This window comes from Nicotiana tabacum, chromosome 3, assembly GCF_000715075.1.
Source record: "Nicotiana tabacum cultivar K326 chromosome 3, ASM71507v2, whole genome shotgun sequence".
NCBI classification, from domain to species: Eukaryota; Viridiplantae; Streptophyta; class Magnoliopsida; order Solanales; family Solanaceae; genus Nicotiana; species Nicotiana tabacum.
Window position 1 is genome coordinate 120,377,402 of NC_134082.1, and position 72,089 is coordinate 120,449,490.

General features: G+C 38.4%; 2 long non-coding RNA genes across 16 annotated transcripts; one reads left to right on the forward strand and one right to left on the reverse strand.

Annotated features, from left to right (window-relative positions):
- Positions 1 to 14,014: 14,014 nt before the first annotated feature.
- On the reverse strand, positions 14,015 to 16,715 carry LOC107814709 (uncharacterized). The gene is made up of 3 exons (XR_001654616.2): positions 16,214 to 16,715; positions 14,456 to 14,846; positions 14,015 to 14,347 (listed from the first exon to the last, which is right to left on the reverse strand). It is a non-coding gene; the product is annotated as an uncharacterized LOC107814709 (long non-coding RNA).
- A 5,080-nt stretch (positions 16,716 to 21,795) lies between these two features.
- LOC107814710 (uncharacterized) lies at positions 21,796 to 33,452 on the forward strand. Of its 15 annotated transcripts, none has more exons than XR_012707780.1 (8): positions 21,796 to 22,112; positions 22,536 to 22,608; positions 23,650 to 23,717; positions 23,978 to 24,034; positions 25,371 to 25,441; positions 25,894 to 29,121; positions 29,299 to 29,390; positions 32,860 to 33,452. It is a non-coding gene; the product is annotated as an uncharacterized LOC107814710 (long non-coding RNA). The 15 variants fall into 15 exon arrangements; XR_012707779.1 differs by having other exon boundaries at positions 21,797 to 22,112; positions 29,304 to 29,390; XR_012707772.1 differs by having other exon boundaries at positions 25,894 to 29,390.
- The last annotated feature ends 38,637 nt before the right edge of the window (positions 33,453 to 72,089 follow it).

Here is a 72,089-nt window from a genome sequence, read left to right on the forward strand (position 1 = left end):
ATAGAAGAACTAGGGCTTGGGATTATGAAACTTTTAAATTGGGATTTCAAGGACGATTTGAGGTCGGATTTGAGAACTTTTGATATGTATGAGCTCGTGGAAGGATAAGAAACCCGTTGATGTAAAAAATTTTGAGTTTCGAGAAGTGGGCCCGGGGCTCGGGTTTTGGTAATTTTGGGATTTGTGCCTGTTATTGATTGTTTTCGCTTGGTCTTTGTTCCCTTAGTATATTGTGATGTATTCGTTCTATTTTTTTGGATAGATTCGACGCGCGTGGAGGCCGATTTGTGGGGCAAAGGCATCGCGAGCTAGAGATTTCGCTGGTTCGAGGTGAGTAATGATTGTAAATGATATCCTGAGGGTTTGAAACCCCGGATTCGCACATCGTAGTGCTATATTAAGGTGAGACACGCACTTGATGATGAGCGTGGGGTCGTTTACTATTTGGGATTGTGACTTGGTCCATCCCGATTGATGTTTTTACCGCGTATTTGATTGAAACTTATTTGTTATCATCATTATTTGGACTGATTGCCATATTTGGGCTTCGAGCCAACTATTTGAACCCTCTGGGGATTTTTATCACTATTTCCTCACTGTTTTGACCTACTACTTGAACTCAGTCGTACTGTTGTCCACTGTTTTACGACTCAGCCACTTTTACTCGGTTTTGAAACTAAAATGATATAGTAAATGATGTTTTGGGATGAGAACTACTGTTTTTACTAATGCCTAAGGTGCTTATGTGATTTCTGGACTGAGTATAGCTGAGGGCCAGATGTGAGGATACTAAGGGATCGGGCTGCGTGCCGCAACAGTGTTATACTGATACTGATATGAGGCCGAGGGCCTAGAATTTTGATGCCACGATATGACCTGATATTGCGCTTGGGCCGTAAGGGGCCCCTCCCAGAGTCTGCACACCCTCAGTGAGTGCCGTCGACAAGATATATGGATCGGGCAGCAAGCCGCAGCGATATATGGATCGGGTTGCACGTCGCAGCGGTGCTGGTACTGTTCTATGTGTTTACTTTATTTCATTTGTCTGCCATTATCTACTATTTGTGCTACTTCATGTGATATCTATCTGATTGTCTGGCATTATTTATTAATTGAGTGTTGTGCCCGAGGGGCGGATTTCCGTGCTTATCTGCACTATTTGTTTTGCACTCATTTATGTAACCGTTGAAAAAGTCATTTTTAGAAGAGGTTTAAACTGAGCTAAGATATTTTTCCAAGGATTTCACAGTTTCACTGCTTTTACTCAAAGGGTTTTAAACTGCTCTATACAGCATGATGATTAGTTTTACGTGATTTCTTACTGCTTAGTTATTATTTACCTTTATTACTCACTGAGTTGGAGTACTCACTTTACTCCCTGCACCTCGTGTGCAGATGCAGGTATTTGTTCACCCGGTAACGGGTTTTGAGCTGGTCGGAGGCTAAGTTATCGGAGTTTAGTGAGGTGACTGCCAGCGTTCGCAGCACCGCATTTCTTCCTTTTGTTTATCTGTCCTATTTTATATGTTTCAGGCCTTGCAGTTGTATTTATACTCTAATAGATGCTCGTGACTTGTGACCCCCCGGTTTGGGCTGTGTTTGGGTTGTATTCCACACTTAATAAAGAAAACTTTTATTTAGATTGTGGTTATTTAATTATGCTAAAACTGGTTATTAATATTAACTATTCTGAAGAGGCAAAATGGGTTGGTTGGATGGCCTTGTCTTCACGAGAGGCGCTATCACGACCGGATCGGGGTCTGGGTCATGACAAGTTGGTATCAGAGCCTAGGTTACATAGGTCTCACGAGTCATGAGCAGGTTTAGTAGAGTCTCGCGGATCGGTACGGAGACGTCTGTATTTATCCTCGGGAGGTTGCAGAACCTTTAGGAAAAATTTCACATTCTTGGAATTCTTATTGTGCGTCCTTGGTTCAGCTTAAAAAGTAACTCTTTAAATTCCTTCCATGTGTTCGTATGTGTGCATGAGCGCTCAGTATCAAATGTGCCTTGATGGCTTGTGATTACCTGATTGCGATCGGGGGGCGAGATGTGATCTTTGTGAGTTGATGTGGGGCCAGTCTGGAGGACTTCAGGCCGGATCTTTGCCTATGGCTTGAGCACCGAGGTGCTGATGGTGTGAGCAAGTGTTTTTGAACTTATGTGTTCGGTATTGTCCCTATTAGTGGGAGTGACGGCTAGATGGCTATGTGATGAGTATGTTAGTATTGCGAGACGTATCCATATGATTTAGAAGCAACGAGAGAGGTCCGCTGGAGGATAGAAGAAATATTAGGTGTTGGAATTCCATCTTGGTTCGAGGTATAGCCCCGAGTTGTAGGCGTGTGAAGAATCTTTTCATGTTTCCCAGTTGGGAGTGAAGTAAATTTCATGTTGCGGTATGAGTTCAGACTTTGGAAGACTAAGTGACTGCGTAAAGTTTACGATGATGGAAGGTATATGGGAATGTTAGATTAAGGTGAAGCAGGTGAGTTATCTCCTGCGGAGTGTTCTGGAGTGGTGTGATCCTTATGTGTATGTTAGAAGATCTCATGTGTAAGTGAAAAGTACGTGTTGAAATTTGAAATTTCGGGTCGCTTAAGAGAGTGGGCTTAACTGTTGCGGGGATGAATGCGAGATTTGCAGAAGATTTAAAGTACTAGATGATCTGTGTTTTCACAAGCTTACAAAAGGATTTGAGCTTAATCTCACTATGGTATTATGGCATCAATAGAGTATATGTGTTACGAGTTATTGAGTGTGTTTTGATCTATGGCTTCGAGCCAAGGGGGGGGTCTGTAGTTGATTTGTTGATTGCACGGTTATGTGCTATGTTGGTTCCAGTTGAGGCGCACTGGTGAATCAATTATGGCTTACGGAGACTGAGACCGAGGATGTCTTGAGTAAAGGAAAATTTTTGACAGAGGTTATGTCATGCTTCATAGGTGCATGGGAATCTCAGAGTTCCTTGAGCTGTTGTGGTAATGGATGCTCGGTGCATAGAGCAGGAAGTGGTTTGGTTGTTCTAGGACGAGGTTACACCCTGCGGTGTCGGAGTGCTATTGAGGCACAGGTGGTTCTATTCATTTGATCAGGCTAATTGCAGTTTGAATAGAGTGAATGACTCTCTAAAATGGTTCTAATGTGTTCAAGATTTTACATATAACAATTGGGTATTTTAAAGTTGTATATGTGGTTAGAAACTGAGTTTTCATTGGAAAATGTCGAGACTTGTGATATTTTCTTTATAAATTATGAGATTCTATGTATCAGTACCAGGAAGGTAAAGGTAACAGATTTAGATTCGCAGGAAGTCTCTTCAGAGCAAAGTACCTTGATCATGGTGCTTGTGGGAATATCTGAGGAATTATTCAGCTGCTTATGAGCCTTAGACGGTGTGGCTTTATGCTTGGGTCCCGTGTGGTAAGTCTGGGTTGAGGAATTGTGATGTTATAGCAAGAATGAGTATCAAGTTGAAGGTAAATCAGAAGGAAATTCGGATAGATGGGATAGCTTGGTAGTAGGCCGAGTTGGTATGGTAAGGATATGATTAGTTATTTGGATGCTTGCGAGGTAATGAGTTTCTACAGGTGTTTCTCGGCAATTCTCTTGGGTTTTAGTGATCTGCGTAGCTCGGTTGAGTTAGAAGGATTCAGTCCTGGCAGGTCTGGTTGTGCAAGGGGATCTCGGAGAGTTCTTGATGGTTTTTACCACGGTTTGGAGATGTATATTTTCTATGGGCATGCAGAGCATGGGATGTATAGTGATTTTTCTTCTAGATTGGGACCAATGGAAAGTTCTTGACCAATTGAGTACGTAGATGTTTGTGGCTCGGAAGGAAGATGAAATTCTCATGTTATCCTGAGATGGTATGGTATATGCGGTAGGTTGTGGATGATTGACAATTGCGTGTGGAAGGTTACGGTTCAGTTCTAAACGGAAAGTTATGAATTCTTAGGCAGCACGGGCAGTTTCAAATGATTAAGGAAGTGATAGTGCTAATTGGGGTGATTTGACAAGGGTATATGTTTCAGAAAAGACAATGTGATTAAGTTGATGGTACTTCGGTAGTATTGCGGTACTTTCTTGTTAGCTCAACTGGTGAACAGGGAAATTTTTGAGTATCTATCGTGGAATGATTGGGTATTTGAGGCGTAACATGTATTCGGACGGTGAAATTGGAATCGGATATGGTGATTCATGGGTCATGTGGATTTGGAGACGGAAGTTCTCTTATTCAGGCTATGTTGTGGTTTTGGATCATGTGTATCGGCACTGTTTAGCGACTATCAGGATTTGGAGGCTCGAGTGGATCTTTCTTTGTTGGTATGTTAGATGTTGGATGTGATGTTGGAGTTCAGACTGGTTGTCTCAGTGTTGGGTTATTTTGGACTATTACGCTATAGGCTATGCTGCAAATGCCATGGGTTGAGTGGCGAGGTGTGGCGGATTATGTTCTAGTAGAGTGGTTTATATTTCAAAGACCTAGCGAACGGCTGGGAAGGATTGCCTTTCTTAATTGAGCCTTCGTGATAGATGTCAGTGCAGAGGATTCTACCACTAATTCAGTTCCGGTGTTGAGGGACTCTCCGGATGTGTTTCTTATGGCCGGGCATGTCACCGGGCAGGGTTGTTGATTTTGGTATTGATTTGGTGTCGGGCACCATATCGTATGGCTCCAGCAGGAGTTATGGTAGTGGAAGGAGCAGCTTCAGGCTTTCTTGATAAGGAGTTCGTTGGCAGGCCAATGTGGATGCGTGTTCTAGCTGAGTCGGCTTAGTTGGCCCCAAACTGTATTGTTGAGGGACAGGTTGATTCAACCGTTATTGAGCTTACTAGTGATCTGGGAGATCTATGAGTTGCCTTCCTGTGTTGCAAGACGTTATGATTTGTTGGTTATAGGAACATATGGTGCCATTCTATTGGGGTTCATAGTGGAAGTCGAGCGGGAAAAGTAATTGGGTGTTTCTCGGTGGAAGGCATATCGGTTACCTCCTATCGGGTCTGCGTGGTATATGTTCCTTGTTTCACCGTGGGTGTAGTGATTTGCTTTGGTTCTAGGCGTCAAATTGAGCGTGGTTGTCAATTTCGAGCATAGTGACTTGAGGTGTTTCATGTGGAACAATGTTTGGATAGGATCGCACATTTTGCAGCGAAGCTATGTGGAGATATGACCTTGCGGGTTAGATTAAGGTGTTCTATTTCTATGATGTAAGACGGGTCCTCAGTCTTGTGTTGTGGTGGTACGGGTGAGCTTGAGGTACAGCTCTTTCATTGAGTCATTTTCATGATTTGAGTATGTTAGGACCGTTGCTTATTGGTGCGCGTATTATGCCAGTTGTGGCTTAGGCTTCTATTGATGCGTCATGTCACCAGAGTGGTGTCTTGGATTAGAGGAGATCGTTGGGATCATTAATGAATACGAACGGATTCGATTTCAACATGTTGGAAGGATAAGATCGAGGTTCGGCTCAGAAATTTGCTATGGTATTTGTCAGGGGAGAAGTAACTTTATGAATGGTTGACCTGAGAAATGGTTGTGGTTTAGTGCGTATTTCATTTATCGTTGGCAGTATATGAAAGTGTTGGAATGAGACTTTAGTTGATAAGAGGTTTTCTACCAGTATTCGGTTGTTATGGGCAGCTGCTGTGAATAGAAGTTATCGCTACGAGTGTTTGAGTTATGTAGTATATCATGCGATTACTCTCGAGGTTTCAAGCATAGGTTATTACAGCTGGTTCGGGTCTATTCAGAGTATAGGTGTGAGGTTTTGATTGTATTGATGGTTTTAGAAGTGGAAATATGGTTCTATGGCTTATGGGCCAGACTGGATTGTGTAATTTCAGTTGCAATGTGCTATCAGACCTATATGATATAGGGTGACGTGGGATCACCCCCGGGTATATGCATGGTAATGTTATTCAGCTACGGGTTGGCTTTTAGAATAACTCTGGGTACGTTCGAGGACGAACGCGTGTTTAAGTGAGGGAGAATGTAACGACCCGACCAGTCGTTTTGAGCTTTTGCACTTTCATCGCCATTTCTCGGGCATGACTTGACCCGTATGATGTATTATGACTGATGTAAATTGTTGATTTTGGTTTTCACAGAAAACGGTATGAATTTGAAAGAACAGTCCCAATTGAAAGGTTTGACCAAGAGTTAACTTATTTGTATATGAGCTCGGATCGGAATTTTTATGATTTGGTTAGCTTTGTTGAGCGATTTATGACTTAGGAGCGTGATCAGAATTGGTTTTGGAGGTCCAGTGTAGAATTAGGCATGAATTGGCGAAGTTAGTATTTTGGCGAATTCTGGTTGATAGGTGAGATTTCGATCCGAGCGTCGGAATGGAATTCTGAGAGCTGTTGTAGCTTCGTTATGTCATTTGTGATGTGTGTGCAAAATTTCAAGTCATTCGGATGTGGTTTGGTTGGGTTTTTGATCGAAAACGTATTTCGGAAGTCTTTAGAAAACTTAGGCTTGAATTCGATGTGAATTGATGGATTTGGTGTTGTTTGAGGTGTTTTGATGAGTGGAACAAGTTTGAATGAGCTTTTAGGATGTGTTGGTACTTTAGGTTTGGGTCCCGGGGGCCTCGGATGAGTTTCGGGTGGTCAATCGGACCATTTTCTATGTTGAGAAGTTGCAGAAATTTCAGCAGCTGTTGCAGATGATTTTAGCCTTCGCGATCGTGTGAGGTCCATCACGATCGCGTAGAAGGAATGTGGGTTGGCCTGAGTTTGGCCTTCACGTTTGCGTTTGAGGTCTTACGTTCGCGGAGGGCCTTGACCTTGTGCTTCGTGTTCGCATGCAGTGATTCGCGTTCGCGTATAAGTCTTTGGGGGTCCAGTGGATTTGTTCTTCGCGTTCGCATCATCTGGTTCGCGTTCGCGTAGGTCTGGAAAGTAAGGCATCGTGTTCACATAGTCGGTATCGCGTTCGCATAGTGCATTTGGGAGTCTTGAATTTTTGCTCTTCGCGATCGCGAGGCTTGGGCCGCGATCGCGATGAGGGAAGTTCAGAGCTGGGCAGAAAGTTTATAAAGCATTTCATCCGCGATTTTGAGCCATTATTCCTCCATAGCTGAGTATTTTTGAGAGCTCTTTGAGGGAAATTGAAGAGGGATTCATGGAGAATTGATTGGAGGTAAGATTTTTGAACCTAAAACGTGATTCTATTGTGAAATTTACCTATAAATTCATGGAATTATGCTAAAAATGGAAGAACTAGGGTTTAGGATTTTGAAACTTTTAAATTGGGATTTGAAGGACCATTTGAGGTCGGATTTGAGAACTTTTGATATGTATGAGCTCGTGGAAGGTTAAGGAACCCGTTGATGTAAAAATTTCTGAGTTTCGAGAAGTGGACCCGGGGCTCGGGTTTTGGTAATTTTGGGATTTGTGCTTGTTATTGATTGTTTTTGCTTGGGCTTTGTTCCCTTAGCATATTGTGATATATTCGTTCTGTTTTTGGATAGATTCGACGCGCGTGGAGGCCGATTTGAGGGGCAAAGGCATCGCGAGCTAGAGATTTCGCCGGTTCGAGGTGAGTAATGATTGTAAATGATATCCTGAGGGTTTGAAACCCCGGATTCGCACATCGTAGTGCTATATTGAGGTGAGACACGCGCTTGATGATGAGCGTGGGGTCGTTTACTATTGGGGATTGTGACTTGGTCCGTCCCGATTGATGCTTTTACCGCGTATTTGATTGAAACTTATTTGTTATCATCATTATTTGGACTGATTTCCATATTTAGGCTTCGAGCCAACTATTTGAACCCTCCGGGGATTTTTATCACTATTTCCTTACTGTTTTGACCTACTACTTGAACTCAGTCGTACTGTTTTCCCCTGTTTTACAACTCAACCACTTTTACACTGTTTTGAAACTAAAATGATATAGTAAATGATGTTTTGGGCTGAGAACTACTGTTTTTAATAATGCCTGAGGGGCATAGGTGATTTCTGGACTGAGTATGGCCGAGGGCCAGATGTGAGGATATTAAGGGATCGGGCTGCGTGCCACAGCAGTGTTATACTGATACTGATATGAGGCCGAGGGCCTAGAATTTTGATGTCACGATATGGCTTGATATTGCGCTTGGGCCGTAAGGGGACCCTCCCGGAATCTGCACACCCCCAGTGAGCGTCGTCGATGAGATATATGGATCTGGCTACACGTCGCAGCGGTGCTGGTACTGTTCTATGTGTTTACTTTATTTCATTTGTCTGCCATTATCTGTTGTTTGTGCTATTTCATGTGATATCTATCTGATTGCCTGGCATTATCTGTTAATTGAGTGTTGTGCCTAAGGGGCGGATTTCCGTGCTTATCTGCACTATTTGTTTTGCACTCATTTGCGTAACCGTTGAAAAAGTCATTTTTAAAAGAGGTTTAAACTGAGCTAAGATTTTCCAAAGATTTCACAGTTTCACTGCTTTTACTCAAAGGGTTTTAAACTGCTCTATACAGCATGATGATTAGTTTTACGTGATTTCTTACTGCTCAGTTATTATTTACCTTTATTACTCACTGAGTTGGAGTACTCACTTTACTCCCGGCACCTCGTGTGCATCAGGTATTTGTTCACCCGGTAGCGGGTTTTGAGCTGGTCGGAGGCTAAGTTATCGGAGTTTAGTGAGGTGACTGCTAGCGTTCGCAGCACCGCATTTCTTCCTTTTGTTTATCAGTCCTATTTTATATGTTTCAGGCCTTGCAGTTGTATTTATACTCTAATAGATGCTCGTGACTTGTGACACCCTGGTTTGGGCTGTGTTTGGGTTGTATTCCGCACTTAATAAAGAAAACTTTTGTTTAGATTTTGGTTATTTAATTATGCTAAAACTGGTTATTAATATTAACTATTCTGAAGAGGCGAAATGGGTTGGTTGGTTGGCCTTGTCTTCACGAGAGGCGCCATCACGACCGGATCAAGGTCTGGGTCGTGACAGTACGGCCTCGACTGTGGGTGCGGTCAGGAGAGCAGCTAGGTTCCTCGTGCCCTCAACTGCAGTAACTCTTTGTGTGGGCTGGGTAGAGGGCGCTAGTTGACAAAATGCAAGCGGAGGAGCCCTCGTCCTTATCACTCCTCTCCGACCTGTCAGCAAGGAGGGATTAGATCATATAACGACAAGGTTAAAAAAACTATGAAGTAGAGAGCAAAGCAAAACTACAAACCAACTCACCAGTAAGGGGTTTGCGCCCGAACTTCTCATGGAAAGGCGCCCACTCACGAATCCCCATCGTGTGGGGGAGAATTGTGCTCACCTACTCACGGATATCGGAAACTAGGGTGGGAGGTAATCTCTCGGCTGCAAAAGCAAAAACAAATCCTCAGCGAAATCACCGAAAGAAAGACGATCAACGGTCGTCTTAAGAAAAATCACAAAGTAAACAGGGGAAAACTCACGAGCAAAATTCCACGTCTCCGGAAACCCTGCCGAGTTCACCACAAGGTGCTTTGTCCGCATATAGAAGTAGCTTTCCCAAAAGGGGTGATTGGCCTTATCGTCCATCTTCACCACCAGACTCTTGGCTCCCCGATTGCACATATGGATTATCGTACCCCGAAGAAAATGAGGGGCGAAGATGTGAAGCATGGGCCCTAGGGAAATTCATCGGTCAGCCAGCTCCGCATACTTGATGAGCATAAGAAAAATCTTGTATGCATACGAAGAGTGTTGAGTCGGGCACACTTCATAAAAATGGCAAAAGTCCACCACAAGAGAAGGAAGGGGAAGCGTGTACCCGATAACAAAGGGATACGCGTAAAATGCGTAGTATCCCAGGCGGTGCAAATGCACTATATCCCTCCCTACCGGCACCATTTCGATATGAGCGGGGATCCCCCACTTGGCTTTTAGCACCATGATCACCGCCTCATCCATAGTGGAAGGTACGGGCCTCGGTTCATCTTCGACAGGACTTTTAAAATCGGTCCTAGCCTTCCCGGGATGGGGAACTAACTCATCCACTTTCGGAAACCCCTTGTCTTCCACCACCTCCGCTCCCTCTTCAAGTAGGGAAACGTCACTTTCCGGTGTCGGAGCACCAACATCTCTGTCAGACTGAGAAGGAGTATTAGCCATTTGTTTTCTTCGATCAAGATAAACGAGAATGATGAAAGAGAAAAGGCAATGGTTACAGTGAATTCTAGCAAAAGCAGAAGTATGAAAGACTAGAGAGGAAGGAAGAATTTTGCAAAGTTCTTTCTGAAGACAGTTGAAAAATGCAACATTCAAATGAGAGGCTCTCCCTCTATTTATAAGGGTATAAATGTCCTGGGTGGGAAAACCTAGAGCCGCCAATTAAAAAACGGAAGGGTCAAGGGAAACGACACGACGCTTGGGAAACATGCGCCATAATGACACGAAGTATTTATGACATCCCGAATTGATGTGACGGTCCAATTCCGAACTGGCGTAACGGTCTGATGCAGTTCTTGAAGCGTCACATCGCTATCTTGCCTTGAGGACCTCGACGCTTGTGTAAGGCAATCAGATTTCTCCCACTTGTTGAATCAACAGAGTCCGCCCATCGAGCTCACCAAGAGGCAACCCCTACGGGCGGAGGGACTAACTGTATAGGTCAAAATCTGTCCACACGTGGATAGACGCTAAAAGGAAAGATAAGGGGTCGACTGAGTCGTGGTCATAGACTGAGTCGTGGTCATACTAACAAGGCATAACAACAATAAGCATCTCGTCCATTGCCGAGAACGAGCCATCACTAAGCTGGTACGGCAAAACACGTGTCGTAATGCTTGAGGGGAGTAATGGAAAGTATAATCAAGAGAGGATATCTTGGTTAAAGACCGTTAGACAAGGGGGAAATGAGTAGTATAAATGGAAAAGAAGAAGACAAAAGAGAGGGACCGACTCCCTGAAAAGAAAAAGGAACAGAAGAATAGGGGGAGACCTCCAACAACAAAGCAAAAGTTCAGATTTTGGTTGTAAGCCCCTGCAATGACCATCGCTGAATCAATAAAGATAGATCTCATAATTGTCAATAGCATTCCTTCCCTCTTTGCTCTTACAAGTATGGAACAATGTATCAAAGATGTAAGCTTATCATTCATGTTCGATGCCTTTTTATAACCTTAGGAAGAGTTATATAAACTCGATCTCGTTTGATTTTCGTATTCACTATGTTTAGATCTAGAGTTAATTATGTTTGGCTAAGATTTATCCTCCTTTTTCTTCATTAATTAGTTTAACAAAAAGCTTAGCACTTTTTGGTCAAACAACATGCACTCAAGGGGTGTCAACCGACACCCCTTGGTCGGAAAATTATACGGTGTAGTTAGGTAATTTTTTTAAAATATGTATATATACTATGTATTGACACCCTTTGACTTTTTGGTGAATTTATTTCCTTATATTTTGACTCCCCTTAGTGAAAATCTTGATTTCGCCACTACTTGAAGGTAGGGGTAAGGTCCGTATGTACGCTACCCTCCGCAGACCCACTTGTGGATTTACACTGGTTTTAGTGTTGATGTTACTAGCCCTTCAAATTTTAGTAAAAGAACGATTATTCTTTAAATTCATCTGTCACCTTAATTACCAGTACATTATAGACTTAAACTCATCGAAGTGAAAAAGCGGCAATTTGAACCAAAATCATTCAACCCGTCCAATACTCCAATACCAAACTCGTCTCGGTTAAATAGGTTTTTCCATTGATGCAATCTTATTTCCTTTCAGAGCTTTTTCTCTCTCTTTATCTTTATTTCGTTCGCAGACATAAAAACAGAATGGGGTCGACAAACACGTGAAGGATACAAGTGAGGATTCTCCTATCAAGAAGAAATGCAAAGTACACGGAGTGCACGCCTATATTTCATTATTTATCTCGACCTTAACACTATTGGAAGCAAACCGTACTACCATTACGACATCCGTATTAGTTTATTGTATTTGTCTTATCAAAAGTTATCCTAATTTCTGCAATCAAACCCTTATATAGTCTTTACCCTCACATTTACTATATGATTTGAACTAATTACTACTTTTAACTCAAATGGTTTCTATTATATTATTTTGAGCATATATGCAGTCTTTAAGCTTGAAAAAAATGAGGCTCAATAAACAGAATATCCTAGCGTGGGCGGGGTTACATTACTTCGAATGGAATCTTAGCCCGCCTCACTTGCTTTCTTTCCTGTATGGGATGAAACAATTAAACTCTCAATAACATGAGAATTAGTTATTTTAGTGACATCTGGAGCTATTAACCCTTGCATTATTTTGCGAACCTGAAACTGATCAGTAATTTTCTTAAAAGAGTAGTTTTGGGAGACGAGATGAATCATAAAATGCCGCGGGTGATTTGTCAGTTGAATCGGATTGCCATTGGCTAAAGCCACGTGAACGCTCTATATATTTAATTCTGACCTTACCAATGAGATTCGCCTCATTCGAAACAATATATATATAGTTAGACAGTAGTATTTGAGTTTTATTAAGGTGAGAGAGTCCAGTAATCAAAGTACCCTTTCAAATTCAATCCGTTAATTTATGCCTCCAACGACCAATAAGACAGGTGTCAATCATCAGCAAATGATAGAGTTTCAAAGACCAAGAAGAATGTATTATAAGATTCAACTTCCTTTTACTTTCGTTATAAAAATGTCCACTAGTTTTCTGGCTCACCAAACCCATACATGGAACCTGGTGTACACTGTATTATAGAACTAGTGAATTACTACTCGTCATAAGCGAAATTATGATTTAAAGTTTATGAATTTTGAATTTTTTATGAAATTCATAGCTCGTCTTTGTATTGAGTTCATAAATTAAATATTTATATATAATTAATTTATTTTCTAATCAAATATAATATCTAAGCAAAAGTAATTGACTTCGGCCGAATTCACGCAGGTTTGCTCAGCCCATGGTACTAATAGTTTCTGAATTCTGTGATGTCAAGAGTGATGTAAGTTTAACGAGGCACATGTAAAAGTCTATCAGGATTCAGGTGTGAGAAAGTTTTAGTTTCTGTCTCATACAACTGACACTAGTTGTATAAAACAAATTTTTTGTCCCACAATTTTGTGGACCTAAATTTCTGTGAACCCAGAAGTGTAAGATTGGGGTCCACAAATTTGTAAGACAAAAATGAGTCTCATACAACTTACACAAAATAAAACTTTCTCAAGAAAATATGCTTTTCTTGGAACTCACTTGATATCCAAAATTTATTTTTAGTTCCACTGACTGATCTGTTCGATGATGTCATGTAGGTAGCATATATCGAGAGAGTAGGAGACAATTTAGTTTTAAAAAAACGTTCAGGTGGTTTATCACATACTTGGCAATATTCTTCCACTAGTGAATTAACGTGAGCAAAGAAAATATATAGTTAGTTCAAACATCTATGTTATGAGTCTCCTTAATAATCTAAAAATTCTTTGAAATGCTAAAATTGATTTTTTTAAAAAAGCAAATATATACGGCTATACATACAAAAAAAAATTACTATATAAGAGAAAGACACACATGAAGAAACTAAAATAGGAAAATAAACAAAAAGGAAGAAATACATATCTTTTTATAGTTCTTGTCAACAATATAAAAATGATTGCAGTTCAGGCAATTACTTAGTGGCCAATCCAAATTATGCTAGAAACAAACTCTATGCATAGCGCATAAAACCGTATTGAGTAAACGATATTTATAGCTTGTGGAAACTAATACGTATTATTCAAACTAATTAATAAAAGAAACAGTCAGGAATAGAAAAAGAACAAACATAACATTAGAAATCAATTAAGTATATCAGTTTAATCTTTTTAAATTCCATCTTAAATGTATGCAATATAGTAGCACATTAGTGAAAAATGATTGTTAAAGGAAAAAGGGAAAAAAATGAGAACAGAAGATACAATATCTTTTTCTTTTTTATAGCTTTTGGTAGTAATATGATTCAAATGTCTTACATCAAATAAAATAGGGAAACAACTATTTTAACATTAATCAACAAAGTGATACCAAAATAGTGTGTAGAAGTATAAAAAATTTCATTAGTTAACTTCGATATCTTCTAAAGAAGCCCTCATTTCTGTTATAGATGGATAGAGCTACTCCCCGGCATTGCGAAAAGGATTACATTTAAGGAAAAAATATTTTCTAAATGGATTAGGACAATATTCCTAATCATAACAAAATTGGAGTAGAGCATAAATAAACATGTAACATTACAATCAAAAAGGTACAAAACAAATAAAGGATTAACTTTGTCAAAGCTAATTTTGAGTCTTTCAACTCCTTGAATAACTGTTTCAATTGCCGATATTTATCTCCATAAATACGTCCATATATACATATTGTTCAGACCAACCTGCTAGAAAACATGGAAAAAACAATCATGCAACTTATCATATCTTGTGTTCAAATGAACTACTAACAGATAAAGGATGACAACAGCAAGTATAAGAATTAACAATACCTGGGACATGTCTGATTTATGTTTGGTCGGAGAATTGATTCTCCAAAGATGGTGCCATAGGTTTCATATACTATTTTTAGGTAAGCCATAGTTTAGAGATGCCATCAACTAAGAAAAATAAAGCAAATACTTTAAAGTCACCATTTAGAACGTTTATGATTGTTGCATTTGAACTCTTCCAACATATAATGCAAGTTAAACCGTTGCATGTGGGCATCAGTTGCAAAGGCAGCAGTTACATCACGTGATACCACCTTTACTTATAGATTTATAGCATAAATAGCTTATTACCACCAATAATATGAGCAAAGATGAAAAGAATGACGCATCCCATTGGACGCCAAAATAAGCACCTTGAGTAATAGTGGCACACTTAATTTCTTTATTGTACCTGCAATTGCAATTGAAGGAGATTCAATAGTACATAACAAATAACAATGAATAGAAACATACTTTAAAGTAACTTCTGCGTTTCCAATTTTACCTGTGTAACTGTATAAGAGGAAAATCACGCCGGAAGAAAAACAACACATTCAAACAGGTATAACACTAAAAATATACCAATTATATCATTCGGAAATAAAGAACGACATAGGTAAGTGCAAATTGCAAAGCCAAGCAAGAGACTAATTAAACTCTCGAAAATAGCATATCAAGCCCTTTCTCCTCTTTCTATATGGATGAATAGAAATATATAAAATCAAAAAGAGCGTAAAGAATGGAGTAATCTTTCCCCGGTAAATAATGTTATTCCTTTGCTTGAGTTTAGCTCTCTTACCCTGACTTGACAGCCTACATTTTGGTTTTGTATAGAACATATTGTTATGAAGTAACACCTCTCTTTAAGTACTCGTAGTATCTTCTTGATGCCAGCAAGGTAACATCTTACTTCATCAGTTAAAAAAAGGAGCATCCTTTTAGTAATTATTTTTCTTTTAATCTTTTTCTCTTAACATAAATCCCACTCTCAAGACAAATATGGTAAAAGCAAAATGGAAAGGAAGAAAGAAGAGAAAAAGCTTGGACTCATACTCTGCCAAAATTTGATGAAAAAAGAAAAGAACAAATCAAGAAAGCCGATCATATATAGATCATAATTTTTCAATAGCCGAAAGCAACCGACAATAAATGAACAACACATGTAATACAAACCGCCAAGTTATAACCCTGAAAATTCAGGTTATCAGTGCCGTAATAGTAGCTAAAAGGCAGGCAGGAAAAAGGAAAAAGATTTGGTACATAATTAATTCCGATATAGGATAGAAGAAACCCAAGCATAATAAATTGAATTATAGTTTCCGGGCTCTTTTTAATCCTCATTCAAAACCACCAAATCTTTTCAGGTCCTCCATATTTGTCAGAGTAGGGAAAGCAAAAAGAAACCATAAAGACCAAAGTAGAATGTGGAGACACCAATACAATCAGAAAAATGTAGAACCCGCAATAGTACCAAATCACAACATATAGACCTAAAATTGAACAAATCAAACCAATATTTCAAACAAAACAATAATGTAGGTTAGACTATGAGAAGTCCAATAACAACAGAAAGTTGTTCTAAGCACAAAAAGACCTCTCTTTTGAAATAATATAAAGATTGATACCCGCTTCAATCAACTATTCTCCATTTGGGCACATTTCACATTCGAGTTTCAGCATTTAGAGCAGTCATAGCATTCTCTCAAATTGTTCTAAAAATAAATAACAATAAAATTTAGTAGAAACAATTAGGACAATTTAGAAACCAAAAAAAATTACCTGCAAAGTGCAAAGTCATGAACTTTTCTCGGACTGATTTTCTCGGACTCCGATTCCGAATCTGAATTGAAAGGTTGCTACCAGTTGTTCTAATTTGCCTTGTTGAGTTTTCCGTCTTCTATTTAGGGGAAATTGTGATGTCTTTTTACAGCGCACTAGAGCGAGACTAGCCAGTTAGGAATTAGTCTTAGGATGCTATTGATCAACTACTGATGATGGGCTTTATCTTCTGTGTATTAATACCTTACATATTCTCGTATTTCCTATATCTCTTATATTGTTGTTACTTTGTTTTTATGGTATTTATGTTATGTTATGGATTTTATGGTATTTTATGGTGTTTTATTATGAGTCTATTGATAGTACTAATATAGTGTCTCTTGTTGCCTCTTTGAGCCGAGGTTCTCCTGGAAACAGCCTCTCTGCCCCTCGGGGTAGAAGTAAGGTCTGCGTACATATTACCCTCCCCAGACCCCACTTGTGGGATTACACTGGGTTGTTGTTGTTGTTGTTGTATTTGGGGGAGAGTAGTGTGGTGAAGAAAACAGAGATCCAAGGACGGCTCTTTTATTGGGATTTAAGGTAACGTTTGGGACTCCTTAGTAAAAGACGTAACAGTTGTTTATGGAGTATTTAATTAAGAATTTTAGACTTTTTAAAAGTAATAATAATTGAATGAGAAAGGAAGAAGATGCCAAAAAAAGGAGAAAAAAATAATTATAATTGCTGGGCAGACAAAGGTGCCACGTCAGCTTGCTAATTCCCAATTTTATATTTATATATAAATTTGATCATTTTGATCGATAAACAATTACCATTAATATTGCATTACATTCCTCATTAATCAAGTACTACTTACTATATATAGCACTACAATTAATCAAATGTTCTCTTCAAAATATGCATCTAATCTTTTTTTTTGTGTGTGTTTTACTACGGAGCCATCTTGTCGCAACTATTGAAAAGCAAAAATCATTAGTTATGTTATGCGGTGCCTTCTTAAGATTCTTTGGAAGGGCGACGTAAGGCTAAGCAACTGATGTTAGTGCAGTTACTATTCGCCAACTGAGGCCCTCTCTGTATGCTAGACGAGATTGTCAGTGCTGTACGGGAAAACCAATGTCAAGAGCAATTGAGAGAACATAAATGAGAATTGAGAATGAAAGAAAGCTTGATTGCATTAATGAAAGCTATTACAAAAAGGCAACGCGGTGTCGAGGGAGAGAGACACCAGTACGGAGAAGTGTTTGCTTGCTAGAAAGTTTTGAATGCTTGATCTCCCCTAATAGTGCTTAAAAAAGAATAAACTCAAGTTACAAGACTAGACTTGACTAAGCTAGAGAAACATAATGGAAGTACATGAAATAAAACTACACTATATTTATACTAAAAAGGACTTAGTTTTCTACAAGGCAGAAACAGGTCTGTTGCCAGCAGCATTGTCTTTGGCATCACGGTCTGCGCGCTCGGCATTGCCTGTGCGCGGGGCGCTATTGGAATCTGCCTGCGGCTGGGCGTTGGCGAGGAATATCGGTGGGGCGATAGAGGCACATGCGCGCTTATCACTTGGCACAACCAAGACCACAGGGCCGTCTATGGCGCTAGGCACTGTGAGGTTTGCTAGGACACCACTGGGCATGCCCAGGGGGTCATAGGGCATGGCTGGAAAGTCGCACATGACATTCTCCCCCACCTGAGTTGGCGACGTCCTCGGTGCCTTACTTGCATGATAATCTTCAATTAGACTCTTGTAGGCTTTGAGGTTTGTTCCCCTCTCCCAAGTATTCTTCTCTGCATCACAGCCCTGGCATTTCACCAAGAACTCTTGGTGATCCTTCCTTTAGGCATGAATCACTCTATCATCAAGGATAGCTTCAACACGCCATTTCTCGGGTTGAATTGGGACCTCGAATACTGGGTATTGTGAGCTGGCTCCGTGAAAGATCCTCTGTGTCTTCCCGAAAAGGTTTCAGAAGGCTGACATGGAAGACACGATGAATTTTCCACCAAGCTGGGGTATCCACCCGGTATGTAACTTTCCCAATGCGCCTTTCAATGGACAAGGGCCCAATGTATTTTTGCAATAGGTGAGGGTTATGGACCTTCGCAAATAAGTACCGCTTTGGGATTTTGACCATCACTTTGTCTCCTACTTGGTATTCAACACAGCAATGATTTTGATCAGCATGCCTCTTCATCCTCTTTTGAGCTTTGACAAGATAGCTCTGCACTATCTCCAAATTTTGCTTCCATTCTTTTGAGAAGCAAGCAGCTCGAGGAGATTTAGACAAGTTTGGTGCATTCACTGTGTGTGGGGTAGCGGTTGTTGTCCGGTAATAATTTCAAAAGCGCTTTTATTTGTACTAGAGCTCTTTTGTGAATTGAAACACAGTTGAGCAGCATCCAGAAGCTTCACCCAATTCTTCTATGATCCAGTTACAAAGTGGTGGAGATATCCCTCCAACATACCATTGAACCGCTCCGTCTGGCTATCAGATTGTGGTTGAAAACTTGAGTTGTGACTCAATTTTGACCCGAGACACTTAAAGAGTTGGGTCCAAACGTTGCTAGTGAAGCGTGAGTCGCGACCACTAACAATGTCCTTGGGCAGGCCCCAATATTTGACGACATGAGAGAAGAAGAGTCGATATGTATCTTCTACTGATATATATTGTGGGGCTGCTATAAAAGTAGCATACTTTGAAAACGATCCACTATAACCAAGATAGTTGTGAGATCTCCGACCTTGGGCAATCCGGTGATGAAGTCTAGGGAAATGCTTTCCCAAGGTCTCTTTGGGACAGCTAGTGGTTCCAAGAGTTCCGCTTGTGTCAAGCGGTCCAACTTGTCCTTCTGGCATACTAGACAAGTTTTCACATACTGAAAGACGTCATCGGCCATTTGAGGCCAATAATATGCATGACGAAGTAACGCCATGGTGCGTTCTTCACCGGGATGGCAAGCCCACAGAGTATCATGGCATTCCGCCAGAAGAGTCCTCCGCAAATCGCCTCCTTTAGGAACATAAAGTCGGTTCCCTTTCACTTTCAGAAAACCATCTTTCGTGTAGAACTGGTGAGTCTTGCCCTGTCCTACCAAATCAACCAAATACTGTGCAGCAGGATCCTTGATGAGTAGATCCTGTATCTGGTCCTTGATGATGGTGGCTACTTCGCTCCCTCTTAGAGTGGCGAGTAGGCACACGGATGCTAGATCAACTCTCTGACTGAGCACATCAGCCACATGATTGGTCTTCCCACTTCGATACTCTAGGTTGAAGTGGAATTCATCTAGGAGTTCCTGCCACCTGGCCTGTCGACCATTCAGCTTCAGCTGGGTCATGAAATGCCTAACAACTGTGTTGTCTGTCTTGACCACGAACGGGGTCCCCAGCAGATAGTTCCTCCAAAGGCGCAAGCAGTGGACGTCAGCCAATAATTCTTTCTCATGGGCGACATAACGTCGCTCTGCATCCTTCAGCTTCCAGCTGTCGTACGTTACAGGATGCCCTTCTGTAGCAAGACTCCGCCGAGGGCATAGTTAGATGCATCTGTTTGTACCTCGAATAGCTTGGCCAAATTAGGGAGGGCCAAGACGAGGCTACTAGACATAGCCGCTTTCAATGCGTTGAAGGCCTCCACTCGCTTGGGTCCCCAATCCCAAGGCGTGACCTTCTTGAGGAGTTCTGTCAATGGTACTGCAATGAGGGAGTAGTTTTTCGCAAATCGCCGATAGAAGTTTCATAGGCCAAGGAACGCTCTTAAGGCATGGGTATAAGGTTTCATACGGGCATAAGGTTTCAACCCTTCCAAGAAGGTGAAGAGCTTGTCTTTGACCCCCATGTCACGTATGTTTAGCATGAGCGCGGAGAATTCTCGCACGTAGTCCCGCACTAATTTGGTCTGGCGGAGCTCCTGTAGCTTTCTCCTTGCGTTGTATTCAATATTTTTGGGGAAGAACTGTAGGCGTATGGCTACCTTCAGTTCCGCCATGTCTTGAGAGCATCTTCACCGGCCCTGATGGCTTCGTACTTCACCCACCACCAGAGTTTAGCATCACCCTGAAGATACATGGCAGTAGTTGCTACCTTCTTAGCTTCTTTTATGCCCTCAACAACATCAAAGTATTGTTCGATGTCAAAGATGTAGTTTTCCACTTCCTTGGCATTCCTAGCTCCATTGTATGGCTTTGGCTAAGGAATTTTTAGTTTTTGTGTCGCGGAAGCGGGGTTCACAGCGCCCCCGATTTGGTTTCCACCTCCTCGAAGCAGGCCTTGTAAAGCGGCATTGACAACATTGAGCTGGTTTGTCAAATTATCAATAGTTTGTTGCATAGCAGTCACCCTGTCTGCCTCTTGTACCTTGTAGGCTAAATTCTTGACACACTCCTATTGGAGTCCCTCGAATTTGCCAAAAATTTTGGCTGCATCTATGGCTACCATTTGCCGGTCTCCCTCGGAGTCACGACTGATGTTTTCTATGTCAACTTTGGCCTGGAGCACTCTGCGGTCCAAGTCGTCCTACCTTTGCACTAGGCTGGTTCTTAGTCCACGCACCGTATCCACGATGGGGCGTAATGCGTCAACTGTCTCTTCAAGGGCCACAATGCGGTCCTCATGATTCACCATGATCAGAAATGGTGGTAATGGCAATGCGTTCCCTTATCCGATGTCAAGACTAGGCTTTAATACCAACTTTTACGAGGCGCCTTCCTGGCATTCCTTTGAAGGGCGACGTAAGGCTAAGCAATTAATATCAGTGCAGTTACTGTCCGCTAACTGAGGTACCCTCCGTATGCTAGACGAAATTGTCAGTGTCGTAGGGAAAAACCAATGTCAAAAGAAATTGAGAGAACATAAATGAGAATTGAGAATGAAAGAAAGCTTGATTGCATTAATGAAAGCTATTACAAAAAGGCAATGCGGTGTCGAGGGGGAGAGACGCCAGTACAAAGAATTGTTTGCTTGCTAGAAAGTTTTGAATGCTTGATCCCCCCTAATAGTGCTTAAAAAAATAAACCCAAGTTACAAGACTAGACTTGACTAAGATAGAGAAACATAATGGAAGTACATGAAATAAAACTACTTTATATATACAACAAAAACGACTTAGTTTTTTACAAGCCAAAAACAGGTCTGTTGTCAGCAGCATTGTCTTTGGTATCAAGATCTGTACACGCAGCGTTGTTTGCGCGGGCGGCGCTGTTGGCATCTGCTTGCGGCTGGGCGCTGGCGAGAGATATCGGTGGAGAGACAGAGGCACATGCACACTTGCCACTTGGCGCAGCCAAGACCACGAAGCCGTCCTTGGCGCTAGGCATTGAGAGGCTTACTAGGACGCCACAAGGAACGCCCAAGGGGTCATGGGGCATGGCTGGAAAGCCGCCCATGATAGTTATAATGAAGTTAGCCAAGTTCCTTTAATTTTGTAGCATTATTTCACTATTTACTACTATATATAAATGGGAGTAATGGGACGAACACGGCACTAACAAATTGTACAAAGAGCATTCTAAATTGTACTGAAATGTTGTGCCTAATTCATTGGTGAATAAACACGTGATATACACGTGTACATCTGTACAACAGTAACAAATACATGAGTATGGTGTTAGCAATCAGTATCATCTCGAATTGCTTCTTCTGTTCGATTTCGATTTTTGTCCTCTTTCTTCAAGTTTCTCTGTTTCTTCCAGCATCCATCCTTCTTCAAAAAGATTAGTTTTTTCTTTTGTTTCTTCATATATCTCTCTGAGTTTGCTTCATCTTTGTTTCCCCCCTTTCGTTTTATAGGTTGAAGAGCATTTTTTCCTGAATACTGCACGATCTTGTGCTCCTTCTTGGGAAAGCCTAGGAATATTCCAGTTATTTGCTAAACTTGCCAACTATTTGCTGAAACTGGTACACTGTACATGTCAAATAATTTTCTTATTATTTAGACAATATCTATAGTTCCCTTTAATTTGCAGTTGATACTTTTCTTTGTTTAATGCCCCCGGCTCTTGATAATGGGACTTTTTGTGGGTATATGTTAGTTTTTCTATTCTATTGGATAATGCATGTCAGTAATTGTCTCTAATTTATACGTGCATGCTAGGAAATTAAACCTAGTTAGGTTCATGATTTTTGATATTTGCTGGATAATACTATGTGATTTTTAGGGGTAACCAAACTTAATTTCAATTATGAAAATACAACTGTTTATGCACCAAATTTTATGATTTTTTATTTTATTTCTCTTTGTCAATCATTGAAGGGATCCTTTTTTTTTGGGACCGAGTATCCAGTTTTAATGTTTCCATTTTTTGGTATTGCAATCAAAAGGTAGAGCAATTGGGAGAAGAACCTACATTTCAAGAAGTTACAGTTGATGGTGTTGCAAGACCATTGAGGAAAGGTAAACCAATTGAGGCTAAATCAAGAAATGATACATGTCAGTGATTGTCTCTAGCTTTATAAATTATAGAAGTTTGGCATGGATAGTAGTGGCTGGAATCACAACTAGAGCTTGTGGTGCTTGGTGCAATTTCTTCATAGCGAAAATTTTGGTGGCAGGAGAGGAATATGATGAAGAATAGGGAGCACGTCATTGAAAAAGAAAAAAAAAACTTGAAAGGCATCAAGGTGTAATTAAGTAATATATGTCACTGAGCTTTAGGCAATTCAGGAAAAAAGAGTCCATTATTATGCTCGACTAATGATTAATACAACAAGTGATAGTTTTGCATTCTATATCCGGAAAAAAACTATGCAATGTCGCTGTTACTTTATAGCATTACATGCTAAGTCATGAAGTAGTTGAACATGTATGTAGTAGATATGGAACCAAAGTCACTCTTCTCCATCAGCCGCGGGGATGTATTGGCCATACTTGTACTCCTAATATCTTGTTATGATGTCTTATATATCCCATTGTATTCTGATTTATTTTGAATGTGTTAGTCATACAGATAAAGGTGAGTTTATTTGTTATTCTTACCTGCAATTTCATCTAAATACGAGTTTGGTTCAAATGGATACCTAAAACTATCCCTTTGAAGGTTGGCAAAGATTTAATGCCTCTTATCATATTTTACAAAGTTAGCGTCACTCGACTGAAAAAGATCTTGTAACCTTTCTTACTTCTTTAGAAGGTAAAATGAGAGTTGGCTTTTGGTAGCATCCTATTGAAAAAGATATGTTCCTGTTATCTTTACATGTGATCTTTGAGTCCTCCAATAATAATCAGATGCATAATCGGTTATAAAGATTTATATGATATCCAACTTTTAAGATTTTTCTTTTGCGATTTAGAAGTACTTATGACATGTTAAACTAACACCATAAGTTATACTTAAATATTCTTTCTGCTAGCTTGCTACGAAAAATTATAGTCATAATAATCACAAAGATGCTGATGATAGAAAAGTCTCACAACTTAAAAATTTTGAGAACTCAGAATTGCAGGACGTGAGCAAAGATTGAAGATTTTCTTCTTTGGATATAATCTTACAGATAGTAAAAAAGGTATTATACTGTTTTTTAGTTTTTCTTATTCTTGTAGTATCTCTTATTTTTTACAAGCTGGATAGGTTATTCACCCAAGTTAGTTCATGCAGCTTTTTCATGCTTTTGACTTAGCACTATAATTTTCTTTTATTAATTTTCTAAATAAATACTTATTTGATAGTAATTTATTGTACAACATGTTACACTTCTCTATTTGCAGTAAAGTCATTTTAATTATCTAATGAAATATCTGCTTGGCCACATCATTTAAATGACAGGTTCTGATATATTCATCAGAGAGTTAGCAAAAAGGAAGCTCATGAGATCATGACCGGGTAAGGTGATCAATCTTCAGAAATAGCTATGTAGTTGTAGTGTAGGTATCATCAAGCTTAATTTTGTATTTTCTTTACATATGACTTTAAGTAGCTATGATTTACTGAATTTTATTATGTGTTTATAATCTAATGTTTTACGTAGATGTAGTTTACTAGGTATAAGAAATATGATAGTTTTGTCAAATTCCCTAATTTATTTATGGGTAGCTAGCATGGAGGTTTTGCTGAAACGATGTCCTAGATTCCAAGTAAACAAAAAGTACTTAGGATGCTTGCTAATATCTAAATGTATTGTCACTGCAAAATTAGAGTTCTTTCATTCGATTTGTGTACTCATTTTGTATTATCGCCTATGCGGTCCATCAATGCTGCATATAGTGGTTAACCTTCATTTTTACATATGATACAATTTAACTTTAATTTTACATCTTTTAGGGTGGAGCTATTCTTTTCTAACAACACCCCCCCACCCCACACACAAAAAATCGCATTGTGCTTTTCTTGTGTATGACAAATGTAGCAGTAATCCTAATGCTTTAGACTAACTTTACTAGATAGAATACTCTAATCCTGTTCTTGTAAAAATATATCAATCTCAAAGGGAACTAATGTTAAAGGAAAGTGATTTTCCTTTATTAACAAATGTGGACTTTGGTTAGAACTATAATGCTACTTAATTTAGTTATGTGGGCTATAGATTCATATTCTTACCTTCTTTTTTTGGGATCCTTCAGTAAATAAGAAATCTAAATATAGAACGATACATCCCGAATGAAGCTAATGCAACAAGAATACCAAAATTGAATTAGTACCAGATAAAATAAGAGTTTCAACAAGATCTGGTTTCGAAAAGATCTGGTTTTAACATATGCATCAAATTCTTTGGGTTAATTATATAAAAATGGTTATCCCTCTGGTGGAAGCACCACATATACTAAACCTGCAACTAGAAGTGAGTTCATTATCCTTTTTAGATCTTTGTATATGTTGAATGTGAAAATCTGAGACGTATAAACAACAATGGTTTTGCCACTATTCTTATCCACTTAAGGCAAGAAACACAGATCCACTAATTGATTTTTTACTTCTTCCTCTTCATGTTTTGCATATGTTATGACCATCCACCTTTCGTTTGTTTTCTTGCCATCCATGCTATTGTTTGTCTTGGTACATGAAGTTGTTTCCCATTATATTGGCTCCCTAAAGCTTCCTACCTAAGGCTACCCCTCTCTTAAGACAACATTGAGTGCTTCTCATATAATTTTATATACTTCCTCGATAGTGTTCATTATACTTATAAATATTTTATTATTAATTATCTTTTTCTTTTCAGCTAAAGAACAACTTCAGTTTTTTTGAAACACGAGATACGAGATATATACAGTCAATTTTACTATCAAGAAGGTATAGCAAATTTTATTCCACAAAGAATGTAGAACATTAGTTCATTAACTCTTAGAAAAGGGACAAGGAGCAGCAATATAAATATTGATGTGTGAATAGGTTGAGTTCACATAGATAGATTGATTTCTTAACAGGGATGCCCCTAGGAAGCTTGAGTCTTTCCTTTTTATCTTTTTCTTTGTTAGTCAGTTAGATATCAACGTACGTAAAAGAAGCTTCTTTTCTGTAACTGGCTTTTCTAATGAGGGTAAGAAATGATATCTCTTTCTGCATCTACCACGAACATTCTATAATCATCCCTAAATATAATACTATCCAACTATGATGTGATTTTTATCTATGAAAAATACACCTCTTTCAAAGTAGTACTAAATTGCATTTTCTTCCTTCAAACCTAGCTTCATATCCAAATTATACGTGAATCAAATTTTCAATCTTTACTCTGTTTGCAGAGATCTTTTGTGGCACAGAAGAAGTTAAAAAGAAGAGATATTGTAAGTACTTTCTTTCATGTTTTTAACAACAAACTTTCAATATTGTTATCTTAGTTTTGGAATACGAAGATATATTATCATGCCTAAAAGCTTCTGGAGAATTCTCCTATAGTTGAGACCACTCAGGCATGTCAAACTTTCTTTTTGCTTCTTGGTGTAATGTGTACTCCCTCCATTTCAATTTAGATGATGTAGTTTGACTCGGCACGAAGTTTAAGGAATAAAAAGAAGACTTTTGAAACTTGTGGTTTTAAAAACTTAAAGGGTAAAAGCTTTGTGGGGCCATGACATTTGTGTGGTTATAAAAGCTTCTCATTAAGAGTTAAATGAAAATGAAGAGTTTAAAGTTAAATTATTTTTAATTGTAGAAGTGTTATTCTTTTTGGAACGGACTAATAAGGAAAGTGTGTCATCTAAATTGAAACAGAGGGAGTATTATTTCCTTTAATCCCCACTTAAATGGACACAGATCGATCTTTAAGTGAATTGAATTAAATTTATGTTGGATTGTCTTTTCAGAATATAAAATTATTTTGTTTCAAGGGTGATATGTTTTCTACCAATAAATAGATTGACAGATGTGGAATCTCTATCTCTTTGTTCACTGTAATGTAGCTGGCAGATATGAAATATGTTCCTAAATTTCTATGGAGTCCATTGGGTGATGCCTGGAAGTATGGTGCAACTTTTAAATTGTTAGCATGAAAAGAGAAAAGATGCACACAAGTGTATGGAAAACAATTCAGATATGCATTTATGAATTACATTAGATTAGAAAGGAATAGTAGGATTTTTGAGGAGCTATAGAATGTATTCCTCATGTAAGATTTAGTTGCATTCATAATTAGACTTGTTGGAGCAAAATTATTGTATCATTTGATTTGATATTTGGAGATATCCTAGAACTTGTGGACTCCTGGACTACTTGCAGAGGAGTAGGAAGAGTATATCGTGTACACGAGGATCTTTGGTACTGTTTAGTACATTTTCATGGAAGATAAAGAACGTATTTTTTTGCAAATGCGCAATGTTCTAAATGTAGATATTTGATCAGTAATATTTTTGATATCTTGTGAGGCTTTGTTCCTCAATAAATTTATCATCTTGACAGTGTTGCTCCTTTTTTCTTTTATCCCAGTTAAATGCTTGAAATCTTCAGATTGAAAGGACATGAATTATTTGGCCTTCAACCTTTCTAGTAGCTTTACAGCTGTTTTTGTGGAATTTGAAACCAAGTGATATAGAAAAAGGGGATCTTTATTAGCTTGGTTGATGCACGTCTTATTTTACATAAAATAAGTTGTGGTTTCATGTGCAGCCAAAAATCTATTGGAGGTTCTTGATTTTGTTATCGGTATTTCCCTTCAAAGCTTTACGATTTCTACATAGCCCCAGTGATCAAGAAAGATGCTGAGAAAAATGAGAATCCAATGTGATCAGGAAAGAAGCTGAAAAACAAGAAATGTTTTATGTATTTGCAAATCCTGGGGATTCATCTAATGCGATAAGTGTACTTACATAAAACGTGATTTATGATCGTAATATCTAATTAAAATATTATGACAAGCATTATTTGCACTAGAACCAACAAAAGAATATTATAACCAAAATTATTGGGCCTGTGCTTTAGCACGGGTTAATCACATCTAGTAGTATATAGAAATGGGAGTTAGAGTGTACGAACAGGGGTATTAGAGGAATTACGATTGTTAGTTATGGGCATTTCGGTACTTTGACCTTCAACTGCAGCCCTTCGATGTTCCTCTTTTTCTGATGACACGTGTTAAGAAAACTGGTCTCCACTTCTCATTCCCCATTTATATTACAAAACTTACACAGCCCTGCCGTACTTCTTCTTAGTTGCTCTCCTTCTCTGGTTTTTCTCCAATTCTTTTTACCCTTTTTTTAAATCTATTCCGCCTTCCTTTCTCTCATTGGAGATAAAAAATCCTGGTTCTGATTAGTATTTACTCCAGTAAGTGTTTTATGTGGGTAATTTATTAATTTAAGGAACTTGAGATGTTAAACTAGGGTTTGAAAAAATTTCTGAAGAAACAAGCGATACCTCCAAGAAATTACGATAGTGATCATTGGTGCTCATATTTGAGAGGTATTGGCTGAACTCTTATTATTGTCGAGTAAATTACAAGAAGTATTTGTGGTTATTGCTTTCACTGCATCGCATTTTTTCTTCTCTCCTATTTCTTTTTTTATTGCAGCTTTATGTTGATTATGGGAATTTGATGGTCATGTGTTGGTAGTCCCCTTCTTTGGGCTCTTTTGTTGCTTAATTCTGGTAATGCATGTCAGTCTTTGTGCCTAATTTTGATATGCATATCCTTATTTAGCTGAAAAGGTATTAATTCGATAGTAAACCTTGCATGTTATTATGTTGCTGAAATATTAAGAATGTGATAGTAAACTTTGCCTGTTTAAGTATGTTCAAAGTGACATTTCCATGTGAAGTCAATGTGTTGAACCTTAACAACTGCTTTATTTTCATCGGTATCTATAAAGAATGAAACCATTTACTGAAAAAGGTCCACTTAGCATATTTTTTGAAGACGTTTTTTATGTCAAGTTCTGAAAAGGATAAATATAATAAAATCCTTAACCAGAACATCAAAAGTAAAGAGTAAAGGAGTGATTGAAAGAAAAAAAAGAGAAAAAGAGGGACAAATATGGAAACGTAATAGTAGTACCTACTAAAAAATCACCTTTAAATAGGAAAAATGATGCTTTCGCAAATTTAAAATGAATGTATGGCTTAAACTGAGGATGAGAATTTCCGGCAGGTTTTGATTTGGATTTCAACCTATGCCCTGCAACCTCCATCGGCTTCCCCACCCTTTTGTCCCCAATTTTCAATGTTTATAGCCAACATTCTCTTCCTTAAGAATCAGAAAAACTTAGAACCAATTATTTTCGGCAAATTTTAAGGATTACGGGAAGAACAATTAGTGACGTTGTGTGATAGTGACTAAAAATAGAAAGCTAAAGAGATGTTGTGAGAAGAAAGTGAGGACGACTTCAGGCGTCAATGACCAACCTTCAGTAGTTTCATGGCCAAAAGAATCTTGGCTTCATCAAAGTTCAAGAACCAAGTTTGCAATTTGATTATCAACAACATCAAAAGTAAAGAGAAACGCTAAGGAGCCATTGATTATTCCTCACAACCATCCTGATGTAAGTTGCTTATTTGTTGCTGTAGCTTCAAATTATACATGAAACATAGGTTTGTGATTAAAGTTAACTTGAAGGCACATTAGCTTTTTAACTCTGTGCTCATGGTCCCTCTATTTTTATCAGAGAGCACAAATAAATTATATGATTGCATAATATCTTCATTCTCTTTCCGGTTAGTATAGGAAGAGAATTTTTGTGCCACTCAAACTAGTGCTGACAAGATCAAGGACTGAAATTTGAGAAATTCTCCAATTTATCGGAAGAGGAAGGTATGTAATGTTATGTTCTCCAATTGTTAATTTCAATACAATAATGGTGTTTCCACTATTCTCTATTGTAATAAAAATAAAGATCTACAGGTTTAGTGTTTGAGATATTGTTATGACTAGTAGTGTTGGAAGAAATACTATGGGTTACCATTTCCCCCTCGAAATGAGTGTTGTAACGTGTCAATCCAAAATATGTTGTAATGTCAGTAATCATCTAGGATGTAGGATCTGCTGTCCATCTGTGTTAGGAGATTGGCAGAATAGTTCTTTATCATTGTTCCAAACCAAACTGATTCTCTCATGAACTTTGTGTATATTTCACATTTTTTGGCCGTTGCACCTTTTGGATTCGGAGAAGGAAAAAAAGTGGAAAGAAAGCCAAAGCAAACAGTAGAGAAGAATCACATCATGTAGTAGTAAATATTATATTCTGAGAGAAGTGGAGTTCAATACTGTATGTTATACTATTTTCAATAGTAGCACGTATTCTAAAAAAGTGGATATAGCACTATAAATGATGCTATTTTTACTTTGGCGAAGTGCTTGAGCTTCATATGTTTGACTTTCCTAGAATTTTTCTTAGCGTTAGAAACATGAATTCACTTTAAGTCAGTTTTGAGGTACAATTAAATTTAAAGAAATCCATATCTTTTTCGGAAAGGGAATTAAAGTTTTCCCTAATGGTAGAAAAAAGTTGATACATCACCTATATTATTAATAAAGCAAAAGATCCTGCTCAGTTTGAATTGCTGCTGATCACCTCTATGTTACTCCATCTCTGTATTCAAAAGAAATTAATGTATTTTTTCAGAAAGGGAATTAAAGTTTTCCCTAATGGTAGAAAAAAAGTGATACATCGCCTATATTATTAATAAAGCTAAAGGTCCTGCTCAGTTTGAATTACTGTTGATCATCTCTATGTTGCTCCATCTCTGTATTCAAAAGAAATTAATGCGTTTTTTTAAAGTAGTACTTCTATATTACTAACTTATCTGTCAGATTGGTGCTTAAGGCATGGTTATATAACTGAAATTCAAGAAGAATAAAATAAACAAAAGAGTTGCAAAAACAATAATTTATCCAATCATAAATTTGTGAAGCTTTTATTTGGTCATCTTTGGTTGCTATTATTTCTTGAACATGTTGAACATTTAGTCCATGCGGAGCTAGCACTACTCAAATGCACCACAATCATTTTTTCCTCTTCCCTTCCTGTGTAACACTTACTTTTACTTATTGTTACTACCAGCTTAGCAAAAAGGTTGTGTTTATATTGTGGGTTCTATAATTTTGTTGTGATGCTTCTATTGATACTACTACCTTCCCTTTGAAGGATTGCTTTCTTACTTGGCTTTTGAGGTAGAGTGAAAAAGTCGCACTACTTGACTTCATAAATTTCTTTTACTTCAGTTATAGTGCAAGGCTTCATACTTGCTGTCTTTCTGTAGTTTCTTTAAGGATTCGAACAAGGCATATTATTATATAATTGTCAAATTTAATGCAAATAGTCAAATTACATTTTGATGGGTAGATTCTTGGCAAGGAGCATAATATTTTATGATTGGGTTCAAGAAATTTAGGAGAATGGATAGAGAAATTTAAGCACATCAAGATGTAGCACTAAAACTATGAACAATCTAACATCACAGTCTTTCACTGGGAAGACATACTATATCAACTATATATGTATATCAGACAGTAGCCTTAACTTTTGACAAGAGTAGCATGGCTATAAATCCATATTATTTATTGAACTTGGACTGATATATTTAATACTCTTCTAAATTGAGTAACTGAACCGGTGAAGATATATTTTGTACATTGCTGATAAAGTATTATAGATTCTATATTGCTCCTCTTTTATCAGAATATGAATTTATGCATTTGACAACATGCTCAGAAAAAGAAGAAGAAATAAGTGGCCATTCCTAACAAGGTGCAAGTAATTAATGGCTATACAACGAACAAAGAGTTTTTCACAAAGTAGTATGAATATTCAAAATAGAGTCTTACATCTCATTCAACCAAAAAAAAAAAAGGAAAAAGATAGCTGATAGTAGTATTTAGATGACCGATTTTACTAGGTAGATTTGATATAAAAAAATGTTGCGCAAAGATATAGAAAAACAAAGCTCAAATTCAGATGATCGGACTCTAACGCACAAATGAATATTTATATTGAAGAGGAACTTCTTATTTGAAATCATGTCATCCTTGACAAGATTTCAGTTTTTATCTACTTATTCTGTTTTTCTCCCCTGGATTTGCTTTCCCTTCGTGTGTAGCAGTATACTTTTGGGTTTCTAGCTACGATCTATTATGCGGTTATATGAGAAAGATAACACTTATGCGTTGTAGTTTATATGCATTGGTTGTATAACATTTTTCTGTTTAGGTGTATAGTGTTATATACATATAAGGGGTCGTTTGGTAGGATGCATTAGATAAAATAATGCATGCATTAGCTTTGTGTATTAATAATACTTTGTTTGGTAAATATTTTGAACCTATGCATTAGTTATGCAAGCATTAGTTATACATTCTATTTGTATTATCCTATGCATAACTAATGCATAGAAAACCATGGTATTAGCAATGCAATGGTTTTTAATACATGCATTAGCTTAGTTAAAGACAAAATTGTCCTTCAAAATTTATGCTTGATTAAAATGTGCTAGTTATTATATTAATGCAAGTTTAAAATAATCCAAATAGTGAGAAATAAAATTATATCTCTAGTAAATAAATAAATACTTAGCATATTTCTTTTTTTATAAATAAATATTTAGTTCTATATTACAATATAGGTAGACAAATCAAATAATTTTTTTTTAACTTTTTCATATAAAAACATTTCTCAACATATGTTTCTTTTAGAAAGTTAGAGTGATGGACTGGTTTTGAGGATATTTTTGTAAATAAGAAATTCTTTTAGAAATTGTGCAATGCTTTAATACATCAAACCAAACAATGGATAAGAAATATGTCAGCATAACTAATGCAAGCATAACTAATACCAGCATTACTACTACACAATATTCAGCATTATTCTTATGCACCCTACCAAACGACCCCTAATTATGTTTGTGTCAAATTAAATAATTTCTTTCGACATAAGGTCATTTTAAGCTCCAAATGGTGCTTAAGATAACTGTTTCTAATGGTATAATTAGCTAAGTTGAAAGATATTATAACTGAATAATTTGCTTGAGGTTTGGTAGTAAGATGACCTAACACCCAGTTCTTCACAACCTCTTACAATATGTACTATTTATTAAAACAAACATGGTGGCCTATGTTGTGTTTGAAAATTGATGCACATGTCAAAGGTGTAATGGCTAGCATACTCGAATTTATTGATATAATTATTATTTTTTTGTAAAAAAGAAAAAGAAGAATGACTTGGCATTTTGGTTACCCAAACTAATAGTTTTATGTTGTCATGTGGATGATGATGCTTACATCAAAGCTGCTCCTGCTCAAATTTAGAGTCCTGTCACAGAGAACCTTCCAGGAAAATTGTCAGTGTAAATTTTGAGAAGTGTGGGATTTAATTTTGAAGGATATGATTCTTGTGTATTTAATATGCCCTCATTAGAAAGAGAACTTGCAGGACTCATTTTGCCACGTTTGGTCTTATTTGTCATTGCTTAAGAGAAAACTTAACGATCTTACTACTTTTTATATCTTTTGGTATTTGAGACCTTATATTTGCTGGTCGCTCTGCCACAAGAAAAAAAATTCACTCTCTTTATCTTCAAAGGTCCTGTCACATGTATTGGAGAAAATAGTTTAAGATTTTATTTGCATATGCTATTGCCAAAATAACTTTTTGTACATGTATTAGTTATGTTGGGCAACTGTTAGCTTTTCGGACCTAATTTATATGATGTATACAACTTAGACACTCTTTTTAGTTCCTTCATAACATTCAAGAACTCTGGAGGTCTCCATGGTTGTTTTGCCAGCTTTTGTATCTTTTTCTAATTCAAAGGATGTACTCAAATCAGCACCTATTTGGTGTTACATACTTAATAAACCTTGATTACTTATCAACAGAAATGATTCCGGAATATGCTACGGTAGTGTTGGGCACATCTAGTATTAGCTAAGGGACACTTAACATATTTCAAGTACTTAGCTTAATTATTTTTCATGTAATTGTGGGTCTTTTGCGCACCCTTTAGTGCCTAATCTGCTTAAATTAATAATTAGGTATGCTGAACTTGATCTGTTTGTACTTGTAGGTTTGCTACTTGTTAGCCCCTATTGGGTCACAATGGTCATTCATAAATTAGAGTAAATTTTAAGCTCCTTTATTCTAGCTAATATAAAATTAAAATAGTACAATCAAACCTTTCTATAACAGTCTCGTTTGTTCCAGATATGTTTGGATGTTATAGCGAATTGTTATTATAGAAAACATATATTATAGCAGAACATGAAATTTGATTTCGAAAAAAATTGACTTTTATAGTAAAATGTTATTATATAAGGCTGCTGTTATAGAGAGGTGTGACTGTGAGTATTCGTGGTATCAACGCATGGTTTTAGAATTCTCAAGGTCTGGATCTTACGATTAAAAATAAGAGGAATTTTCGTAACTACAATTTCTATTAGAGTATATTACATCATCTACCACTAGTATTTGATTCACGTTTTATAAAATATTTTATACAATTGATAATTATTCAACTTAAAAAATCTCTTCTCTCTCTACGAAAAACATTTAATTAGAATCCCAAAATTTTAGCAAATTTAATGAGATCCTTATCATTTCCTAAATTTAAGCCTAACTGAATTGACTACAACCAATTATTTCTTAAAAATTTTGTAAATCCCTAAATTTTATCCTAACCAAATTGACTACAACTGAAGTACAATGAATCATCTCTTGATGTCCTTTGGCTTTCATTAAAAATAGGGGAGAGATTTCACTATACGTAATCTATGTTCATCGAGTATTGCATGTAACTGAGAGTATATTGTATACTATTTACATAGTGGTATAGATATATTGTAATATATTATATAAGGTATATATTTAAATTTATTAATAAATAATAGAATATAATATATATTTTATATATATGAAATAATGGTTAAATAACATATATAAATAAAATAATATACTTTCTCCCTAAAATATTCAATATACTTAAAGAAATTGTATATTATACATAAAATATTATATATTATATACTATATACTATAAATATAAAATATATAGTCCTCTTAAATCCAATATTCTTTCTCGGTCAAAGTCAGTATCAAGAAAAAATCAGGGTTACTGATAACCAAAATTTTCTTCACTTTCTCAATAGTTTGAAGAATAAGACAAATAATGAAAATAATTGACAAGGAAAGAAAATTCAAAGCAGAATGATAATCTCTACCAGAATTGCGGTTGGAACTTTATGAATAAAGAAAAGAATAATTACATATATTAAATAAAAATCAAATATCATTACAAATGAGGAGTGGACCTTTATAGGAGTACATAATTGTAACGGTTTCCTTACTTTATTAAGCTTGTTAATGGCATTAATTGCCTTGATTACCGGTTACCATATATAATTGTAACGGAAGCATTTATGAATAAAGATTTCCCGTAACCAAGATTAATGTCGATTTTCTTTCCTTGTTTATAACAAATTCGTGCATCTTCCCTCTTTAATGGTCTTTGTCCATTCCGTTCCTATTTTTTCTCTTCCAGCTGTCAGAGCCGGTTCCTTTCCTAGAAAAATCCAAGGGGTATTTCTCCCGTGCCTTCTGGAATTCTTTAATTCATCTAATTGGAAATGCCACTTGTCACCTTGTTGATAGTCCACGTGTCATGCCTTTTTTTCACCAATACAGGTAGTCCCCCCACTTTCTAAATATTCTCAATTGAATATTCAGAAGTGATAAATATTTATGGCTGGAATTCCTTGCCGCCATTTCTCGAGTATCATAATGTCTTTTTCAGAACCGATACGACATATGTCACGTTAATTTAATTCTCAAAACACGTGTCTCACCATGATTGGTTCTGCAATTTTCAGCGCTTTTTAGGGTTTTTCTGCAGCTGCATCAGTCACGAAGTGACAGTTCCATGAAGAAAGTTCATAATGATCAACCTTGATGACAGTTGCTTTTCCTTATAAATACTCCATCACGCTTGATTTTGAAAATCTATTCCGTTTTCTTTGCATTCATCTCCTTAACTTTTCCTCGTATTTCTTCATTTTTTTGTTGTGAGCTTATTTACTGACGGCTCTTCAAATGTTAAAGGAGCAGGTTTGTGGATTGTTCTAATTCCACCCTCGGGAGAAGTCATAAGACATGCAATAAAATATTATCCAATTACTAACAATGAGGCAGAGTATGAAGCTATGATTTCAGGCTTGGAACTTGCACGAGAGCTTGGTATTAAACAAATTGTGATCAAAAGTGACTCATAGCTAGTAGCCAATCAAATGCAAGTGACTTACTTGGAAAGAGAGACACGAATGCAGCAATACCTCGAAAAGGTATGAGAATTACTTAGACAATTTCAGACATGGAAAGCTGTGCAAATACCCTGGGAAGAAAATGCAGAAGCAGACACGTTGGCAAATCTCGCGTCTGTTGCTGATGCAACAAATGCATAAAATGTTATTGTGGTACATCTGTTTCATTCAACACTCGACTTTATCAAGAGGGGGGTAAATTTTAATAATTTAACTTGGGATTGGAGAAATGAATTTGTAAACTTATTGTAGTATGGTATTTTGCCTGAGAATAAGAAGAAATCGCGATTGTTATGGTTAAAATTTGCTCAGTATTGCTTAATTCGCAGAAATTTGCATCACAAAGTGTTTAGTGAACCTTTAGCACGATGCCTTGGACCATCACAAACAGAATATGTAATGAAAGAAGTAAATGAGGGAGGGGCATTGTGGCAATCATGCCGGTGGAAGATCGTTGGTGAAAACGTTAATAAGAGTAGGATATTATTGGCCAAAACTGAAAGAGGAAGCAAAAAACTTCGTTGCAAGGTGCGATAAATGCCAACGATATGCTAATAATATGCATCGACCGACAAAACTATTGCATTCAGTCATATCACCATGGCCCTTCATGAAATAGGGGATGGACATTGTAGGGCCTTTGTGTAATGACCCAACCGGTTGTTTTGAGCTCTAGCGTGCCGTCCAGCAGTTTGAGGCCATGAGCAGCTTCACTTCGGGTATTATGACTTGTGCACATAGTCAAAATTGAATTCCGGGGAATTCGGAGTTGATTTAGAAAGAGAATTCTCATTTCGGAAGCTTTAAGTTGAAAGAATTGACTAAGGTTGGTTTTTTGAGTAAACGACCTCGAAATCGGGATTCGAAGGTTCCAACAGGTTCGTATGATGATTTCGGACTTGGGCGTATGTCCGGATCGGGTTTTGGAAGAACGGGGAACGTTTCAGCACATATTGTGGAAGTTAGCATTTTTGGAAGAATTTCATAAATCTGGGTTGAGGTGCATTTCAGTGCTATCAATGTGCGTTTGGGAGTTCGAGTCTGGGAATAGCTCCGTATGGTGATTCTGGTGTTGGGAGCGCGATCGAAAGTGAATCCGGAGGTCCGTGGGTCATTTTGGAGCCATTTGGCTGAATATAGAAGTTGGAAGGTTTTTGAGAAGTTTGACCGGAAGTGGACTTTTTTGATATCGGGGCCGGAATCCGATTCTGGAAGTTGGAATAGGTCCGTAACGTCAAATATGACTTGTGTACAAAATTTGAGGTCAATTGGATATGATTTGATAGGTTTCGACATCGAATGTTGAAGTTTGAAATTCTAAAGTTCATTAAGCTTGGATTGGAGGTCGATTCATGATTTTAGCGTTGTTGATGTGATTTGAGGCCTCGAGCAAGTCCGTAATGTGTTTTGGGACTGGTTGACATGATTGGTTGGGGTCCCGGGGGCCTCAGGTGGATTTCAGGTGGTTAATCGGTCAAATCTGGAAGTTAAAGAAGAAATGGTCAGCTGCCTTCTGGTGTAACCGCACCTGCGAGGCTTGGGCCGCAGGTACGGAGCTGCAGAAGCGACCTAGGAGGTGCAGAAGCGAAACATGATCGCCCAGGTGAAGGGCCATAGGTCCCGGCATTGACCGCATCTGCGTAAACGCAGAAGTGAGATGGAAGACCGCAGAAGCGGTTATTGGCGCAGGTGCGATGGGGCCTCCACAGAAGCGGACTCGCAGAAGCGGCGAGGAGTTCGCAGGTGCGGAAATGCTGGAGGCAGCGTATTCTTTTAAAATTGGGAGATGGTCATTTTTCTCCCATTTTTCATTTGGTGTGGACGATTTTGGAGAGCTTCAAGTAGGGTTTTTCATCATCAACGACAATGTAAGCTAACCCCACATATCTTGAGTTAAATATATTGATTATGTATGAATTTTAGCATGTAAATTGGTAGAAATTTGGGGGTTTGAGGAAGACCTAGAAAATTCGTATTCTTGGATTTTGACCACGATTTTGGGTATGAAATTAAGATAAAATCATATATTTGAGTTCGTGAGTTCATGGGTAAACTTTATCTTCGAAAAATTTCGAAATCTGGGCACGTGGGCCCGAGGGCAATTTTGTCAACTTTTCGTTTGGGGTTAGGAATTGTTATAAATTGGATTGTAATGAGTAATTGAACATATGTTAATGGATTTGCATAATTATTGGCTAGATTTGGAGCATTTAGCATCGATTCGGGTCTTCTGAAGGGCATGTAATGCCGGTTATGGATCTTCGGAATGAGGTGAGTCTCCTTTCTAACCTTGTAAGAGGGAATTGTCCCCATAGGTGAAATAATTGGTTATATGCTCCTATTTGTGAGGGCTACGTACACACGAGGTGACGAGAGTACGTGTGTAGCTACTATTATGTTTAAGTCAGGGTAGTCTAGGACCCAAAAACATGTTATACTTGGAATATTTGTAATCTTATTGACAGTTGAATTGTTTAAATCCTATCGAATTGGTAAGTGAATTTCTAAAAGGATTAAACTTCATTTTTCTTAAATCATTAAAAGAGAATTGGCTTTTATTTGGATAAACATTCCCCGATAAATTCTTAATTGGTTGTTTGAATGTGTGTATCTATGTGTGCCCGCGTCGCATGTATGATTCGCGAGCGGAGTGTTTGTTTATTTATGTTGACCGCATCACATGTATGATTCGCGAGTGGGGTAATAGATGCATTTATGGTTCGCGCCATTCGACCCTCGACAGTGCACATTTTACATTTATGTTGGATCGGACCGTACGACCTCGGCATGATATGTGCATGCTTATATTGTTTGCCTGAGAATTTTTAATGTTGATACTTGTCTTTCCTGGCCAAAGATAAATGGATAAAGATAATGAAAAGTAAATCTGTGGAAACCCTTTTATTATTGAGAAGTTGTTCACCTGCTTTTCCAGCTTTATGAGCTTATTTTGTTTTATGAAATCCATGATTTCCTCACATTTTTACTATATTATCATCAGACTACTAGTAAGTGTCGAAGTCGACCTCTCGTCTCTACTTCTTCGAGATTAGACGGGATACTCCCTGGGTACACGTTGTTTTCGTACTCATACTACACTTGCTGTGCATTTTTGACAAGAGGGATTGCTCTGATGGTAAGCAACCTCCACTTCCAACCAAGAGGTTGTGAGTTCGAGTCTCCCCAAGAGCAAGGTGGGAAGTTATTGGAGGGAAGGATGTCGGGGGTCTATTTGGAAACAGCCTCTCTACCTCAGGGTAGGGGTAAGGTCTGCGTACACACTACCCTCCCCAGACCCCACTAAGTGGGATTATACTGGGTTGTTGTTGTTGTTGTTGTAGATTTATATGTGGCTAGTGGCTTAGTGGCATAGTGGTATGGTTGGTATGGAGACTTAGGTGAGCTGCATTATCGAGACGCCCCGCAGTCAGCAGAGTCTCCTTCAGAGTATTGTATTGTATCTTTATTTTTTGTCCAATTGTATTCCGGACAGTCATTGTATTTATTTCATTTACTAGTAAATGCTCATGCACTTGTGACACCGTGTTCTAGGATGATCACGGGATTTTTCAGTAGTTAAATTTAGTAAAGACATTCTCAATTATTCAGTGGAGTTTATTATTTATTATTTATTTGTTTAAAGGAAATGATTTCAAAATAAATAAAATGAGAAATTGCTAGTAAATTGTTGTTAGCTTTCCTGACAGTGGTGTCCGGCGCCATCACAACCCTTAGTGGATTTTGGGTCGTGACAACATGGTATCAGAGAACTAGGTTCCCTTAGGTCTCACGAGTCATTAGCGTGTCTAGTAGAGTTTCGCGGATCGGTACGAAGACGTCTGTACTTATCTTCGAGAGGCTACGGGGCTGTTAGGAGCACTTCCCTTCCTGATTCCTCATCGTGCGGTTTGATTCCTTTGAGGCTTATGCCTTTATTTCCTTCCTATTATGTCTTATGCGACGCGAACCACTTGTTATAAATTGAGAATTGAAGAATTGTAATGGTACTACCGATGTGGTGCGGGATGTTTCTCCATGCATAGTTGATTGGGCTATTGTCGTTGCCTTGCGGCAGGATATCTTGTCATTTCAGCTCAGTAACAATATTCTCGAGAGCTTTGAGGCTATGAACAGATTGCTATGATGCTCACGATTGGTTATCGCACAATATTGACTTGATGGTAGAATACTTGCCTATGTGTTGGGGGATGAATGATTTAAAAGGAAGTCTACTCAGTGCATGACTCAGAGATCTAATATTTCATTTCCGGCGAAGGAAAAGCAATTGGCCTATGAATGTCCAGATTTGGGGTGATGGATTAACGAGACTTGGTATTTTCGAGCGTGGTGGAATTTTCATCTGCGATGTAGTGTCGTCGTCCTCGATTGTATGTGTTAAGTTCGCCAGTGTCATGGTCTTCTGCAATTCGCCTTTGGGGTAAGATATTGTAAAAAAATATTGGAAAAATGGTTGTCAGAGATTGGGGGGTGCGGTGGTTCAGGATTGAATCAGTGTTTCTAATGTTGATGGCTCGAGAAAGATGATCTTCGGAAAGGTTTAAAGTTAGTAGCGGGTCGTGGGTTCCAGTGCTACGAAGATGGATTTTATTTAAGGCAGCAGCTGAGCAGCAAAGGATGAGGAAGGACATGTGGGGAGTGTTAGGTGGTTGTTAAAATTTCTAGAAGGCCAGGTATAAGAAGCAAAGGTCGAGTAGTCGATTAAAGGGGTGAGTTCCGCCAAAGTGGGAGAGTGGCGGAGTTGCATATGGGCTTTATGGTAGGATGACTACGCACCTTAAGGAGAGTTTGGAATAATTTGGGAATTTTAGTGATTGGTGATTGGGGTCTACGAATTTAATTTGAAGTATGTGCTATTATGCGGCAGGAAATTTGATATAACGGAAAAGAGTTGCTTGAAATGAAGAAGGATACAACATAACTTTGAATTGGAAGAATGTCGTCGCACATTTAATTGATGTCCACGAGGGGTGAATGGACTTGTGCAGCTAGAGAGTGAGCTCGGAGTCAGGATGGGTTATTGATGTCGTAGTGATTATACCCCGTGCAGCAGCGTTGGAAGATGTCGGAAAGTGATTTCCATAGGTGGTTTATTCCCTGTGAGAAGGTTAGCAGTCGCGTGGTTGGAGAAACTTCTACGGAGGATTTTACTGGCCATTCTGGTAAGAGGTCGAATATGTGAATATTGATGGAAATTCAGGGTGTTCAGGAAGGGCTGATGGAAGGAATTCAAGGAATCTGGCGATTTAATTGCGCGAGGTCATGTCAATAAGAGATAAAGAATCCTGATAAATTCCAGAGGTACGTAATAGTGGCTTCAAGCTAAGAGGGAGAGTCCCACCACCTATGATTGGGTTACATGGTTAACTACTTGCGAGATTTCTGGTTAGTAGCATATTGATGGGTTATTTTAGCTGCGGGAAAGGAACATAAGTGGTAATTTGAGCAAAAAGATTGTTAAAGGTGTGCTATGGTTGGCTTTGTTCGCTCATGTTCAGACTTGAGAAAGGATTCAGGATTTGTGCCTTGTATAGATGCGGGTTTCAAGGGATGTGATTCTGCCAGGTGCTTCGTCGAGGGGGTATTCATGTTCTAGAAGATTCATAGAGTTGATTATATTTGGGGACAAGTCAGAGCGGGTGGCTCTCAACAACTGTCCTAGTGGATTTAAAGGTTAAAGTTTGGTGCCTAATGATTTCGAGCCTATAGGTACTGTTAAGAATCAAGCTTTTGCAATAGCTTATGAGAAGACACCCAGAATGTTCTATGATGTTTTGGCTTGCAGTGTAGCATTTGGTAGGAAAATGAGAAAAGACTTCGGATTCGAAGAGGGATTATCAGAATGGGCATGCCAGTTAAGGATGCGAATGTGCATGCAAGGGAGGTATGAAATGGTTCGTGGGATTGGAGACAACATAGTCTCGTGATTCAAGGTCACTCGGGATGAGTGCGGATGGAGTGTGTTATGTGTTGAATGGAGTTATTAATATTTCTAAGGCAATCAAGGATAAATTGGAAGAAGATAGATTGGTTAGCTATAGTTGGGTTGCCATATTGGTGGTAGTGATCAGTTCCTTCAGTGTGGTCAAGATATGCAAGTGATTTGTGACGATACGTGTGAGGCTTGTCGGCCGCCGTAATTGATGTTATTCAGAAGTATTCTACCGTTATGTCATGTTATGTGTAGGCGGATTCCGGAAGGGCTATGGTGGTTTAGTCCACTACTTAGAGATTTGCATATTCTGCGATTATGAGAATTCACCTGTGTGTTGCTATGGTTCTCCTGAAGTGAGTTAAGTAAAAGGTTTTTATATGATGAAGTGTTAATCTGTTAGCGGTTCCGGAGTTATGATGAAAATCGTGTCTACCGTATATTGTCATGTTGGGTGTAGTGAGTGTTATGGAATTTGAAGTGAGGATCAAGGTTGTAGTTCGGTGTTGACAAGGATGTCACGATCTCGGATGAGCATGAAAGGAGTTTCGATGTTTAAAGTAAGTTGGTATTGTCTGCAGCGTCACCTGAGATCAGTGTTTTGAGAAAAAGGCTTTGCATCCTGGTTAAGGATTCTTGATCGCTTTTTGGTGTTAGTGTGGCCGGTGGTTTGGATGTACAGACCTGTTATCTGTTACGGAAGATTGTGGGAGCGTGCCCCACGGGAAGGTTGTATAAGTGTGGCATGTAGTCGCTTGATTGATTAAAGAGTTAAACCAAGTATGAAGATTGTGGTGATGTCGTTAATTTGAGAATTGATGCCTGGAGGGCACTCGGTTTATTGGGTTATGGACTGTGGAGGATTACTCCGGTTATGCTGGTTGTTCCTGTGTGTGATGAGAAAAAGGGGGTTATTATTGACCTTTGAAAGGTTATTAGCCTAGTTTAGTGTGATCAGAATTAGCTTGAGGTCTGTGGATGGATTTAAATATGAATGTGGGCTCTGTATCAGGCCAGATGTGTTCATTTCAGCAATGCGCTCCATATGGAAGAGTAGCCGGGGTGTTATTTCGTTGTCAGCTATTTCATGTAATGATATATTGCGCCGTGTGAGTTGTGAGACAGCTTGGTGAATTTCTTATGTGTTGAGGTTCCGCGTAGAGATGATGTTATATAAGCAGAATGGCTCTTGAGATTCAAATCGTATATCGCACTTCAGTTGTGCTTGGGTTTTGTAGCTTATAGCGCTATATGTCCCCCCAGGGATGGTATTAAGCACTTAGCGTGCTTGTGATCGATATTCGGTATTTTTGTTGTATGAGCAATTTAGCTCGGTGTGTATCTCCTTATGTGAATTCAACGTGGATCGGGTGGCACGCCGCCATGGGTATGTTGTTTGGATCGGGTTGCATGCCGCAACAGTGTGATGTTGAGTACAGTTCCCTATATCTGTTTTAAGTGTTTTGTTTCCTATTTTTTTGAGGAAAACTCGTATTAGCTATGTGAGTTGAGTAGTCTCTTCCTAAGTTCGTTTTCCTTTTGTATCGCGTTCGAATGGGTAGCCTATTGGCACATTGTGGCATCATATGAGACTTTTTGATCATGTCCGGGGTGGCTTATTGTCTGAGCAGTTCATACTGGGTGAGACGATATCATTGGGTTTAGGATCAGTGCAATATGATTATTTGAAGTATATTAAGGAGCTAAGACCATTATTTGGTTCAGAATGAAGTGATGGTTCTTGTCAGGAGTATAGACCCAATGATTGTTGATTCGGCAGTTGGTTATGAATTTCTATACATCTCTTCCGTCGTGGCGGTATTGTAAGAGTTAGAGCAAGACCTATGTATGTCATGAGGTGCAATGGGAGCATCAAATTCGTGGAATTTCAACTATTTTGATCAGAGAATGTTATTGTTGTCCTGTGAGTAAAGTGGTGCAAGGTGTGTGAATTCAGATAAGGTATGTAGTCATGTTTTGGTGCTGCGTGTAATTATTGATATAGTGAGCGTATGTTGGAAACATGCCTGACAGAGAATTCCGGATGTTGGAATTGGGCTCTAAGGCTTATTTGCTTAAGCGAAAAAGGATATCTTCAGATTTATCGAGCTAGGGTGCCCAACTGAGTTATGGTAGCACGGGTAGGTGCTCGAGGTGTTAAACAGTGATTTTGGACAACTCCAGCGCAGTTCTTAGCACGTTCGAGGACGAACGTATGTTTAAGTGGGAGAGAATGTAACGACCCGATCGGTCGTTTTGAGCTCTAGCGCGTCATCCAGCAGTTTGAGGCCATGAGCAGCTTCACTTCAGGTATTATGACTTGTGCGCATGGTCGAAATTGAATTCCGGGGAATTCGGAGTTGATTTGGAAAGAAAATTCTCATTTAAGAAGCTTTAAGTTGAAAGAATTGACTAAGGTTGGGGTTTTTGAGTAAACGACCTCGGAATCGGGATTCGAAGGTTCCAGCAGGTTCATATGATGATTTCAGACTTGGGCGTATGTTCGGATCGGGTTTTGGAAGACTCGGGAATGTTTTGGCACCTATTGTGGAAGTGAGCATTTTTGGAAGAATTTCATAAATTTGGGTTGAGGTCCAATTCAGTGTTATCAATGTTCGTTTGGGATTCTGAGTCTGGGAATAGATCCGTATGGTGATTCTGGTGTTGGGAGCGCGATCGGAAGTGAATCCGGAGGTCCGTGGGTCATTTTGGAGCCATTTGGCTAAAGATAGAAGTTTGAAGGTTTTTAAGAAGTTTGACCAGAAGTGGACTTTTTGATATCGGGGTCGGAATCCGATTCCAGAAGTCGGAGTAGGTCCGTAACATCAAATATGACTTGTGTGCAAAATTTGAGGTCAATCGGATGTGATTTGATAGGTTTCGGTATCGAATGTTGAAGTTTGAAATTCTAAAGTTCATTAAGCTTGGATTGGAGGTCGATTCATGATTTTAGCGTTGTTTGATGTGATTTGAGGTCTCGAACAAGTCCGTAATATGTTTTGGGACCGGTTGGCATGATTGGTTGGGGTCCCGGGGGCCTCGGGTGGATTTCGGGTGGCTAACGGTTCAAATTTGGAAGATAAAGAAGAAATGGTCAGCTAACTTCTGGTGTAACTGCACCTGCGAGGCTTGGGCTGCAAGTACGGAGCTGCAGAAGCGGCCTAAGAGGAACAGAAGCAGAACATGACCGCCAAGGTGAAGGGACGCAGTTGCGGGGCATTGACCGCATCTGCGCAAGCGCAGAAGCGAGATGGAAGACCGTAGAAGCGGTTATTGGCGCAGGTGCGATGGGGCCTCCGCAGAAGCGGCGAGGAGTCCGCAGGTGCGGAAAGGCTGGAGGCAATGTATTCTTTTAAAATCGGGAGATGGTCATTTTTCTTCCATTTTTCATTTGGTGTGGACGATTTTGGAGAGCTTCAAGTGGGGTTTTTCATCATCAACGACAAGGTAAGCTAACCCCACCTATCCTGAGTTAAATATATTGATTATGTATGAATTTTAGCATGTAAATTGGTAGAAATTTGGGGGTTTAAGGAAAACCTAGAAAATTCGTATTCTTGGATTTTGACCACGATTTTGGGTATGAAATTAAGAGAAAATCATATATTTGAGTTCGTGAGTTCATGGGTAAACTTTATCTTCAAAAAATTTCGGAATCCGGGCACGTGGGCCCGAGGGCAATTTTGTCAACTTTTTGTTCGGGGTTAGGAATTGTTATAAATTGGATTGTAATGAGTAATTGAACATATGTTAATAGATTTGCATAATTATTGGCTAGATTAGGAGCATTTAGCATCGATTCGGGTCTTCTGAAGGGCGTGGAATGACGGTTATGGATCTTCGGAACGAGGTGAGTCTCCTTTCTAACCTTGTAAGAGGGAATTGTCCCCATAGGTGAAATAATTGGTTATGTGCTCCTATTTGTGGAGGCTACGTACGCACGAGGTGACGAGAGTCCGTGCGTAGCTACTATTATATTTAAGTCCGGGTAGTCTAGGACCCAAAAACATGCTTTACTTAGAATATTTGTGATCTTATTAACAATTGAATTGCTTAAATCCTATCGAATTGGTAAGTGAATTTCTAAAAGGATTAAACTTCATTTTTCTTAAATCATTAAAAGAGAATTGACTTTTATTTGTATAAACATTCCCCCATAAATTCTTAATTGGTTGTTTGAATGTGTATATCTATGTGTGCCCCGCATCGCATGTATGATTCGTGAGCGGGGTGTTTGTTTATTTATGTTGACCGCGTCGCATGTATGATTCGCGAGCGGAGTAATAGATGCATCTATGGTTCGCGTCGTTCGACCCTCGGCAGTGCACATTTTACATTTATGTTGGATCGGACCGTAAGACCTCGGCATGATATGCGCAAGCTTATATTGTTTGCCTGAGAATTTTTAATGTTGATACTTGCCTTCCTGGCCAGAGATAAATGGATAAAGATAATGAAAAGTAAATCTTTGGAAAACCTTTTATTATTGAGAAGTTGTTCACCTGCTTTTTCTACTTTATGAGCTTATTTTGCTTTATGAAATCCATGATTTCCTCATATTTTTACTATATTATCATCGGACCACTAGTAAGTGTCGAAGTCGATCTCTCGTTTCTACTTTTTTGAGATTAGGCGGGATACTCACTGGTTACACGTTGTTTTCGTACTCATACTACACTTGTTGTGCATTTTTGTTACACAAGTTTATGTGTGGCTAGTGGCTTAGTGGCATGGTTGTACGGAGAATTAGGTTAGCTGCATTATCGAGACGCCCCGCAGTCAACAAAATCTCCTTTAGAGTATTGTATTGTATCTTCATTTTCTGTCTACTTGTATTCCGGATAGTCACTGTATTTTATTTTATTCACTAGTAAATGCCCATGTACTTGTGACACTGGGTTCTAGGATGATCACAGAATTTTTCAATAGTTAAATTTCGTAAAGACATTCTCAATTATTCAGTGGAGTTTATTATTTATTATTTTTTTGTTTAAAGAAAATAATTTCAAAATAAATAAAATGAGAAATTGCTAGTAAATTGTTGTTGGCTTTCCTGACAGTGGTTTCCGGTGCCATCACGACCCTTAGTGGATTTTGGGTCGTGACACTTTGCCTCAAGCTAAGGAAAAGGTACGGTTCTTGTTAATTCTGACGGATTATTTCTCGAAATGGGTAGAAGCATGTGCCTTTAAACAGTGCGAAAAAAGAAAGTTATGGATTTCATTTGGAGAAATATTGTATGTCGATTTGGAGTCACAAAGGAGATCATCTGTGAAAATGGGCCACAATTCATAGGTGCGAAAGTCACAGATTTTTTTCGAAGTTGGCAAATTAAACGAATCACTTCTATACCTTACCACCCAGTGGCTAACGGGCAAGCTGAGTCAACGAATAAACTTATCATCAACAACTTAAAAAAGCGATTGGAAGAATCAAAAGAAAAATGTCCAAAAATGCTACCAGGTGTGTTATGGGCTTGCCGAACAATGGGAAAACTAGTACATGCAAGACCCCATTTTCACTTGCGTAATGGCTGGCATGGGATGTTGGTGCACCAGAACTATGGGATATTGATAAAAAATTAGTTCTTTCAACAGATGATTCTGAAATTTCTTCAATCCGAATATTGTCTCTACCACCAATGTCCATGATTTTTGAGCAATGTGTTTTCTATGTCTTTTGACCTACACAAAATATATGGAATGAAGAAAGGAGGATAGACGCTTGTGATATACTGAAATATCTTTTACTGGAGAAATTGGGGGGATGGGACAAATTGATAGTGATAGATATGTTAGGCGAGAGAGAATCAGAATGTAAAGCCCCATAATTTTCTAGCTTAAAATTTTGATAATACAGGTTTAATAACATAATTAAGGTTCCCGAAAGGTATAAAGACATACGTAGTCTAATAAGGTTTTTAAAAATATTTAAATATGTACATAGGATTAAAATTGAAAAAAAAAAACAAATAAGATAAACTGGGCCAAAGCCCAATAAGACTACATAGGAACGTATTTGATTAGAAGGGTTTCAAAGCTATATGCATTGGTCTTCATTAGTCACTAACCAACGAGAGTAAAAGGGGCAAGAAACAGAGAAAAAAAAAATCCCTTTTTTTGCTAACACATATAGCAACAAAAGAGAAACAGATTGGAATAACAAGCTACTATGGTAAACTCCACTTTCTTGTCTTTCTTTAACTTTTTTAGTTTATTTTTCTTTTCCAACCATTATTTATCTATCATTAGTATATGCCTACTTGATTTAGAAAATCTCAAAAAGATCAAATAGTTTGATTAGTATTGGAAGGGAGTACTCTTAGTTTACTCCGTATTAGCAAGGTTCAGAATGATTTAAAGTTTTGTTCTTTATATGGGGCATTGTGTTAAATTGGAATAAGTTAACTAGGGATAGGAATGTCAGTGAATGAATATTTTCACCTTTGAGGTACACTGAATGCCATTAGTCTGATACTTGGTTCTTAGTCCAATTAACCAGAAAATGATTCTAAGTATAATATTTGGAAGAACTAATCTAAGTTAGTATTAGTGTGTTAGGACGATAATCACTGCCAATGGGATATTTCCCTTGGACAAGAGAATCGTAAATAAAGTTATATTCTTTGAGTACGCACTGATGTAAATTGAACTTGATTATTTCATATAGATTGAAAATTTGTGAATCGGGAGTGTTTAGAGGATACGTGAAGCCGAAGCTGAGCTAGATTTAAGGTGAGTTGAGGCTTACTCTCCTAGTAGAAAATTCCATTAGAACTCCTGTACTCCATGTGTTCAATAAATCTAAGTCATGTCTTCTTGCGATCCAAATACTACGTTCACTTCATTCTTATTCAGTACGATGAAATATGTGACAGAAACACATGCTCATTTGTATTGCCAGTCATTATGTGTATTTATTTGTGATATTTATATTCAGTTAAGTATTCAGTTTCAACATTAATTCATGCATCAATGTGATCATTTAGTAGGGAGAAGTGACCAACCTCCCCCAGCGTGAGTGCCATGATGCCAGGGTTAGTTACCCCACGCTTGCAGGTGCCAACTGTTTGTTGGGGAGTTCCCCACTTTGTGTAACAACCCGATCGGTCGTTTTGTGTCACTCCATTGTCGCACCTCCTTTTTTCTGCGCCCGCAGGGCGCGTGGGTGAGTTTTCTCTAATTAAAGGACAGTCGAAACGGGATTTATTTAATTATTTCAGAGTCGCCACCTGAGAATTTTAAGGCGTCCCAAGTCACCAATTTTAATCCCTGAATCGAGGAGAATATGACTCTGTTTATTATTCTGCGAACCAGAAATCCTGAGTAAGGAATTCTGTTAATCCGGAAGAAGGTGTTAGGCATTTCCGAATTCCGTGGTTCTAGCACGGTCGCTTAACTGTTTTTATTATTGGCTTAATTATCTTGATTTTACTAAATACGTTTTTATTGCATGATTTTATTACTGCTTTTTACTTATTGTTTATGATTATAGGGACGAATTACGCGTACGTATATTCGTATTATATATTTTTATAATTACCGAGGATCGTGCCACGCGTACGTGTACACAATAAATTTGTCCATGTTATAGTTTTTTATAAAATATATATTCGAAAATAAAAAAATAAAATCAGGAACATCATCACCCCTTTTGTTTAGATAATGAACTGCACACCTCGGGTTATATGAAATTATTTAACACCTTTGGAAAAATCCTTTTCTTCAATATTCGCTCGAAATTGCGCGTACGCATAATCCGAGTTTGCTTTTTTAAAATATAATCAGGGTACGCGAACGCATCCCTAATTGCGCAAAATACTTGTAATGGTATTATGGATTTTTCACAAATTGTTTATTATATTCATACATTTTTTATGTGAAAATCATGAGAACTCCCATTTTAGAGGCATTTGAATTCTTTGAAAAGAATTCACAATCTATTAAAGGTTGCCCGTCGATAATTTCCGAGTATAAATTATATTCATTCCAACTATTCAAATTCAAAGAACAGAATAAAAATATGATTAATGCTATTTTTGACAAATATAACATATATATGCCAAAGAATGAATTGTATATGAAACTGAAAATGAATTATAAAGGAAAGAATATTTTTCAAGAACTTTTATTATTATTAATTAGTGCAAGTTCTATTCCTAATTACCATTGATATAAAGTTTTGCAATTTGTGTTCACACATCTCATCTTATTCTCATATACTTGTTTTGATCCAATAGGCGAAATTAATTTAATTAATTATGCCTATGATTGAGTTATATATATAATCAAACCCATTTGATTCTAAATCTATGTGAATTATTACAACTATTAACTTTCACATCGTATAAGTTCCTAAACCCTTTTATTATTAAGAAAGAGAACAAGTCTAATTGACTTAATAAAATGATATTGCATGCAATATTACTTACCATATTTGACATCGTGAACATAACGGATTATACTAACTCGTCTTTCAACTATAGATTAGGAACACAACCAATGTTATGCCAAAAGATAGCTAATTGCAACCAATCATCATCTAGCTTTAAACAACAACTAATTAACTAACAAAATAAACTAATAGCATATTTTCTTTGATATTTCCATATTATGCTATACCTATCTAATAATACCGTAAAGTGTAAATAAAGCCAACTTTCTGTCATGCTTCCTATTTACACAACTCAAAGATAACTAAATTAATAAAATTTCAGCATGGATAACATTATTACAAAGTGAAAAAATAAGACAATCAACTTGTAGCCATCAAGTCGAACTCACTACTGGCTATCCAACATGAAATCAAAGTTGAAACTTAAATGTTTAAACTTAAACGATAGGAGGCAATATTACAATTTAAAATTTCATTTATTTGTCATGTTGAATCTCTTTCCAACATAAAGTTTAAGAGATATGTACCTGAAAATGAAGGTAGAAGGAGTAAATTTCAGCAGTAATAAATTCAGCAGAATATGCCAAATAATTCAGTAGATTTGAGCAACAAACAGGATCCGGGGAACCCAAATGAACAGTGACGATATTTTTAAAAGACACTGCAGATTTTAACTGAACAATGGAATCAAATAAAGTTGAACAGATTCAACAAAAGAACAATATTTCAGATTTCAGTTTCTTTTCAGTTTCAAATTCCCATTTTTCTGATTTTTCTGTTTCTGCTGCTGTATCTGTGTGTGTGTGTGACTGTTCTCTTTGTTTCTTTTATGTTTCTTCTTCCTATTCAGATTCCGAAAGGAATTTGATTTTTCTGCTTGATTTTCCACACTCAAATCTGACTTTTCACTTTCTTAAAATCTGCTAAGTCAGATTTTCTTTTGAACTACTGATTTTCTCTCTTTCTTTTCTTTTCTGTCTGAAAAGGTTCCTAAATCAGATTTTTTCTTCTTCTCCTCTCCTAAAATTTCTCAAACTCTCTTCAAGTCCCCCCTCTTAAGCTGTCCAGCTCCCTGTATTTATACAGGGCAGCTCCTATACTCTTTTAGTGCTGGATGGACCCTTTTCTCTTTTTAAAATCAGAAAGTTTCCATTAAAACTGCTTTTGAATAATTTAAAACTAAGTGCTATTTATCCTGTTTTTCAGCAACCCCATTATCCCTTGTTCCCCATTATTACTTAAATTATAGCCACTATCATATTATTGAAAGCACACTATCACATTACCCTACTGTTTCATTCTAAAATAAACCTGAAATCCTTCTGTAATTACAGCCCTTAAACTAAAATCAGAGTATGTTGCAAAACAGATTTTAAAGTCTGCTTTAACAGTTATAACCAGTCCTAGGATTAAAGACAGTACATCACATTTATGCACAAGAGTTGAATTAAGATAGATGATTCTCAATTGAATACTGAACCTGAATAATACCCACTAACATTACACAGAATATGCAGGATCATTTCGACTGAGATTCAAAACTGAACCAAAAAACAAACAAATACAGGAGCATTGTCAATATACTGACAATGCCCTGAAACTCAATGCTCAGAAATCAACACATATACAACATTCATTTGAATTTACTGGTTTATTAAACAAGAACTAACTACTTAACAATAACTAATTAACTGGTTATAGCAAAATAATCTATTCAAAACAGGCTATCTCAGTCAACATTTCCAAAAGCAAGATTCATAATACAACTAATCGACGAACTTAATCGAGTCGATTACACACATTGTACATAATCACAATCAACAGAAACAATTCACATTTAGAATCAAGTTGACGGGTAGGGGACAGTATAACAAAAATTTGACTAGAAAATTATGAAAAATTAAACAAACTAATGAAACGAACATAGAATACACATAGAATGCACATAAAAAATAGAAATTACCTCTGAACCTTTAAATTCAACTGAACTCAACTCGACTTGGATTTGGACTTTGTTTGAAATCAAACAAACCTTAGTCGAAGTATTTTCCACTGAAAATACTTCGACTAAGGTCGATTAAACCTCAATCTTTATTCAATCGGGACAGAATCCAAAAGTCTGGTATTTTTAGGGTTCTTGAAAGTTCGATTTGAGATTTACTCATTTCTGGTTAGATTCGAGGGAAACCAAAGATGTTCTAGGCACGAGGGAGGTCAGGGGGTAACTGGTGTGAGTTTGAAGTAGGTTGGGATAAGGTCAGGTTGTACTCGAATCTTCAAATGAAGATTCGAGTAGTTCCAGTATGATTCGAACCATGCAACTAACAGATCCTTGGTGAGGGAATTTAGGAGAAACTGTGGTGTTATTTTGGAGGTCATCGGAGAAGATAAGGTTTTCAGGCCAACCTTCGATTTAAGATTCGAAGAGTTGGGGCCTGATTCGAAGGAAACCAATGTTAGATCTGTGTAGAGGATGTTCAGGGGATTCTAGGGTGTTATTTTGGTGACCGGCGGCGTTGATGCCGCCGGGTTTCAGGCGGTGGGATCCTAGGGCGGCTAGGGTTAGGGGGGTCTGAGGAAGGTGATGATGAACAGTAGAGAGGGGGGGTTTAGTTAGGGGGCCGGGGTAGGGGTCTGGAACTTATATAGGGGAGGGGTGGATTGATCTTGTCCGTCCGATCAAGTAAGATTCACGGTCAAGATCATCTCACTTAACCAAACGACGTCGTTTGGTTTAACGTTGGGGTCGGACTGAATCGGGTCAATGGGTCGAGTTACGGGTTGTGGGTTAGGGTGATGAGATCTCATCCGTTGATTGGATTTGATCGAACGGTCCATGATGAACCACGACTAAACGCTGTCGTTTTGACTCTTTTTGGACTGGACCGGACCTGGGCTAAAGGGGGTAATTTGGTTTGGGCCTGGATTTAAATCCAGGTCCGATTATATATATTTTTTTTAATTTCTTTTTCAACTATTTCATTTTTCTAATTTAAATTTCTAATTTTAATTATAAAACAATTTTAACTTCACAAAAATATATTAATTACTCTATAACAATTATTTAACACACAGACAAGACATCAATCACACAGTGGAATATTTAAAATAGAACTATTGCATATTTTTTGTGATTTTATTTAAATTATCTTTTAAATGCATAATTAAATCCTATATGCATGCAACAACAACAACAATAACAACGACCCAGTATAATCCCACAAGTTGGGTCTGGGGAGGGTTGTATGTACGCAGACCTTACCCCTACTCCGAAAGGTAGAGAGGCTGTTTCCAGGAGACCCTCGGCTCAAAAGAAGCAATAGGAGATGATACATTAGTTATGTAAAAATGCGTAATAAAACAGCAACAATATATAAGAGATATGAAATATGAAATACAGGATACGACAACGAAAATACGAAATAGATGGCTGGTATAGTACAACTAGAAGGTAAAGTCCTGCATCAATAGACGCCTAATGACATTCCTAGTCTAACTCCTAACTGGATAGTCTCCCTCTATTGTGCTGTAGAAATATTCACACTCTCCCCTAACCTACAACCCTAATGCTCGACCTCCATAAATCCCTATCAAGGGCCATGTCCTCAGTAATCCTAAGTCGTGCCATGTCATGTCTGATCACCTCTCCCCAATACTTCTTAGGTTTCCCTCTACCTCTCCGCGTGCCCACTACAGCCAGTCGCTCACACCTCCTCACCGGTGTATCAGTGCTCCTCCTCTGTATGTGCCCGAACCATCTGAGTCTCACTTCCCGCATCTTGTCCTCCATGGGGGCCACACCCACCTTCTCTCGAATATCTTCATTCCTAATCTTATCCATCCTTGTATGCCCGCACATCCACCTCAACATCCTCATCTCTGCTACTTTCATCTTCTGGGTGTGTGAGTTCTTTACCGGCCAACATTCAGTTCCATACAACATGGCAGGCCTAACCACTGCTCTATAAAACTTTCCTTTTAGTAACGGTGGCACTTTCTTGTCACACAAGACTCCCGACGCTAACCTCCACTTCATCCACCCCACCCCTATACGGTATGTGACATCCTCGTCAATCTCCCCGATCCCCTGAATAACCGATCCAAGGTACTTGAAACTACCTTTCTTGGGAATGACTTGAGAGTCAAGCCTCACTTCAACTCCCGCTTCCGTCGGCTCAACTCCAAATTTGCACTCGAGGTATTCCGTCTTCGTCCTACTCAACTTGAAACCTTTAGACTCAAGAGCATGTCTCCAAATCTCTAGCCTCTCGTTGATGCCGCCTCTTGTCTCGTCAATTAGAATAATGTCATCAGCAAATAGCATGCACCATGGAACCTCCCCTTGAATATGATGAGTCAGTGCATCCATCACCAGGGCAAATAGGAATGGGCTGAGCGCAGACCCTTGGTGCAACCCCGTACTAACTGGAAATTGTTCAGAGTCGCCTCCTACTGTCCTAACCCGAGTCTTAGCTCCATCATACATGTCTTTAATCACCCTAATATAGTTACTCGGTACCCCTTTATCCTCTAAGCATCTCCATAAGACCTTCCTAGGAACCTTATCGTACGCTTTCTCCAGATCAATAAACACCATGTGGAGATCCTTCTTCTTATCTCTGTACTGTTCCACCATCCTCCTAATAAGGTGGATAGCTTCTGTGGTAGATCGTCCCGGCATGAACCCGAACTGGTTGTCTGAAATAGACACTGTCCTCCGCACTCTCATTTCTACCACTCTCTCCCAAACTTTCATGGTATGACTTAGTAATTTGATGCCCCTATAGTTGTTACAGCTCTGGACATCACCTTTGTTTTTATACAACGGGACCATTGTACTCCACCTCCACTCTTCAGGCATTCTATTAGTCTTGAACCTATATGCATGCAACATGTATTTTATTTTATTTTTTCATTTTATTATGACAAAGTAAACACTTACGGACATAACACAAGTATTTAACACCACGCAAATTCAAAAATTACACAGTAAAAGAAATTTATTTTATTTTTTGATTTATTTTGGAGTAGTTTTCGTAAGGCAAAAAATTACGTGCTCACAGCTGCCCCTCTTTGTGCGGAAACTCGAAGAGTTTTCGTGCAAAGATAAAGTGAGCTGATACGAGCGATTTTTGCCCGTTCAAATACTCCGTGGGAAGCATTTTTTGAAAGATTTGACCGAACCTCTGCTTCAAAGGTTTCCTACATATCCTTGGCTATAAAGGAATCAGGTCAATGTAGTTCGGGAATTTTGGGTTGCTGGGACTACCGTGGGACTGTGATGTTACTGCTGCTTCGTGCTGTTTTTACTACTTGCTGACCTCCTTATTACACCTTACTTCAAAGGAAATACAAAAAGTTAAATTAGACTATGGTACATGAATTATAAAAATCTTATCTAGATCATGCCCTTGCATTTCTTGTTGTCTTAATATCTTGGTGACTCTTGGACATTTGGCTTATTCCGTATTCCTTTTCATTGTGTCCCGTATTTTCTTTTGGGACTCTTGTTGTTTCTTGCTGGGGATTTTGTTGAACTCCTCCGCTTTATTGATTCTAAGTGTGCTCCTTTATCATATGATCGGGCTTTTGATTTCAACGCTTCAATTGTATTCCCTCGTTCTCCAGGTGGGTGCCTTGACTGCTTCTTTTCTTTCTTCATCCTCATTCTCCAGGTGGACGCCTGACTTCTTCTTCATCCTCGTTCTCCAGGTGGACGCCTGACTTCTTTTTTTCTTATCCTCATTCTCCAGGTGGACGCCTGACTTCTTTAATTCTTCATCCTCATTCTCCAGGTGGACGCCTGACTTCTTTTTAAATTCTTCATCCTCATTCTCCAGGTGGACGCCTGACTTCTTCTTTCTCATCCTCATTCTCCAGGTGGACGCCTGATTTCTTTTATTCTTATCCTCATTCTCCAGGTGGACGCCTGACTTCTTTAATTCTTCATCCTCATTCTCCAGGTGGACGCCTGACTTCTTCTTTTCTCATCCTCATTCTCCAGGTGGACGCCTGACTTCTTTAATTCTCATCCTCATTCTCCAGGTGGACGCCTGACTTCTTCTTTTCTCATCCTCGTTCTCCAGGTGGACGCCTGACTTATTTAATTCTTATCCTCGTTCTCCAGGTGGATGCCTAACTTCTTTTTTTTTCTTATCCTCATTCTCCAGGTGGACGCCTGACTTTTTTAATTCTTATCCTCATTTTCCAGGTAGACGCCTGTCTTCTTTAATTCTCATCCTCATTCTCCAGGTGGACGCCTGACTTCTTTAATTCTTCGTCCTCATTCTCCAGGTGGACGCCTGACTTCTTTAATTCTTCGTCCTCATTCTCCAGGTGGACACCTGACTTCTTTAATTCTCATCCTCATTCTCCAGGTGGACGCCTGATTTCTTTAATTCTTCATCCTCATTCTCCAGGTGGACGCCTGACTTCTTCAATTTTTCATCCTCATTCTCCAGGTGGACGCCTGATTTCTTTAATTCTGATCCTCATTCTCCAGGTGGACGCCTGACTTCTTTAATTCTTATCCTCATTCTCCAGGTGGACGCCTGACTTCTTTAATTCTTCATCCTCATTCTCCAGGTGGACGCCTGACTTCTTCTTTTCTCATCCTCATTCTCCAGGTGGACGCCTGACTTCTTTAATTCTCATCCTCATTCTCCAGGTGGACGCCTGACTTCTTTAATTCTCATCCTCATTCTCCAGGTGGACGCCTGACTTCTTTAATTCTTATCCTCGTTCTCCAGGTGGACGCCTGACTTCTTTAATTCTTATCCTCGTTCTCCAGGTGGACGCCTGACTTCTTTTATTCTTATCCTCGTTCTCCAGGTGGACGCCCGACTTTTTTAATTCTTATCCTCATTTTCCAGGTGGACGCCTGACTTCTTTAATTCTCATCCTCATTCTCCAGGTGGACGCCTGATTTCTTCTTTTTCTTCATCCTCATTCTCCAGGTGGACGCCTGACTTCTTTGATTCTCTACCAGGTATTTCCTGACACAAATATTGTATTTGCCCCTGTTTTAAATCAAAGAAAACTTCGTTAGTTTAAAGTAGGGTGGTTAACTGGGGCATTCTTGCCGATGGTGAGGCTTCTCCTCATCTCTCTTTATTGCCTTGGAATGGTTTGAAAAGACTGTTTTGTCCTTGTAATTGATTCTTGAATGTAGGATTCTCCTCTGTATGTTTTCCTTCAAACCCTTTTAACTGTAATCATATCTCCCTTCTGACTTTGCTGATCCACTTTTGATTTCACCTTTCTTACACCCATATCTTTTATCTCCCACCTTTCGTGGCTGTATTTTGTAACCTTGAATCTTGGTAGTATACCTTGACATTCTTTCTTATTTGTTTGGAATAAAACTTATGTCAAAGCTTTTAGAAAGTAAGATTATTAGTAACGAAATAAGCTGATTTCGATAATCATAGAATGAAAAGAAAAATCCAAATTTGGATGACTGTTGGAAAAGGAATAAAGGACTTATCTGATTGGAATTACTGGCACCAATGATCAGGGTATGCATTTCGGATTAATCAACCCTGTCTTTTAATCAATCTCCTTTCAATTGTCTCAAAGAGTTTTCATCGATAAACTTTCCTCATTTTTCACTTCCTTTTCGTCTTAGGGTGCCTATGGAGGTTTTCACCAATAAGACTCTCTTATTTTACTTTTCTCTCAACTTCCGTCGCCTTATGGTGCCCGTGTGGGTTTTCACCTATAAGACTCTCTCATTTTTACTTTCTTTTCTTGTTTGTATCAGAGTGTTATGAACCATCTTCATTTGCTTGACTCAGCATTTTTCTAAGATTGGTCGAAAGGTCTTTCTGGTATGGGGTTAGAAATGGAAAAGGTATTAAAAGCTAAACAGTTCTTGGTATGGGTTAAAAATTACAACTCTTGGAATCTTTCTCTTATTTGCAATACAGTTTCTCTGCCCCAGTTTTTGATTGGGGTTGCTTGACATAACTTTTTGTGCACATTATGTATATTGTGCACCCTATGACCGAGTTGTGAGGCGCCTACGTATCCTTCTTTAAGGAATCAGTTCAAACGTAGTTCACTTGATGATAGTGATTTTTTTTTTATTATTTCATACTTGATTTTCATTGATTCCAAGAGAGGGTAGGAAAGAAACAAGTATGGCTTAAAGGGGAAACAAAGGGTATAGTGTTTCGGATAGCAGAATAAATTGCCTTTGTTATTCCAATCTTCGAAATAATGCTAAATACAAACACTCATAAAGTTATGCATAATATCTCTTTACCGCGTCAGAATTGATTGCCATATCTATGCATTTGCCTTCAATGTCTGTTAAGCATAGTGCACCATTTGATAATACTCTGGTCACAATGAATGGTCCTTGCCAATTCGGGGCAAATTTGCCTTTTGCCTCAACCTGATGTGGAAGAATACGTTTCAGCACATGTTGACCCACTTCAAACTTCCGTGGACGCACCTTTTTATTGTATGCTCTTGCTATTCTTCTTTGATATAATTGACCATGACATACTGCGGCCAATCGTTTTTCATCAATTAAGTTTAACTGTTCCAGATGGGTTTTGACCCATTCATCATCATCAATCTTTGCTTCAGCGATGATCCGAAGGGAAGAAATCTCAACTTCTGCAGGAATTACTGCTTCAGTGCCATATACCAACAAATAAGGAGTTGCTCCTACTGAAGTGCAAACAGTAGTGCGGTATCCCAATAATGCAAATGGTAATTTTTCATGCCATTGTTTTGAACCTTCTACCATTTTTCGAAGTATCTTCTTTATGTTTTTGTTGGCTGCTTCTACTGCTCCATTCGCCTTGGGCCGATATGGGGTAGAGTTGCGATGCGTAATCTTAAACTGTTGACATACTTCCTTCATTAAGTTGCTGTTAAGATTAGCACCGTTATCTGTGATGATCACCTTCAGGATTCCGAATCGACATATGATATTTGAGTGGACAAAATCGACCACAGCTTTCTTGGTCACTGATTTGAATGTCTTGGCCTCAACCCATTTGGTAAAATAATCAATAGCCACCAGAATGAACCTGTGCCCATTGGATGTTGCCGGCTCAATTGGTCCAATCACATCCATGCCCCAGGCAACGAATGGCCATGGTGCTGACATTGTGTGCAACTCGGATGGTGGAGAATGAATCAAATCTCCGTGTATTTGGCATTGATGACACTTGCGCACAAAACTGATACAATCTCGCTCCATGGTAAGCCAATAGTAACCAGCTTGGAGGATTTTCTTTGCCAACACATATCCACTCATGTGGGGTCCGCAAACTCCTGAATGTACTTCAGACATGACAGTTGTACCTTTTCTGGCATCTATGCATCTTAATAATCCAAGATCTGGTGTTCTTTTATACAAAACTCCTCCGCTTAAAAAGAATCCATTTGCTAATCGCCTAATGGTCCTCTTTTGATCTCCTGTGGCTTGTGCGGGATATATCCCCATCCTGATATACTCCTTGATGTCGTGGAACCATGGTTCACCATCAAATTCTTCTTCAACCATATTGCAATAAGCGTGCTGATCGTAGACTTGAATATGTATCGGATCTACATAAGCTTTGTCCGGATGGTGCAACATTGATGCTAGGGTAGCCAATGCATCAGCAACCTCATTATGGATTCTTGGAATATGTTGGAATTCCACTGATTGAAACCGCTGACAAAGATCATGTAGACATTGTCGGTATGGGATGAGCTTCAAGTCTCGGGTTTCCCATTCTCCTTGAATTTGATGTACCAAAAGATCCGAATCTCCCATGACTAAGATTTCTCGAATACCCATGTCGGCGGCTAGCCTTAACCCCAAAATGAAAGCTTCATATTCAGCCATATTATTGGTGCAATAAAATCGTAATTGAGCCGTAACAGGATAATGATGCCCTGTTTCAGAAATGATTACAGCTCCTATCCCGACTCCTTTCATGTTAGCGGCTCCATCAAAGAAAAGTTTCCAGCCAAGTTTTTCAATTCGCTCCACCTCGTCGATATGCATTGTTTCTTCATCAGGAAAATAAGTTTTCAATGGCTCATATTCCTCATCGACCGGGTTTTCGGCCAAATGATCGGCTAGTGCTTGGGCTTTCATCGCAGTCCGAGTTACATAGATGATGTCAAACTCTGTGAGCAATATCTGCCACTTTGCAAGTCTTCCTGTTGGCATAGGCTTTTGAAAAATGTATTTCAATGGATCCAACCGAGAAATGAGGTAAGTAGTGTAGGATGGCAAATAGTGTTTCAATTTTTGAGCTACCCATGTTAGGGCGCAACATGTCTTTTCCAGATGAGTATACTTAACCTCATAAGCTGTGAACTTCTTGCTAAGGTAGTAGATGGCCTGCTCTTTTCTGCCAGTGAGGTCATGTTGCCCCAATACGCAACCAAATGAATTTTCCAAAACCGTCAAGTAAAGAATCAAAGGTCTTCCTGGCTCTGGCGGGACAAACATGGGTGGGTTCGACAAGTACCCTTTTATTTTATCGAACGCTTCTTGACACTCATCGGTCCATTTGTTCGCAGCATCCTTTTTTAACAATTTGAAAATTGGCTCACAGGTTGTTGTGAGCTGAGCAATAAACCTGCTGATGTAATTTATCCTCCCCAACAAACTCATTACTTCAGTTTTGTTTCTTGGAGGTGGCAGTTCTTGGATGGCTTTGATCTTTGAGGGGTCTAGCTCGATGCCTCGTCGACTGACTATGAATCCCAGCAGCTTTCCAGATGGAACTCCAAATGCGCACTTGGCAGGGTTAAGCTTGAGGTTGTACCTGCGAAGTCTTAAGAAGAACTTCCTCAAATCCCCAACGTGGTCTGCCTGATGCTTTGATTTTATGATCACGTCGTCCACGTATACCTCAATCTCCTTATGTATCATATCATGAAACACTGTGGTCATTGCTCTCATATAGGTTGCTCCGGCGTTCTTTAAACCGAATGGCATTACCCGATAGCAATAAGTTCCCCATGGTGTGATGAATGCCGTCTTTTCTGCATCTTCTTCATCCATTAGAATTTGATGATACCCGGCATAACAATCCACGAAAGACCCTATATCATGCTTGGCACAATTGTCGATCAAAATATGGATATTGGGTAATGGGAAATTATCCTTTGGACTTGCTTTGTTGAGATTGCGATAGTCAACGCATACTCTAATTTTGCCGTCTTTCTTTGGCACAGGAACGACATTAGCTAACCAAACAGGATATCGAGTGACTCGAATAACCTTTGCTTCCAATTGTTTGGTGATTTCTTCCTTAATTCTCACACTCATGTCGGGCTTGAATTTTCTCAACCTCTGCTTGACAGGAGGCACCGTTAGATCGGTGGGCAATTTGTGAACCACTAAATCAGTGCTCAGTCCCGGCATGTCGTCATACGACCATGCAAAAACATCTTTGAATTCTATGAGTGCTTTAATTAACTCCTCTCGGATCTTGGGTTCCAGATGGACACTTATTTTGGTTTCTCGGATATTACTCGTGTCCCCTATATTGACGTCCTTGGTATCACTCAAGTTAGGTTTGATTTTTTCCTCAAAGTGAATTAACTCTTTACTAATCTCTTCAAAAACCTCATCTTCATCATATTCTGATTCATAATCATAATATATTTCTTGAATTAATATTTCGGAACCAGATTGATTTTTAAGACTGGGCTGAGGATTCCTCATGCATGCCATATCACTAGAGCCAGCGTAAAAGGAACTGTACAGGAAAGAAGAAAAAGAAAAGAAAACTATCAGAAATGATAATAAAAAGGAAACTGCTTTTTATTGGATGATGAAAGATAACAAGGTTTTGCACACTTCAAACAAACTGTAAGATAAGCTTTGGGATTACAACCCTGAAGTAACCCAAACAAACTGAAAGAAAATCAAAATAAACTACCAAGACTCCTTTCGAATTGGGAGAGGAGTGGCTTTCCAATTATTAAGCTTTGTTTATGGCCCAACGAATTGAACTTCTGCGTTGTTACACCCTTCTCCGCTTTCCAACATATTCACATCACTAAACAATTTCTCGAACCTTTCAATTAATTCTTCCTCAGGATTGACTCGGGATTTAGGAATTGTTGTTATCGGGCGATTTTTAGCACCGGTCTTGTCAAAAGACTTTGACAGATGTAGGACTGGTTTTGGAAGAACCCATGCTTGGTGTTTCAGCTTCCTAGCCCTTATCACGTCATTGGCAGTGGGTATGAACCCCAAACCGAATGTTCCCCAGTTCTCGGGAAGAGATACTGGTTGTATAATTCCTTGCAAAGATAAACCCAGACCTTTGCCGGGTATAAAGCCATTCTTTAACATATCATAAGCTACCATGACTGATGCAGAGGATATCTCTGGATTCGGAAGGTATTTCCCCTCTGGAATTTTCTCTATTGACACTGTGTCGGACACTTGGTATACCCATGGTCCCTGGTCAATTTCTGTTCCCTCGATCGGTACAATGGTACTGCTGTGAGCATTTAAACTTTCTTCTCCATGCACGACTATTTCTTGATGATCCCATTCAAACTTGACAGCCTGATGTAGTGTTGACGGGATTGCTTTAGCAGCATGGATCCATGGTCGACCCAACAACAAGTTGTAAGAAACAGTTATGTCCAACACTTGGAATTCCATTGTGAATTCAACTGGCCCTATAGTTAGTTCCAACACTATGTCGCCAAATGAATCTCTGCTTCCACCGTCAAACCCTCGTACGCAGATACTATTCTTCTGGATCCTTTCCTCTTTAATTTTTAATTTGCTTAAAGTGGAGAGAGGGCATATGTTTGCACTTGACCCATTGTCAACCAATACCCGGGTTACTACGGAGTTTTCACATTTCACTGTGAGGTAAAGAGCTCTGTTGTGCTCGGTACCTTCCACAGGTAATTCATCATCAGCAAATGTAATTCTGTTTGTCTCAAAGATTCTGTTGGCTATCTTTCCCAAATGATTTACAGAGATCTTTTCAGGAACATGAGCCTCATTCAGGATTTTCATCAAAGCCAGACGGTGCTCCTCTGAATGGATCAGTAATGACAACAATGAAATTTGAGCGGGGATCTTCTTTAATTGATCCACAACAGAATAATCATGGAGTTTCATTTTTCTTAAAAACTCTTCCGCCTCTTCTTCCGTCACAGCTCTCTTTGTTGGCGTTGGATTATTTTTAGTTTTTCTTAACTCTTCGGGAGTAAAACATCTTCCCGAACGAGTCAAGCCTTGCACCTCACACACTTCTTCCTTGATTTCTTTTCCCTTGTACATTACAGTCACCCGTTCATAATTCCATGGGATGGCTTTGTTGTTGATGACCGGCAGCTGGATTACAGGTGCGATAATAACCCGATCTGTACGGGCTCCTTCCACGAATACAATGGGTTTGTTAGCAACCCCTGGTACTATTATTTTCGGCCTTTCTTGTTTTGCGGCAACTTTGCTCGATGATCCCTCATCGACTATCATAGATAGTTCATCACCATTTTTGTTTTGCTTAGACACCGGCTTCTCCTCTATCAACTGCTTATCTGGCTTGGTTTCATGAGACTTGATCATCATGACAGTTTGTGACGGCTTCTTTGTCTCCCCATCAGCTTGTATGATTTCTATCATATTAGCCTCTTGATGGGCTGGCATTGGATTTCTATTGATATTTGGGGCTTCAGGGGTTTGAAACTCGATTTTATTAGTATCAATCAGCTCTTGTATGGCATTTTTCAAATGCCAGCATTTCTCCGTATCATGGCCTGGTGCACCGGAGCAATATTCACAGCTAATGGTGTAATCCAGATTCTTTGGAGGAGGATTGGGTAGCTTGGATTGTATTGGTCTCAGCATGTCTAGCTGTCTCAGCCTGTGGAACAGACTGGTGTAAGACTCTCCCAATGGAGTGTAAGTTTTCTTTTTCTATTCCCTTTCTCCCCTGAATGCTGGCCTAGGCCTGAAACCTGGTCCGGGATAGGCTCGTGGGTAAGTATTTGGTGTGACTGGAGCACGCCAATTGGTGTGAACAGGTGGCTGACTGTATGCTTGAGCATGGTTAATGGAAAAATGAGGCTCTGAAGGGTGATAGTAGTGTTGGGATGAATCATGGTGGTAAGCTGATTGGCGAGGTCGTTGTTGATTATAGTAAAGCGGTGAACCTCTAGGTCCCGGCCAAATTCCTGAATCAACTACCGCTGCTTCCTCCCTCTTCTTTCTTCCGATTCCTCCTACCCCGCCTTGAATAGCTTAAGTAGTTGCCTTAATTGCCAAATAGCTCATGATTTTATTTGTCTTGAGGCCTTCTTCCACCATACCTCCCATCTTCACTACTTCGTTGAATGATTTCCCAACCGCTGAAACCAAATGGGCATAGTAAGTCGGTTCCAAGGCTTGGAGGAAGTAGTCTACCATTTCGGTCTCCTTCATAGGAGGATCCACTCTTGCTACCTGTTCTCTCCACCGAAAACCATACTCTCTGAAACTTTCATTGTGTTTCTTTTCAAATTTTGTCAAAGACAATCGATTTGGGATGATTTCCAGATTGTATTGGAAATGGTATGCGAATGCCTGTGCCAGGTCATCCCAGGTGTACCATCTCCCATGGTCCTGGCGTGTATACCACTCCAAAGCTGATCTGCTTAAACTTTGACTGAAGTAAGCCATCAATAATTCATCCTTTCCGCCAGCTCCTCGCATCTTGCTACAGAAACCCCTTAAGTGGGCTACTGGGTCGTCGTGCCCGCTGTATAGGTCAAATTTGGGCATCTTGAAGCCAACTGGTAATTGTACGTTTGGGAACAAGCACAAATCTTTGTAGGCTACACTGACTTGCCCACCTAATCCTCGCATGTCTCTGAACGATTGTTCTAGACTCTTGACCTTCCTGAACATCTCTTCTTGCTCAGCATTTTTGGCTGGCTTGTCTATTTCGGTTGGGAGATCAAAACGAGGAGTGGTTGAATGAATTTCGGAGGCTTTGAGGGTGGGCTCCGGGGGTAATATTGGTTGTCCTGGGCCTGGAATGTAGGCTCACTAGGAGATTTGTGGAATGTAGCAGGGGGAGGTGCTACGAAAACAGGAGTCATAGGTGGAGGAAAATATGGAACGGGTTTTGGAAGCGGAGACTGCGGTGTCTGAGAGGTGGTGCCTCGGTAGTGCTGGTAAATGGGGAAATTTGGGGATAATTCAGTGGTGATATTATCCTGAGTTTGGGTCATTGATGGAGCAGGGTTATTTGGGTGAGATGGGGGTAACTGTCCTGTAGACCAGGCTTGGTACATCTCAGCCATTTGAAGTGGTACTTCAAGATCAAGAATTGTATATGCTTCAAGCAATTTAAATCTTCCAGGGATTGTCATATAAGTATAGTCAAATAAGCCATATAAATAGACTTTAATTAGGTGCATATCAAGTTTTCATGTCATGCTAGACAAATAAGATATCGAAAACTGATTGCACATATCATTGACTTTATACTTTCAAGTGTTTGAACTGCAGGTCAAAATACTTGTCTTTCATATGAAACCAATTCTATTCGAATTGTGTCTCTTCTATTCGGACAATATTTTTGTGTCTGTATTCGACAGGCTTGAGATCCTCATCTATCTTAGCGCTATGATAGATGTTGTCGACGAACATTTTATATCGGTTCCAATATTTTTTTCATGAAGACATAACATGGAGATCTCTTCATTCATATTTTCAGGTACATGAATCTATCATGAGATTTTATAAAGTGTTATGTCATGTGATCTTCTAGATCACTTGCCTTCTTTATTATGATCATTTTGATCATTTGCTCATCTTTTTTATCAAGAAGTTTATTTGAAACTGATTTGTCTATATGCTTTAAGCGTACCATAGACTTTGTCCTTCTAGGACTTAATAGAAGTATTTACAACGAGAATATAGTTACTTTATTTGGGTCAACAAATGCGTCTGACATGCTTTGCAATATATTGCAAATGAACTATCCTTTTATGAACTTCAAATTCATATTATTTTATTCGAGGATCTAGATGTACACATGATAATTCATTCCTTGTAACTTTTTCTCAACTGTTTATCTTGTCTCCCCCTCATGTTAGAAAAATTAACTTTCTTCCTCAATTTTGGAAACTCACCTTTGTGTGTTATGGTGTTAATTAAAATATATACCCCACATCAATAATAATAAGATGAAATTATTTGGTTCTTGACCCTGAACCATTTGTGAGGGGAGAATGTAATATACTTTCGTATATAACCTATATCAAACTGATATAGATAACTTTATTCTCATAAGCAATAGTTTAGCTATTAAGTGGAGGCACTCAATAATTATTTTGCTAAACTAATTGTGATGTAAACTAACTTATCAAGATAAACTGTCTTGAGCAAAAGATCTGGAACTTATACTCTAAATCAAATTATTGAGCAAGGTACCTCGCAAACATCATATTGCGGGTTAATAATAATCGCACATATAACCATTTCATAGATGTATCTTATGTGGTATACATGGCAAGTGAATGGACCCATATTCACCTTTTATATTTCCAGCATTCATGGGATTCAATCCCAAATTTAGTTGGTCTAATAATTAATGAGAACAAACAACATAGAAGAATTCATAAAGTACTTTCTTTAATATTTACCCATGTGAATTCTCTTTTATTTTGCATATCATACTTAAATTAATGGCTAAACCAATTATGCCAACTGAATAAATTATCAATATAGATAAACTTCAGGTTTACACCATGACGTGTGCAATTATCAATAAACTCTAAGTTTATTATGATATGAGTTTTTATATCAATAAACATCTACTTTATTGTGGTATTCTTTTATTTGTGTAGTACACACTGGAGAATAATGCGGATAACTTTTCACATACATATTACCCCGCTACAAGTTATAGTAATAGAAGATATTAAATCTTTCCTTTATCTATAGTATCAATATAATCAACCGCCTTCACGAATACTTTAATAACTCAATTAAGTTTCTTTGAGACTTACTGCATCACAATGTCTATTGATAATCAATTTTATTCCTCCAAAATAATAATAATTGGCTCTTCCAAAGTTCTCAATTAATTTGGTACTACCACATATTCATCAACATCCATACGGTGAATATCTCTTTCAAGGAGAAAGTTATATCATTATGGTCATGATAAAAATTATTATAGGCAAGATATGTTGCTTCAATTACTTTTGCCCTGTAATAATCACATTGCCATAATATTTTGGTATAATCACAATAGGTACGTGATCAATGAATTTGTGCCATAATAATGAAATTATTTTCTTATTTCATCTCAAACCTCCTTCTAGAGGTGATTGTGGCATATTCACTACCACAAGCACGTTCATATTCTCCCAAGAATGAATATGTATTCATAAATCACATGTTGTCACATTCACACCATGAATGGACCATAATCATCTATATGTGCTTTACAAAATCTCGTGTCAAATCGATGAGACATATTATTTTCATAGAGTGAAGGATTATTTTGAGATTTCTTATTGTTTTCATTATCACAATGATGACGATTATAATTTCGTCTATTGTCACGTCCACATCCATTGATACCTTTACGGTAATAATTTTGTCTTATTTCAGGCTTATCACATATTGCTATCACATTCTCTTAAGGGAATGAGAATGAAGCAAATTCAATGGGACGGGTTTTCACTTCTTGTGCTCACGATCATGCATGACTTTGATCATGGCAAGACATAGAAATTTTACCACTTCGGTAAAAGTACAAGAGGGGGAGAATTGTATATTTTTAAACTTAATCCCTGTTAGTTGACTAGTTTTTCAATTAGTCGACTACATGCAATAAACTAACAGTTTTAATAACAGAATATAAGATGCTGAAAGTAAATACAGGAATTAAAGACACCAGAATTTTTATACTGGTTCGGATTCAATATGAATCCTAGTCTAGTCCCTTGGGTTACAAGGGAGTTCTCTTTAGTAAATGCGTTTCTTCAAGTACAATGGAAATGACGTGATAGCTCAGTTCCTATAACACTCGTCTCTTTTGATACAATGCTTCACCAGTGTTGTTCTCTCTTTCTTCTCTAACTTGTTACACAACAGGTCTTAGAGAGCTACACTGTTTATTTATAGTAGAACAAAGAGAGGGTGTTTGGTTCGATCAAAGTATGTTTGTCTAAGCCTTAAGGATGTGTATAAATACTTTGTAGAAGGCTATTTGCTGAAGAGATTTGACAATCCAAGAGATTTGATCCTTGGAAAGAGATTGATTCTTTCCAAGAATAATGTTATTTGTTGTTGCTCTTCCTTGATGCGAGGGCATTGATAGCTTTCCTTTTACAGATCTTGATGAGCGAGTTTTACTCCTTGATTGTTGGTCCTTCCAAAATTAGCAGCTTGTCGTTGCTCTTCCTCATTAATAGCTTTCCTTCTAGCTTTGATAACGCGAGTTTTACTCCTTGATTATTGCTCTTTCTGAAAGTAGCAGCTTGATTGATTATCTAGCAAGATCTTCGATTGCTTCTTTTCTTTAAATCAATCTCTGATTGATTCTGAATCTCCAGATGGTTAATTGATTTCTTCCTTTTGATTCCCTCAATCTTAGATGCTTTCCTGTCTCTTAATTCCTTCAATCTTGGATGCTTCCTTGAGTTCCTGCATAGATATATTATTTGCATCATTAAAACTAGATCTAACAATCTCCCCCCTTTTTATAATGACAAAATAATATATATGTATAAACAACAGTTGACTTCCATGTGTTTTACTCCCCCTCAATGTATGCGGTTGACTGAGTTGACTGGTTCATGGTACTCCCCCTCAGTTTATGCAGTTGACTAGTCCATGGTTAGATGTTGTGGTCGACTCCTGCCGTAGAGGATGCTAGCTTATATTTACCCTTCATACGACTATATCTGTACAAATACATATACACTTCTCCCCCTTTTTGGCATAAGCAAAGAGGGAATAGATAGAACAAACCACGAACTAAAACAAAACATATAGCATTATGCAGCAGAGTTATAGTCCAAAAGAAACAACCAAAACAAAACAAAAACAGAAATTGTCCAATGGCTGAGTTAACAACCCAAAAACAGCACAAAAATTATCTTAAGCAACCATATTAACGAGGCAGAAAATAGGTAAGAGTGATGCAGATGGTCTCCTTCAGTTGTTCAAAGCTAGCATTGGTTGAGATGCTCACTCCATCCAACCTGTCATGAATTTCCCTGAAAGCCTTGACAGCGTTCTCCCTTACTCTGAGAATGGCAACTCTTATCTTGGACACATCAGACCCTGTTTCTTTGGAGATGACATGAATGTCACCAACAATTGATTGAGTGGCTGTGAGGAGATTTTTGATTTTAGAGAGTTGAATGTCAATGGCACGAAGCTTCTCACCAAGATTAGGATCACCAGGGCTGGGATGAGAGGCAGATGGTTTAGGTATGGGATCTATAGGAGCATGCTTTACATCACCTTCATGCTTTTTAACCTAGGAGCCCTTCACACTCACGTATCCCATACTTGCAAAGGCTCTAGAATTGTAAGATTTTGAAACAGTAATAAAGGGATAAGCGGACAGGGAAATTTGGTGAGCTTCCAGGATGTGAGTGATGGCCATGCCATAGGGTAGACTGGTGGGATCTTCTACACTTTCAATCATGAAATTAATGACCTAGGAGGATAACTTGACTTTGAGTTTGGCCACAAGGAAGTATACTAAGAAAGTGTCTCTTTGAGAGAAGGTGGAAAAGGAACCAGTGCGGGGAAGCAGAGTAGTTGCTACAATGTGAGCCAGGACTCGAGTTTCAAAACTAACACCACTGGGGTTTGGTTGGGAAGGGATTCAAAGGGACACGCAGCAATACACCGTTTTGCTTGATCAAAGAAATTTCAAAATCATCGGGCCAGGTATTTTTGAAAAGCATAGGAAAACTAGAATATTTACACTGAAAGAGTGAATCAAACATGGCATAATCAAGAACAATGCGCTTACCTAACACTAAGGATTCCAACTTATCAGGTTTACTAGAGCGATGATTAGCATAAAACATCTTTACCAGGGGTTCATAGACCTTAGGCGGAGGAATAGAGAGGAACTTATACCACCCTTGATGAACAAAAAGATTTTTTACCTTACAATTTAGGGCTTCCACATCGAGGTCGACTACCCTTCCATGAACAATGGGCTTGTCTTTCAAGGCAATGAAGAGATCCCTGTTTGGAGAATCCCATAAATTCAGGTCAGATTCTAGAGACCCAGAAAGATCTATCTTGGGTTTCTTTGGAGTAGAGGAAACAGGGGGGTCTTCCATAGGCCGTTTTCCTAGGGCTTTTTCTCCTAAGATTTGAGAATAATCAGACAAATCTCCCTACGAGGAGGCGAAACCCTCAGAGTGGTCGGACCCTAGGTCTACTTGTTCTGGGGGCATAGAAGGGGGTTTTGCTTTAGAGCAGGTACTTTTTCTGGTAGAGGCGGATGGGTTCTTGGGTTATTTGGCCATTGAAGGATAGTGGTTTGAGTAGATCTTTGGAGAAGGGTTTTCTAGATGTTAGAGATGAAAGTGATTAAAAAGAGATCTCCGCCTTAAGAAGAGAACCTTCTGACGGTTGAGTACAGAAAAGGAAAAGGTGTCAGTTGAATAGACGTGATGATTGTCTTTCCAACTTTGAACAACGGAACTGATGTGAAAGAAGAGGAAAAGAGAAGGAAAAACGGAGGCGTAATTAATGCAAGAGTAAAAGACAATTATTAAACTTACAAAAGTAACTGTATTACACATAGGTCCTACAGATTATTATTCAAGCAAGTAATGCCAAGTAATTTTCTTAAAGCACAAAATATATCCTCTAATAACGGCTTAGTAAAAATATTTGCTAACTAATCAGTTGTTCCAACAAAAGATATTTCTATGTCTCCCTTAAGAACATAATTTCTAATAAAATGATGCTTGATATCAACATGCTTTGCTCTAGAATAATACACAGGATTTTTTGAAAGACAAATAGCACTTGAATTATCACAAAAAATTTGTATAGGTTTAAAGGAAAGTTCATAGTCACCCAGTTGATGGGACATCCACAGTAATTGTTCACAGCATTGTCCAATAGCAATGTATTCAGCTTCAGTGATAGATAATGCAACTTATGCTTGTTTTTTACTGTTCCAGGATATCAATGCCTTTCCAAGTAATTGATATGTGCCACTTGTGCTCTTTCTATCTTCCTTATCACCTGCAAGGTCAGCATCTGAAAAACCTTCTAATTTAAAAGAGTTAGAGCGAGGATACCATAGTCCATGGGAGACAGTCCCAATGAGATTTCGAATGATTCTCTTTACTGCAGTCAGATGAGATTCCTTAGGAGCTGACTGAAACCTGGCACATTTACATACACTAAACATAATATCCGGTCGACTTGTAGTCAGATACAATAATGAGCCAATCATTCCACGATACTTAGTTTCATCAATAGAGATGCGATGGCCCAAAAGGTCATCACTTGTTTTAGAACTAAATTCTATGATTCGAGGCCTTAAAACCTCTTTTTTCCTTACCTCAATTTGCGTGCATGGTCCGGGCGTATATCCAGAATGCTTTTATGTGAAAATTTGATGAAAATGTTAATTTGGCCTCTAAAATTTAATTTAAGTTGACTTCGGTCAACATTTTGGGTAAATGGACATAGACCCGTGATTTGACGGTCTCGGAGAGTCCGTAAGAAAATATGGGACTTGGGCGTATGCCCGGAATCAAATTCCGAGGTCCCAAGCCCAAGAAATAAATTTTTGAAGAAAATTATTTAACTGAAAATTTTAGAGTTTTTGGAAATTTGAATGTAATTGAATTTGATGGTATCGGACCCGTATTTTG